Source organism: Andrographis paniculata, unplaced genomic scaffold (assembly GCF_009805555.1).
Source record: "Andrographis paniculata isolate CXL003 unplaced genomic scaffold, ASM980555v1 Contig95END, whole genome shotgun sequence".
Taxonomy (NCBI): domain Eukaryota; kingdom Viridiplantae; phylum Streptophyta; class Magnoliopsida; order Lamiales; family Acanthaceae; genus Andrographis; species Andrographis paniculata.
This window is the reverse complement of record NW_026137634.1, coordinates 1,150,868-1,221,960: the sequence shown is the minus strand read 5'-3', so window position 1 is coordinate 1,221,960 and position 71,093 is coordinate 1,150,868. Positions and strand designations below refer to the sequence as shown.

At 30.5% G+C, this 71,093-nt stretch overlaps 9 protein-coding genes across 17 annotated transcripts; 2 read left to right on the top strand and 7 right to left on the bottom strand.

Annotated features, from left to right (window-relative positions):
* Positions 1 to 917: 917 nt before the first annotated feature.
* On the bottom strand, positions 918 to 5,947 carry LOC127243492 (UDP-galactose/UDP-glucose transporter 5B-like). Of its 2 annotated transcripts, none has more exons than XM_051263543.1 (12): positions 5,795 to 5,947; positions 5,464 to 5,618; positions 4,761 to 4,874; positions 4,318 to 4,410; positions 4,081 to 4,146; positions 3,655 to 3,753; positions 3,231 to 3,310; positions 2,272 to 2,384; positions 1,836 to 1,924; positions 1,606 to 1,692; positions 1,450 to 1,518; positions 918 to 1,357 (listed from the first exon to the last, which is right to left on the bottom strand). In XM_051263543.1, the coding sequence occupies exons 2-12, from the start codon at positions 5,575 to 5,577 to the stop codon at positions 1,250 to 1,252; spliced, it is 1,032 nt and encodes a 343-aa protein (XP_051119500.1). In that variant the 5' UTR covers positions 5,578 to 5,618; positions 5,795 to 5,947; the 3' UTR covers positions 918 to 1,249. The 2 variants fall into 2 exon arrangements, with proteins under 2 accessions (XP_051119500.1, XP_051119501.1); XM_051263544.1 differs by having other exon boundaries at positions 5,464 to 5,601.
* A 5,733-nt stretch (positions 5,948 to 11,680) lies between these two features.
* LOC127243490 (NAC domain-containing protein 7-like) lies at positions 11,681 to 15,791 on the bottom strand. 5 transcript variants are annotated; one of them, XM_051263542.1, is made up of 5 exons: positions 15,474 to 15,791; positions 15,242 to 15,286; positions 13,757 to 13,928; positions 13,388 to 13,666; positions 11,681 to 12,631 (listed from the first exon to the last, which is right to left on the bottom strand). In XM_051263542.1, the coding sequence occupies exons 3-5, from the start codon at positions 13,914 to 13,916 to the stop codon at positions 12,057 to 12,059; spliced, it is 1,014 nt and encodes a 337-aa protein (XP_051119499.1). In that variant the 5' UTR covers positions 13,917 to 13,928; positions 15,242 to 15,286; positions 15,474 to 15,791; the 3' UTR covers positions 11,681 to 12,056. The 5 variants fall into 5 exon arrangements, with proteins under 5 accessions (XP_051119499.1, XP_051119498.1, XP_051119495.1 ...); XM_051263541.1 differs by having other exon boundaries at positions 15,478 to 15,791; XM_051263540.1 differs by having other exon boundaries at positions 11,682 to 12,631; positions 15,102 to 15,286.
* Positions 15,792 to 18,392: 2,601 nt separating this feature from the next.
* LOC127243489 (uncharacterized) lies at positions 18,393 to 20,233 on the bottom strand. Its single transcript, XM_051263537.1, has 4 exons — positions 20,009 to 20,233; positions 19,818 to 19,934; positions 19,448 to 19,715; positions 18,393 to 18,779 (listed from the first exon to the last, which is right to left on the bottom strand). The coding sequence occupies exons 1-4, from the start codon at positions 20,197 to 20,199 to the stop codon at positions 18,582 to 18,584; spliced, it is 774 nt and encodes a 257-aa protein (XP_051119494.1). The 5' UTR covers positions 20,200 to 20,233; the 3' UTR covers positions 18,393 to 18,581.
* A 472-nt stretch (positions 20,234 to 20,705) lies between these two features.
* On the top strand, positions 20,706 to 24,359 carry LOC127243488 (uncharacterized). 4 transcript variants are annotated; one of them, XM_051263535.1, is made up of 2 exons: positions 20,706 to 23,332; positions 24,203 to 24,359. In XM_051263535.1, exons 1-2 carry the CDS (start codon positions 21,009 to 21,011, stop codon positions 24,216 to 24,218), a joined length of 2,340 nt encoding a protein of 779 aa, XP_051119492.1. In that variant the 5' UTR covers positions 20,706 to 21,008; the 3' UTR covers positions 24,219 to 24,359. The 4 variants fall into 4 exon arrangements, with proteins under 4 accessions (XP_051119492.1, XP_051119490.1, XP_051119491.1 ...); XM_051263533.1 differs by lacking the exon at positions 24,203 to 24,359 and adding an exon at positions 23,746 to 24,196; XM_051263534.1 differs by lacking the exon at positions 24,203 to 24,359 and adding an exon at positions 23,485 to 23,733.
* A 3,825-nt stretch (positions 24,360 to 28,184) lies between these two features.
* Positions 28,185 to 37,203, bottom strand: LOC127243487 (SNARE-interacting protein KEULE). Its single transcript, XM_051263532.1, has 21 exons — positions 36,898 to 37,203; positions 35,257 to 35,315; positions 34,634 to 34,715; positions 33,912 to 33,990; positions 33,380 to 33,430; positions 33,129 to 33,225; positions 33,006 to 33,038; positions 32,595 to 32,720; positions 32,324 to 32,515; positions 32,140 to 32,223; positions 31,968 to 32,063; positions 31,812 to 31,885; positions 31,634 to 31,730; positions 31,225 to 31,350; positions 31,048 to 31,143; positions 30,367 to 30,486; positions 30,198 to 30,275; positions 29,704 to 29,900; positions 29,276 to 29,366; positions 29,097 to 29,186; positions 28,185 to 28,726 (listed from the first exon to the last, which is right to left on the bottom strand). The coding sequence occupies exons 1-21, from the start codon at positions 36,968 to 36,970 to the stop codon at positions 28,673 to 28,675; spliced, it is 1,995 nt and encodes a 664-aa protein (XP_051119489.1). The 5' UTR covers positions 36,971 to 37,203; the 3' UTR covers positions 28,185 to 28,672.
* Positions 37,204 to 38,197: 994 nt separating this feature from the next.
* Positions 38,198 to 39,024, top strand: LOC127243230 (uncharacterized). The gene has a single exon (XM_051263141.1). The coding sequence runs from the start codon at positions 38,262 to 38,264 to the stop codon at positions 38,913 to 38,915; it is 654 nt and encodes a 217-aa protein (XP_051119098.1). The 5' UTR covers positions 38,198 to 38,261; the 3' UTR covers positions 38,916 to 39,024.
* A 227-nt stretch (positions 39,025 to 39,251) lies between these two features.
* On the bottom strand, positions 39,252 to 47,734 carry LOC127243229 (kinesin-like protein KIN-UB). The gene is made up of 19 exons (XM_051263140.1): positions 47,548 to 47,734; positions 46,904 to 47,004; positions 46,668 to 46,790; positions 45,662 to 45,847; positions 45,267 to 45,488; positions 45,029 to 45,179; positions 44,419 to 44,568; positions 43,805 to 43,893; positions 43,387 to 43,590; positions 42,364 to 42,507; positions 41,673 to 41,804; positions 41,437 to 41,568; positions 40,716 to 40,854; positions 40,528 to 40,620; positions 40,278 to 40,403; positions 40,046 to 40,171; positions 39,754 to 39,897; positions 39,541 to 39,669; positions 39,252 to 39,445 (listed from the first exon to the last, which is right to left on the bottom strand). Exons 1-19 carry the CDS (start codon positions 47,732 to 47,734, stop codon positions 39,282 to 39,284), a joined length of 2,742 nt encoding a protein of 913 aa, XP_051119097.1. The 3' UTR covers positions 39,252 to 39,281.
* A 4,938-nt stretch (positions 47,735 to 52,672) lies between these two features.
* LOC127243231 (caltractin-like) lies at positions 52,673 to 55,997 on the bottom strand. The gene is made up of 7 exons (XM_051263142.1): positions 55,790 to 55,997; positions 54,219 to 54,325; positions 54,095 to 54,131; positions 53,987 to 54,014; positions 53,335 to 53,487; positions 53,157 to 53,259; positions 52,673 to 52,917 (listed from the first exon to the last, which is right to left on the bottom strand). The coding sequence occupies exons 2-7, from the start codon at positions 54,319 to 54,321 to the stop codon at positions 52,853 to 52,855; spliced, it is 489 nt and encodes a 162-aa protein (XP_051119099.1). The 5' UTR covers positions 54,322 to 54,325; positions 55,790 to 55,997; the 3' UTR covers positions 52,673 to 52,852.
* Positions 55,998 to 58,671: 2,674 nt separating this feature from the next.
* Positions 58,672 to 59,392, bottom strand: LOC127243170 (zinc finger A20 and AN1 domain-containing stress-associated protein 1). The gene has a single exon (XM_051263058.1). The coding sequence runs from the start codon at positions 59,304 to 59,306 to the stop codon at positions 58,791 to 58,793; it is 516 nt and encodes a 171-aa protein (XP_051119015.1). The 5' UTR covers positions 59,307 to 59,392; the 3' UTR covers positions 58,672 to 58,790.
* Positions 59,393 to 71,093: the final 11,701 nt, after the last annotated feature.

Below are 71,093 nucleotides of genomic sequence, written 5' to 3'. Positions count from 1 at the left end.
ATAAATGACCGGTAGAATAGGTCTTCTTGTTGAGTCTGTTGAGACTTTTTCGAAACTGCTATTTCTTTTGTAGTGGCTATTTAACGCCCAGCTCGATTACTGAATAAATCGTCGAAGCTTCCTCGTGCATATTGATTCTTTTCTTCCTTCTTTGCTCTAACAGGATGTGCTTAATTAGGCATATATAGCTCTACGAAGTATATGTTGAGTTTGTTTTAAATGTTTCGATAAAGTCCAATTTAAATACAATAGTCAATATAATTGAAAACTAAATGTGAAATGATCAAGGTAGCTAGGACAAAATTTTCTAAGGGATAATATGTATGCATATAAGTTCACACCATGGTTTGTAACTACTCACATATTAACCATTAAAATTAGAACAACATATTCACCCAATTCCCTAACAATAAGATAAAATAATTGCCCTTCTAAGAGATCACCTGATAGTGTAGGAAATGAACTTGTAATCGTAAAGTTATGAGTTTAAATTCCGATATATCTAGGTCCACTTGCCATAAATGATTTGTTGTCTTATCAGGCCGAGGCTTTACCAATGCTCACTTTAGGTTGCAACTTCCCACGTGATAAAAATAAAATAATGACAATAATATGAGGTTTGTATTTTTACTATATTGACTAATTGAGTTGATTATTTATTTAATAATATATATTTATATATCGTAATAAAGATATATATATGATTGTATAAAATTGGAAAAAAAAAAAAACAAATGTCGAAAGAAAATGAAACTATAAAACTATCTTGTGGTTGGCTTTTATTTATATTTTTATATTTGTATTTAAAAAGTAATTTAAGATAATATTTTGTGAAAAAAAAAAAAAATTTAATAAAAACTCGTAACGGAACAGCAAAAAAATAAATGAAAATCAATAAGAACAAAGCCATCGCATAAAAACAAACGTTCGAAAACATAAGTATTTTGCTATAAAATTTACCACTCAGATTGTCGACATTTCTGTTGCTAATAAGGATGAATAATGAACATCCACAAAACAAAATCCTAAGTTAGCAAAAACACCAACCATATAGAGCAATTTTACCTGTCGAAACCTACCGGCATTGCTCGGAGTGTTCATCTAATATTGGGGTAGCTTAGAATTTGACGGTGGCTGGAGTTTCGGGTAAAATTACGCCAGCCAAGAGAGAGCGCCGATCAGTATAGTGTTAGCATTAAGCGAAAGTTCCGAGTTATTAGGGGCGAGGCATTAGCCTTCGACCATCATGTTATGCATTAGTCCTCGGAGGATTGGTATTTTCTGTTTGTTCCGACTGTGGCAGCCTCGGCTTTTGCTTCAAGAAGCTTTTTGAGTAAATGGAACCAAACACAATAACCTGATCCATTGTTGGAATAAAAAATGAGATGATGTAAGGGGTGAAAAAATCGAAAAATTATATAGGTTAAGGGGAGAGAGGTCGATGCTTACTGCGCCGATCAGTTGTTCAATGCTCAGTGGGTGCGCAAACCAGACACAGGAGAGCAGAATGCTTACCAACTGCATCGATGGATAAATAACATTACATGGAGACGGCAAGAACAGCAAAAATGGCGACTAAAAAAAAGTTTAAAATGGTAGCTGCACCTGTCTGGTGGTCATTATGGTGGCAAAAGTCAGCGCACCGAAATTGCGGATGGTGTAAAATATAAAGAACTGGCTCACTGTAGCAACCTGCAAGCGAAGAACGCGTCAACCACAATGTTAGGAGAAAGAAATCGACTAGGATTGAGAATGGAGAATAGAGTGAAGAGGGAAAGTAACAGCTCTGATTTTTCGAACTTAGATTTGTAGAAGTGAAATGTTGGAGAACTTACAGTTGAAAGAATAGCAATGTCTAGGAAACAATCATTGTGCCGAGTGACAAAATCTATGGCCATGAGAAGATTGCCTTGCAAGATTAGACCTATATAGAAATCAAACAAAGCCTTTTAAAAGATAATGGGGGAAAAAGTGGAAGACATGGATCAGATGTAATTACTCATCTACAGAAACATATGTCTGCAGAAAAAGGTAATCGGTAAAGGAGATTTTACAAGGTGTTAAAGCAATCGAATGCACTTCCGTTTAATTTAAATAAAAATACCCAAGTATCAAAATAACCAACGACACAAGAACCTGAAACATGAACACATCATAACATTTCAATTCTAAAAAAAATTTTACCAGTTCATTCAAGTTTAATATATAAGAGCATAACAAACCTATTGAAGCCATCAAGATCCAAATTGAAGAAAAGGATGGACAACTTACCAGTGAAACTGATCATGCAAGAACATAATGTTGTATAAAATATCTGATTATGTATCCCCATATCATAGCCTTTGAACAGCTTGTCCTGAAATGTGCTTGTGAAGCCATCACACCTGCAAAAGACGAAGCCAATAGCAGACCAGCAGCGTAAGTTATCGATCCCTGATTTGCAGATAATAATACATCAATAGGCGCTCAATTCAACGGATACATTATACAGAACCATATACAATAAGTAGCAGTAAAAATAGGAGTTCCAGACAAATTATTTTCACTATCTGATTGAGTTTGACCATCAACACAGAGCAACAAGGAGAACAAGGAGGCATTCTTGAGAAGGCAAGTGTTTATTATCTACATTGACAACGAAGCTGAAAGTGGGGCATATGAAGAAATATCATAGTGAAAGGCTTTTGATGTTTCAGCAGAAGGAGAACAGATTATCTAGAGCAACTCATGGAGAGTTAACCACGTGGGACAAACTATGGTCATGTTTGAAGTTAGTTAAATATAAGTTTCTATTTGGACCGGGATTTGTACTTACTCCGAGAGCAATTTTACAATCTTTTAGTTCTATGATTTTGGCACTGCTAGGATTCAAATCAATTTGGCTGAATTGATACTTGTATCATACATGACTAGCTTCAACATCACAAAAACAGCTACCTTTGTACTGATAAAAGGGATAAAACTGCTTTTCAAGCTTCTTTAAACAACTGCAGTTAACAGGCTCAATACAAAATTATTTGGAAAAAAAAAAGACATTTAACTAATGACTACTTTGTACAAGGGCTTACGACAACTCTACAGTAAAAGGCAAGGACCGCAGAATAAATAAAGTAGTTAAAGTATGGTGCTGAACTTTTAAAAAAAGCATATTTTGGTGGAATAAAGATATTTCCTATTGTCAATTATAAGGAATTCTGTGAAATTAAAACACTAAATAAAGGTAGGCATACCCCAGGTAACCAATCATCAAGGAAATGCCCCAAATGGTGCTTTCCCTTCCTCTACTGTATGGGCTAAGATCACCTGCTGCCTACATTGGAAAGTTGTCAAGTATAATGTAATAAACTTTATCACCACACAAGATATGAGCATTCTAACCACATATGCTATTAAGAATCAATTAACTATAAACAGATATAAGATATCACATCAAGATTTTTCAAATGCAACATGCCGTAGTTCTAATACAAGATAAGGATGACATCCAAAAATCAAACAGAATCTTGAAAAAATTTGCCTTCTCTAGACCTGTTTTTACAAATGGTAGTTTCAAAAATAAAATTTAAAATTAACATATCCCTAAAATCTTTAAAAATGAGATATTCAGCATGTCATATTCAAACTAAAGAAGAACATATTAGATAGAATCCCTACCGGAAATAATATAAAAATAGAGCATCCAAGAGTAATCAGGAAGGCAAATAGGTAATCAGGCCCGGTGTACTTCTTTTGCATGATGATTGTACCCCAAACCTGTAATAAAGTCAGAATAAGAAAATTGTTAAAGGAGAGTCTCACTCTTGACTGACTATTTAATTGGATAATAAAGTTAAGTTAAAGGAAATACTCATTCAACTTACAATATAGAGAGAATTACATTCTAGAAGATGGACTACAATAAAACTTGACAAAAGCTTTTCCTATTCTCTAGAAAAGCTTTTGTCAGAAAAGGTTTTGTCATGTTTTATCTATCAGAATTCACTTTGGCTAAATGACACTCGCATACTAATTGATGCTAAGAGGGGCAATTAGTAAAGTTTCCTCAGTAACGAGCAATAACAGAATACAAAGCAAACTCACCATTACAGGTATCATTTTTGCACACTTTGCAAGGGTCTGCACAGGGAAACTAACATATTTAAGAGCCTGGAGAAAGTAAAGCAAACATTTTTCATGTTAGTCACTTGTAATCACATCCCAGAACCTTATATTGAAAAGAAAAGCCTTCAAACCAATAGAAATTAAATAAGAAAACATTATCTCAAAGTAAATTTGAATATTATTACATAGCAACCAACATAAAACGAGCAAGCTTACCTCATATTGACAAGTTGTAGTTAGAATATTAGACACAGAAACAACACAATATTTGTAGATTGGAGCAACAGGGTCAACAACTGTTTTGTTTGCCTGGAAAAACAAAAATAAAAGAAATTTCAACCTGAGATTTCAAACAAATTCTAATGTGCATTCAACGAGATACGTTTTTGGAAACTTTCATGTTTGATTAACATTCGGAATCATTTACGTTTGGTGTATCAGTAAATGCTACGGTCGAACTTCTCACTTTTCATACACTACATAGTATTGTGAAAGAATATCAAGTAAAAGATGCCACAGAAGACATCAAGCCAATGTACATTATGTCCACTCATTAATAAACCATTAAAACTTTCATCAAAATTTGTGAAGAAATACACTGAATTGATTATCTAGTAAACAACAGTAAATAAAAATGATTGTACATTGCTCGCAATTACCAAAAGAACTCCAGCAGATACGGCAGAAGTTGTTATACGGTTGCAGAACACAAGAAATAATGAATACTTAAAATATTCTTTCTCCGGACCATAAGGAACTCTCATGATCTTTTCCTGAAACAAACAATATTCAGTCAGTTATCCCAACATCTACTTGATATGAATGAAAAAGATCACTCAGACACATATAAAATAAATATCAATTCCCACACTAATAAATCAAATCAGGCAATTCGCATATTTTGACAACACAACCAAATAGGAATGCAACATCTCTACACTATCATTATTAGTTTACAACCATTTAAATTCACTAATCTCTTCTTTTCTAAACTGATTCTCCCTTACTTTTTCTCTAAAATCGACTTTCAAAGTCACTGATGATTAAGGAAATCTACACGAGCTACGACATAAAACATGACATTGTCCAATATGGTTTTCTGCATTCATATCAATTAGTTGCTTGATTGTTAAGTCACATTATCTCCACCAAAACAAAGTCAAAACCGTAAGCCCATACTATCCAGACAAAATCCTAGCTCCACCTTTCAATTAGCCATACAAATCGCCTATTCAAGTTTGAATTAAGATATCAATTAGTATAAAGTCAAAAAGTTTTCCTTCTTGTTCATAAACCACACCCATCACTAATTCACAACATACACACATACATACATATATCCACTAAGTGCACGAAATTAACCTGTAAAACGCCATAGATGAGAAGCGTTGACATGATCCCCGACACCGCGAACCCCACTTTTACGAACTTATTCTCTTTCCATTTCTGTATCAACTGTGTAGGAGGCTCCGCCATTTTTCCAATCCAGTCATCCGCCGCCTACACCACCGACGACACTATTCGCACAATCACAAATACAATCCATCACCCCAAAAAAATCACACTAAAAATCCATCACCCCAAAAAAATCACACTAAAAATCCATCCCCACAGCCGCGGGCGTACACAGCAATGCACAAATAGAATTGAAAAATACCTTCAACAATAAACGAATCTGGGAGACAAAGCGTACCTACAACAGAAGCACGACGCGAGCGGCCTTCGATGAAAGACCCGCCGTTCCACGGCGCAGGGGATGATCTGAAATTGATTTGATCGCCGGCAGAATTTTTGGGGTTCCGAATGACGCCAGTGGGATGGGGGGGTTTTCTTGTTTCCTCCCTCCTTTTTCAAAAACAATATATTTTTTTTGGCACTCTACAAATATAATAATAATTTAATTATTCGTTTAGATTTTAAAAATGGAAACAAAAAATTAGTTGAAATTATCCAGAATGATGGGAAAAGTCTTTTTTTTAATAAGTTTATTTTTAATAATTCTTCAAGTGTGTTGATTTTATATCTTTTAAATTTTATTTTTTTATTTAGAAATAAGAAATTATATAATAATATAAAATTAATTTTTATATTAAATAATTAACTTTTTATAAAAGAAATAAAATAATATATATATATATATATATTGGGTTGAATGAATATACCATATATTACTGCATGTTTCCTACTTAAATAGTTTTATTTGCATTTAAGCTTGTAATAGCTTATTTTTACTTATATTAGGTCATATTTCAAAAATAGTGCAGACGTGGGACAACTCAAAAATAAAAATATTTTAGTAGAATATATGACACAAATAGAGTATATTTGTATTACCTATAATTTTTTCACATAAAAAATAATAAATAATTAAATAAACACCCTCTAAAATATTTAATAATATTTTTAAAATTTATTATTATTATTTAAATATATGCATATATAAATAGAATCAAATAATTTGAATTTTATTTTTCTATGAGTATCTTTCGGGGTTTGGATTTTGAACTTCAGTCAAAATTTTAAATTAAAATAGTTGCATAATATAAATAAGTGTTAATATAATATTGTAAATATAAAATTAATTTTTGTAATATTAAAAAATAAAAAATAGAGGTTTATTTAATATTTTTAAAAAAAATTGATAAATAGTGATGTTAAGGGAAATTTCCAAAACAAACACACCCTCTAGATTTTTTTTATTTTATTTTAATTTAAAATAAAATTTTAATTTGAGTTTTTATTTAAAAAATATTTTAAATTTATATTTCATAAAAAATATATTTTTTTATTAAAATTATTATATAAAAAAACACCCTGCTATAAATAAATTGGTTTATTTAGATGATAATAATAATATAAAAATTGTTTAGCAAATGGTCAAACCTGCTAAAGGAAAACGAGAATGTTGTCGGATTCATATTTATTTATTTTAATTTATAAGCCACGTGGCAAAATTATTTATTAATTAATTATTAAGAATGTGTTGCTTAATATTTTGACTTATTTTTTATATTTTAAATGTAACAGGCATGTTTGGTTTCGATTAAGTTTGCATTTTTAATTTTAAAATTAGTTTTAAATAATACTTCCTCCGTCCCTCGTCCGAAACACTGTGCAACATTTTTTTTTGGTACGTCATAAACATTCTGCAATATTTCTAAATTAGGAAATAATTAATTATATTTAATCTATATCACTACACTTTATTCCATCTTATCATTCTAATAAAAAAAAATATATATATACACTTCTCTCTCAATCACATCACCTAATTACTCAATTATCCTACTTAATAATTAAAAAAATATGTTTTTAATTGATTGTATGACTTTGATTTGGGCCAAAATTGTTTGTTTGGGGGATTGGATTGGATTTACACTATTCATCCAATTTTTTTTCCCAAAAAATATCAAATCAAACACCTATTTTTCATTTTTTATATTATACTAAAAATCAATTTTACATTCAAAACATCACATCAACACTTATTTATATCACATCATACAACTATTCAAATTCAAAAATTTTACTATTTAAATCTCAACTCAAAATCCAAACCCCCAAACAAACACACCTTAAATAAATTTTATCTTTTCTATATATATATATATATAATAAGTATATAATCTCAAATCAAATTCTTATATTATACTAGTAGTTAAATAACAAGGAGCGACTCCTAGCAGGAGCAGTTGTTGGCCCTAATTAATAGAGAGTTCATATTTTAAAATTGTATTATCCATTATTATTATTATTATTATTATTATTATTATTATTATTAAATTTTAAATTTTTAAAATTAAATTTGAACTTTTAGTTAATATTTTTTCTTTTTCGTAATTATTCAATTTAATTTTAAAATTAAATTTTAAACTCTAATAATAGGTACTTTCTTATATCTTTTTCCTAATTATATCTTACCATATATTTACAAATTTAATCATCGTCTACGTTTCTCGACCTCACACTTTGTCTACTGCATCCACCCACTCAAACCCAACTTGCCCCACCTTCTTTCTTCTCTCTCTTTCACCCTCACTCAATCATTGCTTTTTGAATCTTCGAATAGTCCGTCTTTCATTTTTTTTTCTCAAATACTACCTAGACCATTGCATTCAATCTCTTATCCAATCGACGCCAATAACTGATATTATTTTGAAAATACATTTTAATCATGTGTTTACAGGGACCTATAAATAATTTTTCGCTCAGGGCTCCAAAAAAGTTCGAGACGGCCTTGTAAATAATATATATGAACAAACAAAAAAGCGTAATAAAATGTTTGAATTTGATTTTTTTTTACTTGAAATCTAGTTTAAATAATATTTTTTAAATATATATAAATGTATTTTATTTAGAATATATAAATATTACATTTAAAAAACAAAAGACATGTGTGCGAGAATGTGTGCAGGAAAATATAATGAGGTTTAGAAGCACGCTGAATGATTATGTCTTCTTTGGGATCAAACATTGCTTCAAAGGGAAAATAACATTGCATGCATATATAATAATATTTTTGTCTATTTTTTTTTACATTTTTTATTTTTTTCATAAATTTTAGGGAATACAAATTTATTAGTTTTTTTGACGATTCTGTTTTATTTAGATTTTATTTATATTGTATTTAAAAGTATAAAATAGGAAAAATTGTGTGCAAGTAAAAAAAAAATTATTGAAGTTTTGCGACATCTCAAATTAGAAATAATAAAAATGTATAGAATTTGCGGATGTAGATATGCAATTGTATTTTATTCCTCAATATTATATACTACATTTGTCGATTTGAATGTGTAATTATTTATTTATTTTTATACAAATTAAGAATTATTATTTTTAAGTAAAATGTAAAAATATTTAATTATTTTAGAGAGACTGTATTTACTAAACTAAAAATGAATACATCAATTATAGACTGTAGAAAAAATATATAAAAAGATCTTTCTATATATAAATTTACACTCGTTGCATATACACATGGAAGTGGTTTTTGTAAGATACAGAATCAAAAATACTCGAAAAAGTGATAATTAGTTATAAATAAATATATATATATATGACTAAATTTACAAATTTTTTTGCAGGCTTGAGACACAATAATGATGGTGTGTTCCCTTTGATGAATACTCTCATCCAACATTATTCATCATAAACAAAAACAAATTTATTACCACATCAAACAAACAAATTGGATAATATTTCAAATCCATCTTTCCTTATAAGCTTCACTATATGTGTCTATATATATATATATATATACATATACACACACAAGTCGTAAGCAATGCATGCAAGGCTCGACGAAATTTCGATAGCGCAAAGGTATGTTATTTCGAAGCATAGTACTCAGAAACCTCGATTTTTTAGGGTTTGTTCATTTATGTTTTTTGAATTGTTTTTATACTACGTATTTTTTCGATAAAATAAATTTCCGGCTAATATATATTATATCTATAAAAAAAATTTATTAATAATATATAAATGCATATCATCGCAAAGTATTGCCAAAATATTATAAGATTAATTTGGTTAATATGCTAGTATACCTCAAAATTCATCGAACAACTTGATTTAGAGGTAATGATAATTTGGTTAGCATGGTGAATCAACGAGACTTTGTTTTTATACGTTTTAAACTCAATTTTTTAAAACTATTTACCATATATTTTTCTCTAGATTAACTATTTACATAATTAATACTCTCTCCGTCCCAGATACCGTGTCTGCTACACTGTATATACGGTATTTTAGGAGGGGTGTAATTAGTAGATAATTAAGAATGTATTAGTGAAAATAATTATCCTATAATATAAATAATTATAAATTAAGATAACTAATTAGTTTAATTAAAATTAAAAAAAAAAATTAAAAATTTAAAATGAGATTAAAGTGTGTAATCATTTTCCAAAAAAGGAAAGTGACATGATACGTGGGACGAACAGAAACAATAACGTGGACATGGTATTGGGACAGAGGAAGTATCAAATATTTTGAATTCATATTATTACTAATTTTAAAACTACAAAACACTTACAAAATATATTTTTGTGGTTTGTTTTATTTTTGTTTGTGTTTAAATTGTTTATTTACATTCTGATTTAAATATTATTTTTTATATGATGTTTTATAATATATATATATATATATATAATATTCTTTTATTGAGAACTATAGCCATTGAATAATTGGTAATTATATTATGGGAAATTTGAAGAAGTGAATATTAAGGATTGATTCTTAATAGAAACTAATTTCAATTTTTCTAAACTATAAAAGTACAATATCATGCATGTATCATTTTAAAAATAAATCACTTTATAAATTCACAGATTAAAACTACATTAGCCAAAAAAAACACCATATAAATTTTGTTTTCATCAAAAGTAAACAAACCCTAAAAACTTTTATTTTGAATTCGATTATACTATAGCACTACAAAAAAATAGTATATTTGTAACGGAATTCAGTTCCTACGGTGTACGCAACTAACGTAATTTCATCTCTATTTCTGTTTCTAATGTCATTAGTAACAGAAAAAAAATAAATTTAGGGATGAAAAAACCTCGTTACAAAAATGATATTTTCTATGCATATATATATATCATAATTAATGGTTTCCACTTCCACTGGGAATTGTACCATCACTAACTAGGAGTTAATACTGTAGATATATATAAATATATCTATAAATGTGTGTGAAAATTTGCAATTTCGTATATTGTTATTTTAAGTGTAATTTCATGCATAAATATTTGTATCATGTAAATTCAAAAAATTGCATGATTGCCACCTATAATTCAAGATTAAAAGAATATATCAATATATGTATATATATATATATCCTGACATTATCAAAATATGAACCCGAAAAATTACAAAAAACAAAACTATTAGATTTTCATTTTTTTTTTTAATTTGTAAATAACGCTATTTTAGTTTTACGTTTAATATATAATATTACTTTATTAGTCAACATTAAAAAAATATATTATTTTTTATATTATCAACATAATTTTTCATATTTTACATAAAAAAAAAAAAAAAAAAACCCTCAAACTAAAGCACTAAACAAAAACATCCTATATAGCTATAAAAATATATTTTATATATTTTATAAAATACTATATCTAATTAATTATTTAATGACGAGTACCCGATTACTTTTGGTGTAGAGTTTTACGAGTATATGAATATTGTAGTTTAATATATAGTTGGGTGTACATTTTTTGTATGTAATGATTTATTTGCCTCCGCATTTTAATTTAATGTAATGATATATATATATATATTAAAGATATTTGTGTTGTAAAGTGTTTTTTTTTTAAAAAAAAAAAAACTTTTCAAACAGACAAAGGAAATACATCGTATAGAATAGAATACACACAAAGTTAATTCTAAAAGCAATGTTTTATAAGATATTAGACAAAAATATAACCAATATATATTTAATGAAAGCTTAAATACTATGATTAAACACATACTACCTCCGTCCGACTCTAAAGGTTTCATTTACTTTTTGTGTGTTGATTTTTTAATATAAATTATTTTATGAAAATATAGTACCGAAAAAAACAAAAATACTTCTGTTAGTATCTTATAATACTATTATAATGGCATTTATGCAAAAGTTTATACAAATGGAATAATATATTTAATGTTAAGTACAATGATGCAAAAAATAAATTAAACCTTAAAGTCATATGGAGAGAGTATATCATACGGAAATATGTCAACATTAATAATTATAGTACATCAATTAATCTCATAAGTTTGATTTACAACAACAATATATAATCTCCATATATGCATATATATATATATATATATATGTTTAAATCCTTATTAATATTGAACTTTAGAATATATGTGCACATATATATAAACTACACATTTATCACTTAAATTCACTTAACACACATATACATATACATAAATATATATACTTACCATATTCATTACTTCCACATATGAATTTCTGAATGATTTGAAGAAGCAGCTGTTATACCCGTAAGATCATTTTCTTCTCTATCATCTTGTTTCTTCATTTCATCCTCAACAACCCTAATCGACTCCGAAACCGAAGCCTCATTCGTCGCCTTGCGACCCTCGTTGTCTTGACTGAGTTGGGAAGCCACAAATTTATCGAGCACTTGCCACTCGGTCACATGCCGGTTGGGGAAAAACGAGTAATCCGGGGTGGATCCCATGTCACCCTCTTGTGTCCGGTGATCTTCTTGTAGTCCTCCATAAGGAATCATGCTCGGATTCGAGTGTTGGATCGTGGGGCTTTCTAAACTTGGAAGTTGAAGAAATATGTTATTGTTAGGCACGCCGTATTGGAGCTCGAGCTCTTGCTTGCATGTGTAGTTGTTTGGATTATACATCCCGGAATTGGGACTTATGCGCGCTTGCGAGTCGATATCTGGCATGAATGTGACATGGTCGTCGTACCAACATAGCGAATCGTGCTCGCCATCTCTTTGTGTTGAGGGCAACTTCTTCTTGAATACCCTACAAACTACCCATCCTTCTTCCTAGTGTGTGGACATGTAGACAAATATTAGCGAAAATTCGATATAAATATGTTGATTCCAAATTCGCTCAAAATCAACAGCAACAACCAAACACTTATAATCATAAAAAAACTCAACAAAATATATACGTACAAAATATAAATTAGACATAAAAATGGCAAACAAAAGAATAAGAATTGGTTGGCTTTCGCCTTCGAATCGAACAAAACAAAAAAGAAATATTTGTTGGATCTTATATAATCTTTTTTTTTTGTAATATCTCGTCTAACAACTACTCAGAAGTAATAAGATTAAGATTTATTTCGACAAAAGCTAAAAAGACAATTATATACTAATTCTAAGGATTCAACAAAAAAAAACTACAATTTCGAGCGTACATCTTTGTGCAAAATTTATAATATAATTATAATTATATTATAAATTTTGTACGAACATATTTTAGTTCAGTAATTTATCATAATTTTCTTTTTGTTCTAAAAATTCAAAGATCGAACTAGGTACATGTAAGATTTTAGATAGAAATAAATAAATAAAATGTGATAACTTATCATATCAATATAAAACCATGCGAACACATAAGTTCATACTAGCCAAATTAGGGGTTATTATCATATGCTTCAAACTATGAACTTATGATCATATTAGGGTTTCAAAATGAAATGACAATTATCATCAACAACAAAATATGATATTTTAATTGCACAATCAAACTTAAACCAAATTTTAAAAATATATGTTTAAAGTTGTAACACTTGCCTGAGGAGTTCCATTTTCATTCGATTCGAGCCGATACTCGTGCATAATCCAGTCGGATTTTTGTCCATTCGGAGCTCGACCTTGGTAGAACACAAGAGTCTTTCTCATTCCAACCAGAGAATTATGTTTCGTATAAATGGCCTTATCTCGTCCGGTCGCTTTCCAAAATCCGGCCTTGGTTGCCCTATTTGTTCGAGTTCCGGTTGGGTATTTCTTGTCTTTATGGCTGAAGAAATACCACTCATTTTGTTCCTCACTTCCTATCCGGCAAAGTTCTTGAAGAATATTATTTGTTAGTACATATGATGAAGATGAAATCGAAAGAAATTAAAGAGGTGCACTAATATTTTCCGATCCAATTGTACCTTGAAGATCCCATGGCTCGATTTTGTAAAGATCGATATCTTTGATGACATCTAGATCGATTCTCTTGGAAGCGATCTTTTTTCGGAGATAGTAGTTGACTAATTCTTCGTCGGTGGGATGGAATCGAAATCCCGGAGGAACATGAGTGAAGGAATTCATGTTTTTTTGGACCTGTAATAGATATAGTCCCAACCATGTAAGAATGTTGATTGAAATGATGATTTTTGTTTACTTATATCTTCAACTTTGTTTCGATAGTAAACAATTCAAGTAAATATATACATATATGCTATATATAAACATCAATGTTAACATATGAATTGTATATAAAACATCGAATACAATAACTAATTTTCAAAATTCAGATCCAAAACTACTTGAAAATGTAAGTAATTTTATCATGTCGACTAGATATTAAACTTGATTTTGTACGAAATTACTAATACTATTATCCAATGTCATGTTTGTATTTGTTCTTCTATAAATTCATAGAATTAGCTACAAAACCCTAATAATGAACCATCATCTTCCTCCCTCCTCTCTCTCTCTCTCTATCTATCTATCTATCTCTCTCTCTCTCTCTCTATATATATATACACATGTGTGTGTGTATTTATGCAAATCATTGAAAGAAAAGAGAAGAACATACACACAGATGGTTTTTTGTCATTAGTAATTAATTCAGATCACGAAATCATAGCTGATGAATCGAGAATTTGATCAACACTAGAAAAACTGCATGCAAAAAATTAATTAAAGTAGCAATTAACAAAAGTGGAAAACGTGATCTTATATATTACTTGAAGATTCATATATGATATATATAAACATAATCTATATATCCATACAAGTATATTTGGTAAAACTACTCGAGTTTGCTTTTGCTTTGAGTCACAGAACGTGAGAAGACTCATTACACACACAAAAATAAAAAAGAACAAAAATATATATAGAGAGATCATGGCTGTGCCTAGCTCCACTACCAAAAGTAATAATAATCATAATAATTATTATATATATTCGAAAGAGGAAAAAATATTAATGCTGTGCATATATGTGTGTTTGTAAAAAAAATCGAAGATATATATATATATATATATAAACATACAAATTAGTTCTTGAAAATGATCAATGTTTGGTTATATATGTATATATATATATTTATATATGTGTGTGTTATTGATGAATATTTGCATACATATATATATATATATAATATGCACACACACAAACTATAAACTACAAGAACAAATATTGACATTAAAAAAAAATAAAAATGAAATTGTGAGCAATGATTTGAATGAGTGTTTGGAAGTAAATTGAAGATGAAAGATTGTAATTAACCTGCTGAAATTATCTATATTGTCGATCAAGAAGGGAAGGTAGATCTGATCTGATCTGATGGATTTGGATGCATCGAATATTTTAAAAAACCTAATTTTGATTATTATTATTATTATTATTAATTGGGATTAATTGACGACCTTCTTCTTCGTTCCTCTCCTCGGAAATTGAACTGACTTTTTGACCTGACCAAAAAGAATTTTAATGATCAGATCCCGAGGCTAGCGAGCTCAATCAGCAGACGATCATGGTGAAGATGACGATGAATTAATTAAGAACAAATAACGTATATATATATATATATATAGCCATCGATGATGATCAGAAGAGAACAAATTGCAGGAAAGATCGAAATGAAAGAAAGGAAATTACTAACTGATGATCAGAAAAATTGAATCTTTTTCTTCTTCTTCTTCTTCAATTCTGCAAAACCCTAACCAGGTACCTACTACCTACGACCTGAAATTGTTTTGAATACATATATATATATATATGTGTCTTGAATTGCAGGAAAGATCGAAATGAAAGCGCGGCGGAGAAAGTGGTGGCGGTGGATCGGAGTACTAGTAGCTACTCCACCCTCCTGAATTTCCTCCACCAGCAACTGACGGTGACTCCTCTCACCCTTCTCCTTAATTCTCTATCTTCTAAGAAGCTGCCTCTCTCTTTCTCTCTCTAGATTATATTAAAATGGGGGGTGTCTCTGTGTGTATGTATATGTTGTATCTATATATATAAAGATGAGGAAGACGATGACGTCATCTTGGTAGATTTGGTGACGTCATCTGCTAGGGCTTCTTAAAGAAGACCGCATGCGCCACCAATCGCATTCTCTCATTTAATTTAATTTAATAATATTAATATTAATAATTATTATTATTTATTATAATAGTACGTCTACTGTAATTAATTGTCTCATTAATTATGGATTTATTTATTAGTTATGTTTTTTAATTATAGTTTTGTAATTTTCTTTTTCTTTATTTTTTCCTATAAAGTAGTTTTAATACATTAAACATTTTTTATTTAAAAATCTATCTGAATTTAAATTTTATTAATTTTTCAAAACAAATTCTATATATTATTGGAGATTAGATCATGTTTGCATTGTAAATTTATAATTAAGTAAAAAATTTTAAGTTAAATTAAATGTGTTATTAGATAATATATTTTTTAATTACATATTATCATTATTATTCAATAGTTCAATTTTCTCATTGAATATTAGATTCAATTTGGTTTATTACGGGTGTGTTTGTTTGGGGGATTGAATTTTCAATCCTCTATTCATCTTATTTCCCCCTCCCCCAAAATATATAAAATCAAACGCCTATTTTTTATTTTTTATATTATACTAAAAATTAATTTTACATTTAAAACATCATACCAACACTTATTTATATCACAATATACAACTATTCAAATTTAAAATGCAAGATTAATTCCATTAAGTGAATATATATATATATTGAACCATATTGTACATTTATTAAACTATACAATATAAATTTGTTAGAATTACACAAATAATAATAATAATAATAATAATAATAATAATAATAATAATAATAATAATAATAATAATAATAATAATTTACGTACAAAATATCATAAATCGTATAATTCAATAGTGTTTTATAATATGATTTAAATCATATTGTTCTTATTATACATTAATAAATCTTGATTTATAATTTCATTTCTCGTCTTATTCCTAATTTAGGGATTTGAAAACCCCTTTATTAATTTTTGCATTTTTACCATGTCTTCAATTAAATTCATTTAGACAAATAGAATTGAAAATTTCAGCATTTCTTAACAAATATATATATATATAAGTCCGCAAAATTTCTACAAAAACATATTATTTCAAAATTCACTATAATCACATTTTAATTAAATTTAATTACAAGCATTTTCTTGATTATACACCCAAAGAAACATTAATTATTTAATTGTCTCTTTCTTGGTGACACTCCAACTACTGATAATGAATGTGATATATATATATATTTATTTATTTATTATGTCCAAATACAACACATTAAAGACATGATATAAATTTGTTATCAAGTTTTCGTGGCCACAATTACTTAACTTATGATATTTTCAATCTCCATCAAGACATGATATAGAAATAATTAATAAGACAAATGTATTTATACATATATACACATTTCACTTTGCACATATATATTTTCTTTTTACCAATTTTCAGTTTGTAATAAGACATGTGTCTTTATATACACATCCATATATATATATTACCACATCCCTTATGAAAGAAAAATAATACTCCTCCCGTAAGTAAATATTAATTTGTTTTTTGCACGTAGTTTTTAAAATATTAGTATTATATTATGATATAGTAGGAATAAAGTAGAAATGACTAAAATAAGTCTGTGTGATATAAAGGTAATGACATTTGTGTAATACATTGTAAATTGTAAGGATATTTGTAATGTTAGATAGATAGTACACTTACTAAAAAAAATGGATACTTTGTTATGGGACGGACTAAAATGAAATAAATACTTTATTATGGGACGGAGAGAGTAATAAACTCCAATTTTATTTTATTTTTTAATACATATTTTAACGCTGTATGTATATTTTTTGGTATTTTTATTATCTTTTATAGGTAAAAAAAAAAAAAGAAAACAAAAGAATTTTTTTTTTTTTTTTAACTAAAATCAAAGTTGACTATATTTTTGAATGATAGACAAAAAAAAAATTATTTTGTTTTACAGTGCATGGATATCAATTTTAAAAACCTTTGTTAAAGCGAGCTGAAATTTAAAATAGAGGTTTTTCAAATTTTATAAATTTGAAAAAAAAATTATAAAAAATTAGGTATTTAAACTGTTGTTTTATGAAAAAAATTATGTTGTGTATATATGATATTTTTTAGAAAAATATATATTGACAATAAATAGTGTCACAACATTAAAAAAATATATGTATAAAGAAATATGGTCCTATAAAACAAATTATTTAGCATTTAAGTTAATAGAACAGAAATGTATGCTTTGCTCGTTTGATTATCTTTTATCTTTTTTTTTTATTTTTATTTTTATTTTAAAATATCATATTCAAATGAAAATCAAATTTCTTATATTCCCAATATTTTAGTTCTAGGACAATAAGATTAAAATGAATATGTTTTTCATGTTTTAATTGTGACATTTGTTATACATTTTGTTTGAATACCATTGCAAGTCATTGTCTAAAATGAATCCCTCTTATGTGTTTGTTTGTAAAAATATCAAATTAAATGCATTTTTTAAAAAATAAAAAAAAATAAAAATTTATACTTTATTTACTCGAAACAAATATTACAAAATTAAATTAAACTAAATTAGATATATTTACTCGAAAAGAAATTACAAATTAATAATACTAACATTATATTCTCAATTTGAATCCGATAATGTTGTTTCCTTTAACCCTCTTTCACTTTCTCTTCCTCCGATTTTCAATTTAAAAATCAAATAATTTGAGAAACCGGCAAATTTCACATTCCGGCGAGGAAGGCTCGGCGGCTGATGTAGAATAAGCCACCGGCCGGCGGCTGCCAGGCTCAACATACTTCACTTTTGCGGGTAATTGAGGCATGGGGTCGATTTCAGGCTCAAAATCATCAAAATGATCTTGTAATTTATCCGTCATTTCATCCACCTACGTATAATAATATAAAATACATGTGAAAATAATTTGTAGATAAATTCAGAAATTGCATATTATTAATAATTGATTGCAAATACCTTTTAATTTACCATATATTATACAAATATCATTATTTTTATATTGTAAGATATTAATAAAATTAGTTTAGTTATTTTATATTTATTTCTATTATATTTTAATATAATATTAATATTTCGAAAATTTCATCAAAAAAGTAATCGATAGATAAATATTTGAGGAAGTATATAATTTTCAGTGTTAAATTTTTCTATTATAAGTTGCAATATATTCACTCCGTCCCATAAGTAAATATTCATTTGTTTTTTGCACGTAGTTTTAATAATATTAGTATTATATTGAAATACAGTAGGAATAAAGTAAAAATGACTAAAATACTTTATTAGTACGTGTGATATAAATGTAATGGTATTTGTGTAATATATTGTAAGGTGTAAGAATATTTGTAACGTTAAATAGATAGTACAATTACTTAAAAAAAAAAAATATTTTGTTATGGGACGGACTAAAATGAAAAAATAAATATTTTGTTACTGGATGGAGGGAAGAGGGAATGTTTTTTTTTTTTTTTAAATAATAATAAATATTTAGCTTGATTTAAAAATAAATAAATAAATAAATTGAAATATATGTTTGTATACCTTGTCCATCATATGTGAAACTTTCTTGGCACCTTCTGCAGTATCCTCAGCCAAATCTTCCACAAAACTAACCATCCTTCTCAGCCCTCCCGCCGGCAGCGACTCCTCCAAATCCTCCGCCGCCTTCTCCACTTCCTCCGCCGCTTCCACCACCCTCTCCGCTATTCTCTCCACCACCTCCGCCGCGCTGTCAACCTTCTCTGATAACAACAACAGTTTTTTAATCACCCACGGCGCCGCCACCACAAATCCTGCAATTCCAGGTACCCTACCAAAAACCAAACAAAAAAAAATTAAACCTAACAGAAATCGCAATTACTGTAGAAACGCGCTTTTACGGTTATTTGTGCTAAAGTCGCTTTTCACCAACCATGGATTCTGCAAAATCGCTGCTGGTATGTCAAGGATATCTGGTAGGGATGGGAAGGAACCGAAGAGACTGGAAACGGCGTCGTCTTTAGAGGCATTTATCCTCGCGGTTGAACACCTGTTCGTTGTTCGGAATCAAATGAAAGGATTTGAAACCGAAAGTAATTAAATTAAAAGTTTTCCCCTACCTACCTTGGGTTTGGTTTTGTGAAAGTTCTGAGCCGATCGGAATATGTCTGCAGATGCCTGAAATTGCTTCCGCCGCTGTAGTACGCCGGGAATCGAGCTCCGATTTGCGGTGTTGGACTTGAGGAATTGGAAATGGAGTGGTGATTGATGTGCAGAAGAAGGATGGAGGTAGACGAAGATGATGACGTGGCCATGACTGATTATCAATGGCTGCCTGCCTGCCTTTGACCAGCTGTAGCTCTTTATTTATATAAAGCAATAATATTATTTATTTTAAAAATACTTTTTTTATTTATTCAACATATATAAATCATAAAAATGAAGAAACACGTGTTGTCTGCGTGCTAATTTTTTTTAAGAATTAAGGCCCAACAAATATTGATAATGGGTAAAAGTGAGAATGGGCCTAGGCCCATTAAGAAAAACAAATAAATAAATACTCCATTAATTATTATTTACATGTTTTTAATGAGATCAGCTATTTTTGTCCCTTCGTCGAAAATGTCGTCAGGCAAAAACTTTGTTGGAATTTTACCTCTTATTCAATCATTACATCACCTATTATTCTAATCAAATTTTGTTTAATGAAATTTAGTAATAATTAATTAAAAAATACAAAAAAAATTAAAATTAATTAATTAATTAATTAATTGTTTCAACTACATAATAGGCTCAGCTATACCTTCTTCTTCTTCCCCTCCTGCCCTCCTCCCCCTCTCTCTCTCCTCGCCGTCCCTCTCTCTCTCCATCAAATACTCCGCCGAAGCGCCGCCGCCGGCTCTTCTTTCTACAACCAGTCTTCCGGCAGCAACGCCCTTTCAAGGTTCACCACCGGCGTCCGCCATGGAGCCGGGGGGCTTCCTCCGCCGCCACTTCTTACTGAGAACACACCCACACCTCATCTCCGGCGGCGGCGGCGCCGCTGTCATGAAGTAAGATCATCACAGTTACTAGGGAAGGAAGGAAGGAAAAAAGTCGCGTAATCGGAAGTTCATTTTCCGGTATGTCTGGTTCGAATGCCTCGGCGGCGGAGTCGACCTCCGACGAGACGGCGGCTAAGGTGCACAAGAGGTACGAAGGTCTGGTGATGGTACGGACCAGAGCCATCAAAGGCAAAGGCGCGTGGTATTGGGCCCACCTGGAGCCGATCCTCGTCCACCACTCCGACTCCGGCGTGCCCAAGGCGGTCAAGCTCAAGTGCACCCTCTGCGCCGCCGTCTTCTCCGCCTCCAACCCGTCGCGCACCGCCTCCGAGCACCTCAAGCGCGGCACGTGCCCCAACATCACCGCCTTACCCACACCCATTTCCTCTGTCCCTTCATCCTCCTCCTTCTCCGCCGCCCCTTCTCCCTACCGCCACCGCAAGCGCGGCGGCCGCCGTCGCAACGGAGACAATCCGGACCCCACCGGAACAACCACAACGACAACAGCAACGACGTCGTTTTCGTCTCACCACGTTGTCCAACCTCTCTCCATCGTCGAACCTTCTAGATTCCCTGTCGATTTATCCTCCCCACCCACCGTCTCCGTCGGCGGCGGCGGCTGTGGCTTCTACGGCCACCACCACCGCCCGCCGTCGCAGCTCATGCTCTCCGGCGGGAAAGAAGATTTGGGGCCTTTAGCACAGCTGGAAGACAGCGTAAAGCGTCTCAAAAGCCCTAAACCCTCTCCCCGCCCTCCGCCATTAACAAAACCTCAAATCGATTCCGCCCTAAATTTCCTCGCAGATTGGGCCTACGATTGCTGCGGGTCAATCTCCATCTCGGTCCTCGACCATCCCAAATTCAAATCCTTCCTCAACCACGTCGGACTTCCCCCAATTCCGCGGGGAGAGTTCCTCGGCCCTCGATTGGACGCCAAATACGCCGCCGCCAAAGCCGACTCCGACGCCAAAATCCGCGACGCCATGTTCTTCCAGATTTCATCCGACGGCTGGAAATCATCCAAGCATCACGGCGACGGCGACGGCGGCTGCGTCAATTTATCCGTCAATCTCCCCAACGGAGCCACCGTTTTTCGCAAAGCCGTCTTCACCAACGGCTACGCCACCTCCAAACTCGCCGAGGAGCTTCTATCGGAAACCATTTCAGAAATCTCCGGCGGCAATTTGCAGCAATGCGCCGGCGTCGTCTCCGACAAGTTCAATTCGACGGCGTTAAAAAACCTCGAGAATCTCCACCATTGGATGGTTAACCTCTCCTGCCAGCGCCGCGGCTTCGCGGCCCTAATCAAGGACTTCGGCAAGGAGCTTCAATTGTTCCGTACCGCCGCCGATAACTGCCTCAAGCTCGCAACCTTCGTCAACAACCACCCCCAAATCCGCCGGACTTTCTACAAGTATCAAATGCAGGAATACGGCCATGGCAGATTGTTAAGAGCCGACGCCCCATTTCAAACCTCCGATTTCTCCATAGTCGACGACGTCCTCGCCTGCGCCCGCGCTCTGCAGCTCGTGCTCCTCGACGAGTCATACAAAGCCGTGTCGAAGGAGGAGACGGTCGCGAAAGAACTCGAAGAAATGATGCGGAATCCGTGCTTCTGGAACGAGCTCGAAGCCGTGCATTCTCTCGTCAAACTAGTTAAGACAACGGCGCAAGACGTTGAGATCGAGAAGCCACGAATCGGGCGGTGTCTGCCGCTCTGGGACGAGATGAGGACGAAGACGAAAGACTGGTGCTCGAAGTTCGGAATTCCCGAACCATCTGTCGAGAAGGTGCTCGACAAACGGTTCGCCAAGAATTACCATCCGGCGTGGGCTGCCGCGTTCATCCTCGATCCGTTGTATCTAATCCGCGACAGCAGCGGGAAGTATCTGCCGCCGTTCAAATGCTTGACAACCGAGCAAGAGAAGGACGTCGACAAGCTCATAACCCGGCTTGTTTCGAAAGACGAGGCGCACATTGCGCTGATGGAGCTCATGAAGTGGCGCACCGAAGGGCTCGATCCCGTTTACGCGCAGGCTGTGCAGCTGAAGCAGCAGGATCCGAGCACCGGGAAAATGAAGGTCGCGAATTCGCAGAGCAGCCGCCTCGTCTGGGAAACGTATCTAACCGAGTTCAAGTTGCTGGCGAAGGTCGCCGTGAGGCTGATCTTTCTCCACGCGACGTCGTGCGGATTCAAATGCGACGGTTCTGTCGCGAGATGGATTGGCGGTTCGCGGCTGGGGAGGGATCGCGCGCAGAAGTTGTTGTTTGTTTACGCGCATTCGAAGACGGAGAAACGGGAAGTTTCCAGCGATGGAGACAAGGATAACGGTGGCGAGCTCTTTGCCTTGCCGAACGGCGAGGACGATGTCCTCAATGAAGTTTTTGTCGATGCGTCGTCTGTGTAAGTTTTACCCTTTTTCGAACCGTATATATCTATATATATATATTCATATTTTTGTTTGCGCGTTCGTTTGTTTTTCGCGAATTTGTTCGTTATAGCGACGTAGTACTAAACGAATGCGTGCTCGACCTAACACGATTGTTTTAACTTAGTTCCATCGAAGAATTTTGAAATCCGGCGATGAAGATGATCCTTTTTCCTCGACTCGATTATACTACAACTTATGTCTTGCTTCTATGATTAACTTTTGCGTTGTCATTGCTTTAAATCGAGTGCCGCATCGGGCCATGTAATGATGGAGCTCGTTATAGTCAAAAGGATCAATCTTTCTTACCATACGGATTCGGGAAAATAATCTTTTATTACCTAGTAAGGGTTGTCTTAGCGCGTCTAGAATGTTCCCTTTTTCTCAGGCTCTTCTCCTGTTCCCTCTATTCGATAGCGAAAGCTCGCCACTTTCCTCCCGACATAAGCATTTGACTCGTCGAGAAGGCTAGAGGTTTAATTTCAAACGATTCCCCATCGTCGCAACAACCTAGGAAAGACTACTGTTTTGATCGGATTTGTTGCAACATCGATGAGCTTGGGGCGCGGCCCTATTTTTATTTGGACTATTATGTCCCTTTACGAAAGAGCCGCGCCCCACCACGAATGAAGTAGTGGAAGTCTATTAGAAGTGTTTTGGTTGTTGCGGGGAGAGGGAAAAAAAGCGAATGCCCTTGATTCAAAATCATGTGTATGGGCCCGGGCTTGTCCGGGCTCGGTTCAGTTCAGCTCGACTCGGCTCGACTCGTTTTTAAGTATTATTTTTATACCCTTGACGTTGAAAGCCTGGGTGTCCGTTGGATGTGATGCTCGGAATCATTGTAGGAAAAAGATTGCGTGAGGGGCCAAAGGCGGACAAGATTGTCGACATGAAGCGATGCAAAAAAAAGAGATAGGGCGACGGGGATTTTGTACCCGAGTCGGATGATTCGCGCCTTCTAGATCGCTTGGATGGATGATATTTACATTACCGTATGTTATATTGAATGAAATAATTTTTTTAAAAAAATATTTAAATGCATTATTTTTCTTATAAAATTATTAGTAATATTATTTATTTTAAAATAATAAAATAATATGATAGTTTATTATTATTAATTAATTAAATTTTATTATTTTGTTTTAAATCAAATGGATCATTTGTCTGAGAGGAAAGGAGTATTTTTTGTTATAGTAAATGTATCATTATATTGATACCAAAATATTTTAAATTTTATATAAAGTACAAATATGCTATTAAATATATTATTATTTTATACATGTATGGTAAAAAAACAAATTTATTAAAATACTCTTACACATATTATTTACTCATAAAATACAATTAATATTTTAAAGTAAATATGATTAATATTACTTGAGGGTAATAAAATAATGCATTAGTACAAGGCATGCATGCATACACATCACTCTGGATACTCTCTCTATATATATATATCTCTATATATATATATAGAGAGAGAGAGAGAGAGAGAGAGAGAGAGAGAGAGAGAGAGAGAGAGAGAGAGAGAGAGAGAGAGAGAGAGAGTGGGGATTAATTAAGTTAAAATGATTAATAATCCATCCATCATAAAAAAAGACAGTGGAGGGTGAAAACAATCAATTAGTGCTTTAAACTTTTTGGTAGAGAGAGAGAGAGAGTGAAATATATATATATATATATAATGAGAGTAGAATTAGTGTATGATTATGTATATAATATTTAATTAAATAATTTATAAATTTTGTAATTAGTGTATTAGTGGAGAGACAAAGTGTTGTCGGTAGGGATTAGTTACATGCTTTGTCAAACTGAAAGAGGCTTTACCCAATACTGACTGCCCACCTACCCTCCCCACCCCTCCCCCCCACCCCCCAAATTATTTATTTTTATTTATCATTTCACAAGTTTGTACATTTCACGTGTATGCATTTAAGGGCTTATTATTACTATGATTCTGAATTTGTGTTATTATTATTATTATTATTGAAATTTATAGGGATATAAGTATTTATTAATGTGATCAATACTTTTATAGTACTTTCGTCCGACTTCAAGGGTCTCATTTATTTTTTGCGTATTAATTTTTAAATATTAATTATTATATAAAAATTGAGATTATTGTCTTATAATACTAATCAAATAATATTTGTACAGACAAATTATACAAATATAAAGATATTTTTAATGTTACTTACAATACAATGACGTAAACGGTAGTATGTGACCCTTAAAAGCGGACAGTTTTTTTATTAAAATTTATTTAAATATTATTATTTACAATATATTAAAGTATATCAATTTTGTATATATATAAGTATCTAACTATTATTCAATTAAAAAAACAATAAAACTCAAAACTTAATTTAAAAATATGGGACGAACATGTCTTTAATATAATTATAGTTTCTTATGTAAATAAAGATCATGAAATTTTGATATATGGATATTATTTCATTTCTGAAGTATTTGTATTATTTTTTTTTAATTGTTTTTAGATATGAATTTTTAAAATAATATTTAAAAGTTATTACTATAAATTTATTATTTCCAATTATAGTCAATTTGTTGACAATATATAAAAGGTACTGATTAAAAATACTCTTTCCCCTTAGCTTGGCTGTTGAAGCTTATTTTTACCAAAGTAAATTTATACTCTTTTATATGTTAATCATTTGTCTTTTATGTGAAAATTTAAAATATTAATCAATATATAAAAGTAATATATTATTGTTAAGTAGAATTATAAATGTATTATATTTAGAAAAAGAAAAATAAAAAATAAAAATAAATTACGAAGGACGACCAAATAAGAAAAAAATAAATATATATTTTTATAATATATTATTATTATTATTATTATTATTATTATGCTGGTAAACAACTTTAATGATCACAATTGTACATTACAACCACCCATCATTAGTTAAACATTAATCATTCAATTAATTAATTAATTCCCCTATTATAACATAATTATATGTATATACTGCGATTATTTATATTGTGTTATATTTTAGAAAATAAATTTTTTTAAAAAAAAGCCTATATATATTTTTATAATTTTCAATAAATAACAAAAAAATAATAAAAGTACATTAGTATTTATTTTTTTCCTTATTATTCCCTTTATAATCCTACGGGTTTGCTTGTTAATTAATAAAATTAATTTAAGTAATTATAAAAATACTGTAGGGTCACATGATGTATAAATCCAATAGTTTCCTGTTTTTTGGGCTGTAGAAGAAATCTGACATGACGATAATTAATGCTACTAATCTTTTTTTTTTTTTTTTTTTTTTCCATTTATCTAAATTTTTACACATATATATATATTGTTTTTGTTCATGCTGATTTTTTTTTTAAAAAAAAATTATAGATTGAAAGACGAGATAGATGGCAATAATTTTTAGTGTAGATAGCATATACTCGGTGAAATAAGAGTGTAGATTTGTATATTTTTAAAATTGATGTTTTATAAAAATATATCTAATGTTTTATAAAGTATATATTATGTTTAATAAAAATATATTTGATATAAATTTAGTATACATAATAATAGTGCACACACATTATACAATTAATCTCATGTATGTTATTGTATATAATTGTTCACATATCATATGTCACGATTAATTTCAACTTATAAGATATATATATTAACATAAAATAAATACATTGTATGAACAAGCCTCAATTTGTACAATATATGTTGTTTTAGTTTCAATCATGCATTTAAAGTAAATGTTTTAATATATATTAGGTATAAAAAAATTTTGTTAATAATATAAAAAATAATATTTTGTATTGATTTGTTATTTTTGTGAGTATGCAAAATATATATATATATTGTATTAATAAATGTAGTATATTTTTAATAATATTTATGACAAACTGTGAACAAACCCTAAATTGAACTTAAAAGATTATCGGTATTTAATAGTGAGCTAATGTTAAAATTAATTCTTTTAAAACACACATAATTGTATTCAATTTATCCATGGTATTGATTAGACCAACAAAATAGTTTAGTATTTTCTAATAAATTTTATTATTCAATTCAACTAGTTTAGACATAGACTTTTAAAGTATTGAAAAAAAAATAAAGAATAGTAAAAAGAAACATATTTAATGTAATATTTTTTTAACATATATTTGCAAAGATCATACAGAATTTTTACGTAAAAATTAACAAAATAAAATAAATAAAATTGTATTATTATTAATGAGATGGGATAGGAATAATTTAATAATTAGGTGAAATTAAAGTGAATGTAGGTATAGTTGGGGTGGGGGTGGGGGTGGGGGCATTCACAGCTATATTACATACCCTTTACATAAAGTATATGAAATCATTAGTACAATTATTGAATACCCTTTATAGTGCTTTTTTACTATTTATTTGATACTGATAGATGCACAAATAAAATCACAATATTATTTTATTCTAAATAAGCCACACAACAAAATCACTTTATTGCTATATATGCATAATTAAATAAATAATCTATATTCTTTCATTCATATAATGTACAATCTTGAGAGTTTTGTATAATTATAACAAAATTATTTTAAAAAATACTAAAAAAAAAAAAACATAAAATGAACACATATATATGATATATCTAAGGGTCTATCTATATTGAATTATTGATCATAGTAAAAAATTTAACAAGAATCACATCCATCAAAATAATAAACATCAATAGACCCTACCAATTTGTATGTAAACCTCACATAGTAAAAAATTCTAAATACATCCCAACACATAGGGATAACCATTTTGAATATATATACCTATAAATGAAAAATTAAATCTTCAAAAAATAAAGAACCTGATTTTCATCAAGAATTGCAATTAGGGCTCCAAAATATGCAAAGACATCATCAAATCACATCTCACCGTTGTCTCAAAACAATCAGAAGTTTCTTCAATACATGAGAACTGAAACAAGGGGCCAGAATCGAAGGCGAAGGCAGACACCGTTACAAAGTGAATCGTAACCTGCAATGGACTTCAGAAATATACGAAAAAAATAAAATAAAAAGAAAAAAAGGAAGAAGAAGAGGCTACATACAAACTGTGGATTGCTCGACAACCCTCAGCCGGATAAATTACAACAAAGTGACTGACTGCCGCATTTTACTGGGCAGGGGCAGGGGCAGGGGCATGGGAAGTTCGATATATGGAAGAAGCATGAAAAAAAAAAAGTGGGAAGTATTAACATTCCATTATGTTCTATGGATTCGCGACTCTGCTCTGAAAGCCAGTCGCTGTAAAATTGCATACCCAGCTTCAACAGTAATAGGGGCATCTAGATCTGAAGATCGTCCAGGGATAATTCATTTGCAGTGATCATCTTCAACTTCTGCAACGAGAAATAAATAATAAACAGTAAAAACACACCGGATGATATTCCCAATGATTCAAGAATATTTTTTTTGGGTTTATTATGGAGTGGAGGCACCCTCAACAATCTCTAATTTGTATTTGTTTCTCCATCTTCGTATTCTTAAATTATCGAATGTTTCTTAACACCTGCAAAACTACGGTCTAAAATGTATTACACTGTAATGCTGCCATCAGCATCTTTCGACTTCTATTTTATATTATCATTCAGTGTTTTTGTGTCACTTAAGTAAAGGTTCAACAATTTAAATTTGTGTCAACCTCTTGCAATGAAAAATGTATTACTGTTAGAGAGAAATAAATAAATAAAATAGAAATATGTATTATACCGTGATAAACTGTGGGGGATCATCCAGACTTGATGAGCCGAGAACAATTTCTCGATTCAACTTTGTTGATAATTTATGGCAAACTCTTAGCTGCACAAAAACCAATTTCAGAGATTTGCGAAGAGATGATATGCAAGAGAGAGAGAGAGGGAGAGGGAAAGGTAATTTACAAATAATACCTCGGATCGTGTTGCTCCACCAACAATAAACACAAAAATCCTCTGACCCATCTTCTTGAAATCGCTGGATGCGTGCCTTAGAATTGAATCACTACAGATAACCAATATGTGTAAAGATAAGTTACCTTTCGAGAATCACAGGTATAAAGCTCAATTAGGCCTAACATGATAGCCCCCGGTAATATGATTCAAAGACATCGAGGAATATATTGAAATTTAAATTATCTCTGAGCCAGGAGAAACACTATGAAAGAAGAAAGACCAACAGGAAAAATCTGGCATGATTCGAAGAGGTCTTCAAAAAGAAAGAATGTACAGTATAGCAGCCCCATGGACAAATGGTGTAATGGGGGAGGGTGGGGGAGGAGGGGCAAGAACCACAATATATATAACACATTCAAAAACAGAAATTAATATTCACATAATACCTTGAGTAGCCATCATCAGAATTTCGAGGGCGAGCCCATGTTGCTCGTCTTTGTCGCATTGAATGTGGAGCGGGTGCATCATGAGCCATACTTACAGAAGCTGAATGAGACTTTCCATGATAAGTTGGACTGGGTTCATTCATACATGGATAGTCATTCTTCGGCAGTTCACCTTTACTAAGTTTTTCAATTAGCTCCTGGAAAGCAACATACATCAACATAGAGATAATTTCCAAGTTTCCTAAATTAAAGTCAAACGAATAAAATATAGAATTCTCACAGTAAACTTCGTCATTATCTTACTAGGGTAAGTTAAAATGGTGTCTACAGTTTACCCTTCCCTTCCTATTTTATTAGGCGTGGATATCTTTGTCAATTGAAACATATATCCATTCAGTTCCCATTTAGTGCTGTAAACGGTGACATAATCATCACACACAGAATCACATTATATGCATGTTCTACATCATAAAAGCAGCAAAAAATTAAGGCACCTCTATTATGGGGTAAAAACGAGATAATTGCCATGTCACTTCTTCACCAGGCCTATCTTTTCGAGCAGCGTGCTTTTTCTGAAATAGATATAACCAAAAAGAAAAAAATGAGTGCCCGAAGCATGAGCAGTTCTGAATACAAAAATCATTTTGGTAATGGATAGTTTACCTTGTGCACATCAAACTTGAGAGAAAATGGCACAATTGAGCTCTTTTTGGCATCGGATAATGCTTCTAGAAGTTTCATATTATAAACAGCAGTCCTGTCTTCTGGTGGGAGTCTAGCCAACTACAACACACGCAACAAGATGATACTTATATCACAATCACGACGACTCGTTTCTAACTCAAATAGCTTAATTTAAAATAATAAATAAAAAACCAATTAATTCCTAGAACCTTTTTCAGTTTTTGCTTTGTGTTCTTTGGTGAGCAGTGGTTTACATTCCCTAATTATTTTAAATCATACAAATTAACAACATGCTTTAACGCAGTGTAATAAACCTTGCACCTTGTAAAATGGCGAATAAAAGTTTTGAAGATTTTACGCACGTGTGCCATAAACTATGAACCTAAGGTACACAAGTAGTAAAGAGATGAAACAGAGTGATGGGTGAGATATCAAGTGGAATTAAAAGAGGGGAATTTGAGTGTTGATTATGGAGGAATATCCAATCAGAATATTTAGGCAGACACCATTATCATCAAATCTCTAATTATCTAACACAAGTGGCTCCTCAATGCTGTAAGATTAGTTTAGGACTCAACTCAGCGCGCCGGAGCCTTATTTCACAGATGCAAAGTGATGATGATACACACTCCATGAGTAGCATTAAGAAACAGCACTAACCTCCATTAATTTTGAGATTTTATCATCCTCGAACTTCTCAGGATATATAGCTGCATAAATCATCAATAATCGCAATTTATTCTCACGAGATACATCCTGCAGAAATGATTAATTATACATTAATACGTTAGCAGGTATACATCCTGATATTTTATAGACAAAAAGAAAAATCTGCACCTCTTTCAATCTGAGAAAATTGATAAGATCTTTGGTTCCTGCATCTCCAAAAACAAGATCTTGTTCCAGCTGCCCAACTTCTTTAAGCCCCAAGTCCCTGATAATTCTGTTAATTTTCCCAGCAATCTAGAGAGAGATGGGGGAAAAACAGCAAAAATAAATAAATAAAAATAAAATAATAATATATGAAAAATTGTCAGACAACAAGATCATAGTTGTTGCTCATAGTTTAAAATAATCCTCACAGAAATCAGTGTAAGCTTTCTATTTATAGGCTAGAAACTAGAAATCAACCACAAGGAAATCAGTGTAAAAAACCCTTACTGATAATTGACGCCAGTAATATTATTGTAAGTCAATACAGAAAGTAAAATAACTAAAATTGCAGATTTAAATTTATAATACTCACATCAACATGAAGGGAGAGCTTCTCAATTTGTTCACTGTATTGAGGCAGAGCTTGAACCATCTTTTGCAAGTCCCGAGTTGACAATTCCCCACCCTCTCTGCAGGTATTGCTTATATTAAAGAGACATGAAAGAAATGATACAAAATTACCGCACCCACAAGTAGGATCCAAAATCAACCTTGAACCGTGGATTTTTGCAGCTTTATTTTTTGACACAAAGTTCGTCATCTTGTCATGCAACCGTACACTGGCCTGACATTGTAAAGCATAGTCAAAGTATATTAAATGGAGAATAATTGTTTGTAAATTCACAAATTAAAAATTTTCTTTATACATCAGCTATATGTGCATGGCGGAGCTCAAGCCAAATAGGGTCATGATCCTCCAAAAGAACCTCCTTCTTCTCAACTCCACCAATTTTGTTTGGAACCTGAATAATATTATTCATTAAAGAAGTTGATGACTTTCCAGCGGAGAAGCAGGCCATGAAAACTCAAAGGCAATACCTCATGGACATATTTATTCCCTTCCATATTTAGTAAGTCATGGCACATGGCATCATATGTCCATTCATGTATAATTGGAGCAATCTGCACCAAAAAAATTTCTATGCTTACATGATTGAATTAACCAGTATGAATTTCTATGAAGATTTTGGTACTTTCATAGACAAAGAAGAGAGCTATTAACCTGGTCTATTGATCTATCTAGAATAAGAAGCTCGCATGTCTCTGACTGGGGGAAGTTAGGGAGGTTGGTTTTATATTTCATAAGAGAGTTCCAAACAGAAGCAGCAAGCTTGGTGGGTATTAGATCACGGAATGTCGTCATTGTAGTAGGATCAAGGGATTTGGCAGCTCGGTAGCGTACAAATGGAAATTCCTGCAGCATGAATATTTAGGATGTTTTTACCATGCCATTACTTAAAGATTTTGGACAAAGTCAGATCATTGACACAAACCCTCAAAGATGCAAACACTGTAGCTATGCGGTTGGCCATCACATTCAAACAAGCATCACCTTTGCTTGAGCCTTCTTCATCTCCAAAGAGTTCTTCAAGGGCTCTTTCATTATCAGTCACAAAACCCTATAGTTATAGCTTAAAGTAAGATAATTCATTCCACAAGGGTTAAGAAGCACATAGTACTTTTAATTGCATTTTCACGCATACACATCCACTGATGAATACAATAAAAGCATTCTCACATTTCACTATTACATCTAGCATGCTTGTTGTTACATTTTTATTTCTACTCTCTTTTGAAATGAAAAGGGATAAATGGAAGACAACTTCACATCATATTTTTCATCCTTCCAATTTAATTGCATAGTAGACTTAAAAACTTAAAAATAAGGGAGAGGAACAACATACCTGACTATCAATTGCAAAATACTCCAAGTTCATCTGCAAATATCAATCAGGTTCAAACAAGGTTATGAAAGCAAATCTACAAGATAAAGCTTGCATACGACAAATTTGGAATGTAACAATAACCTCTCTTAAGGCGCCAATACGAGAGAGAACGCTTCCATCTTTCTTGATATGACTAACAAGGTCTCGTGCAACGGGTGAGCTAAAGAACACAAATGCCCTAATGATAGAACAAAAGAAAATTAGATGAAGTAAGAAATGGCCCAGTAGAAATTTAAGCATGAAGAAGCTTTTCCATCAACACAGGAATGCAAAGAGAAAAGTCTCCATATAATAGTTAGAAACATAATCCAAGCAACCAGACAAAAACATACTTTCTGTACAATGGAGATCTTCCAGACATATCGGAAAGGAAGATAACAATGCTGCATATCAAGAAAAAAAATGGTATCAATGGCGGGGTTATACAGAACCACACACAATTAATACTTGATCGATACTCAACAGTAAAAAAATTTAGGAAGCAACATAGGTAGAATAATTTTAGATTTAAGTATATAACCGCTGATATCGAGCACCCTTACATTTGAATAAGTAAAATTTAAGAAGAATTGAACAAGATAGAGAAGAAGATGATGATGATGTGTCACCAACAAAAAATTTTTAAGTATTTAAATTAATAACAAAGAATTAGTAGAGTAAAATTTTAACTTGACTAGTATCCCCTCAAAAATAAGAAGCATAGAGCTCGGAGAAAATAAAGACGTGTGCATTTTCCAACTAATTCAGAAACACTTTTATAGAATATCATATTATTTCTAGCAAAAAAGAAACTAATGACATATTCTAATTCAGAAATACTAAAGCACTGTCGTTATGATAGACAATATAGAAAAGTCTCAATACTTCTCTTTTGTTGGCTGGATGAAATATATAGCATCCATAGTGGGCAGCGGTTGCCTTCGTTTATGTATGTCTTCCACCACTGCAAACCACAGGGCACAATCAATAATCAATACAAAACACTTTGTAACTATCCACTACAAAAGCAATCTGAAGGAGATAATTTGTAACTATCACAAAGAAAAAAACACAAAACACACAAAAATCAACTAATAGATAAAATTAATAAATTTTGGTTTAAGAGATTTGAAAAGAGATAAGGATTCAATTTATGCTACATGCAGAATAAGACGCTTCCAATGAGACATAACCTGTCCGCTCCATTCCACAATTGGATTTATACTTAAAACTCAAAAAAAATTTAGAGACGGTTAATTTATGGCAGTTCAAGTAATACATGATACCTAAACTTTCTTATCAAGTGTAACAATGCAAAAAGGATTTCCACTTTCCCTATCTTATGATTTTTCACATTATATATGTATTATGTTGTTCACAAAATGAATAAGAAAATAGCATTTACAACGTAGTAAAAAAATAGAAAAAGGGTCAGTATAGTAAAGTTGTTTAAGCATAACAAGAACAAAGTATAGAAATTTGCAGATGAAATTTACTCTTTAAACCGCTAGTTACAGAAGTGAAAAGCATGAAAGCAAGCAAGTCATAGATAAAGGTTAAAAGAAGAAAGATACAGTTGTCTCTGAAACTGGTCTTCTATTTCTTACATGAAACTCCTTCCTCTGTGATATCTGCCATCTTGCACGCATATGACATTACTTTAACCGTTACCTTGTCCATGATGAGAACCTAAATGTCCGAAAGGAAATATGAAAAAGAAGTTCATTAAAAGTTTTGTTTAATTGAAAAAATGAACAAACAACCTCCACGTGTTGTGACAGGGGTTCAAAACTTCTCCTAAAAGGTAAAAAGAAAAAATACAGTGGGTTTAAAGAGTAAAACAGAAAAGTCTGTAAAAGGGGTCAACTAAATGGTTTCAGATTTAGATAACCATAGGACAAAATGTGAATGGTATTGGGATATATATATTGAAATTAACAGTGGTACACTGATACGGAAGAGAAAGATGAGAAGACCGTGAAGCACAGAACATCAAATGCAAATACTTTTAGATCACTTTACTTTACACTGCGAAGCTTTGTAACTCATATTCAACCATGAAAAGATCAAAAATAATAATTCAAATTTTCTGAGAAGTCAAATATGCGAAAGTAGCCTTCACTAAAGTGACTTGCATCTACTGAACAATGCATTACTATGTGAGCTAGGGCGTTTAAATCTCATTGCAATTTCCAACAGTAACAGAGATGCATATGATAGTTTCTTATACCTTCCAACTTGATTTTGAGTCACCTGTTTTGGCTGATCGAAGCATTTCATACAATAATCCTGTAAAAAAGTACTCAACATAAATAACTTCAACGATTCATCAAATGGGAAGGATGATCGATGACTCAATATAAGAAATGCCAGCATGAAACAAATTAATAGATGTCGCATAATAATATTTGTCAATTCATAGATAAATTATAGGGCAAACACATAAAATGTGATAATCACTTGATCTGATATAGCACCAATCCAATAAGGCCCAACTCAACATCCTATTTTTAGAAGAGAGCTGGTTGACTAGAGGACTGATATTATGAGTAAAACCTTAGCACAATGACCAGTAAAAAAAATGGTCTTAGCCATTTATATTAATATATATTTGTAATTATTGAAATCCATATAGTAGCCTTTTGACTATTTTAACTGTTACATACTCACGTTTGTTTGATAATCAGATAAAAGAGAAAATTCCTGATAAAACTCTTCTATGCTAAAACATAAGGTACGAAAGTACATTCTGAACCATTACCTGGTGTTCCAAATTATACAGATTTTTGTAATTATTTATTTTCAATGAGTAAAGTTTCAATTAATTCAATATATATGCATAGTTACAAGGCTCTTTATAATGCCCTTACCACACTACAATTTCTTGCTTTATGGGAAATATTCTATCTAATTAGATATAAAAAAATACACATTGTAGCAAAAAACCTGTCCTATCAATTGAAAAGGTGCTCAAAAAATTATACACAATCAAGAAACGCAAACCACATAAAGAATGTGGATTTTCCTTGTTTATTTGTCCAAGATACAAGATAGCATGGCTAGGTTCTTTTAGCATTTTTTTTTTTTTTTCTATTTTTACTATACAATCTCCATGATTCCCAACATCAAATCACTATGCACACACACACACCAAAACTTTGGTTGGTACCATGGGTACGATGGTCTCCCATTTCATTTATGATACTTGAAATGAAATGCTAAACACTAAACACCCTTGCACAGGAGACCATCAATTGCAAATTATTAAGTTATTATCTGTACATTTAGTGTCACTATAACTGTGAAATGATCTTCCACTATGTGTCATTGTTTCCTCACATTATGTTCATCAGATGATCCGACATAGTTCAATGTACTTATTAATGTGTAACCTAGCAATGTGAATCAACTTCATGTAATGCAAAATTTTCGTGACACTCTCGTGATCAAAATTGTTTCAAAATTACGAAAATTAACGAATTCTATACCCTCCTATTTCTGGCTAAACATCATACCAAGATAATCCTCCCCTCCAAATTGAGTAATAAACCCCTTATTCCTCAAACCGTGATTTTCCTCCAAAACATAACAATTTAATTGTAAGAACATTGTATACTTTCACGGAACAAAATCGGCTTAACTAGAGAAAAAGTAAAAGCAACAAAGACATGAATCGAAGATCAAGCTCCAGGAACAGAAAATAAATAAAGTAAAACCCAAAGCTAAATACCAAACAAACGCCCATCAATCTCAACGGTAAAGCAAAATTAAACTACGAAAACCACTGCATCTTACTCCGCCCATTCACACAATCACAACCCCCAAAACCAAAATCCACATAAAGTCGCAGAGATAATTAAAATCAACTTACTGTCTCGGCTAATTTGGCGGAAATTCTTGTACTCGCTGCCCTGAGACGACGTATCGGAATCAGACATCGACATCGTGATGACTTGGTAATCACACCGAAATTATTAAGAAAAAAATATGATATCTTCCAGTTTCTCCGAATCGAGCGATCAATGAGAGTTATTAAGGTGTTGATCGGTAATCCTTGTGGGTTGAAGAAAGTGGAAAAATCGTCACACGGCAGAAGAAGACGACGACGACGACGAAAAAGAAGAAGGAAATGGGTTTGAAGAAGTTCTTGCTGTTCGTTCGGGTTCTGTGTGGGTTTGACCGTTCTTGCCCGATATTGAATTTCTGTGACTGAACAAGTCATCCGGGTCGGGCGGGTCAGATGGCGCAGTTACAATAATACCCCTGCTTATTTTGTTTATTACATTTTATTCTCTCTACCGCAACCCTCTTTTAGTGCTATTCAAACTACTTTATTTTTATCTATCTTTTAAAAAAAAAAATTATCTTAATTATAAATAAATAAATATATTATTTTATTCACTTGTATTATATAAAATTTTATTACTTACAAAATAATATTTATATTATATATATTTTATTGAAATATATCATAACTTATTATTTATAACATATTAATATAAAATATTTTATTATATCTTTTCACAAAATATCAAATCAAATTCTAATTTATTTATTTTTTCAATATTTCAAAACTCTCAGAAAAACTCTCTTATAAAGATCGCCAGATTGCATGCTAAGTAATTGTGTTTACATTGACATTTGGAAAGATCTTATATTATTCATTAATAATTTTTTTAAAAAATAAAAATAAATATTATGTTAAATATTTTTTATAAGCAGATATCGCATTAAATAGTTATTTTTATAGAATTCGACTGTTTATTTGAATCTATACATATACACGTTGTATGTATATCGCAAATAGCGTGTGTTGTAGGGTCAATGTCAATGTTTGACGCGCATACGCGTGACCATGACGTGGCGTGACGTGGCAAATGAATCAGCCAAGAGTTGTAATAATTTGAAGTTATCGCAATTTGGCGGCTGCCCCAACCGTTAATTCTGAATCATCATTGTCCACAATAACATTAATCCACAAATTAAAATTAATTATTATTTCTATTTAAAATAAAAGCAATCTGGAAATCCATCTTACATTTACAATACATACGAATGAAACTACTTAAAAATCACTCAATGCCAATCTACACGTTGGATTGACCTGGATTTCAAATGTCAACGCAGTTGACATTCACAGCCCAATCTATATATAACGTACGTATGATTATACAAACTAAAGTTATTTTATTTTCTTCTATTTTCCGAAAAATTAAAAGGATTGAAGAAAGCACAATGAAGCTAATTTGGTCCCCAGAAATGGCCTTAAAAGCTTACATTGAAACAGTGAATACAGTCAGCACAAAAAGCTTTCATTTTTCCGGCGGCGTCGGCGCGGCGGAGGCGGTTTCGGCGATGGCCGCCGGATGGGGCGCCAGGCTTGTCGTCGAGGCGTGGTCGCGGGGCAGCACGATCGCCGTGAGCGTTGGCCTGGCGACGGCGGTGAAGCACACGGGGGGCCGGCATGTTTGCATAGTCCCCGACGAAGAGTCGAGGGTCGATTACGTCGACCGCATGGCCAGGTCGGGGCACAGGGCCGGCGAAGTGGTGGTGCGCGGGGTGGTGCCGGTGGAAGAATTTGAAGAGATTGATTTTCTCGTGGTGGACGGTAACGGGGAGGAGGAGTTTTCCGGGGCAAAGAATTTCGGCGATAGAGGTGCGGTTTTGGTGTGCAAGAATGCCGGGTCGAGGGCGACAGAGGGCTCGTGGTGGCGGAGAATGATCGACCGGAAGTCGAGGAGGGTGGTTAGGTCAATGTTTTTGCCGGTCGGGACGGGGTTGGATGTTGCGTACGTTGGCGCGACGATTCGGGGAGGGAACGGTCGGGGGAGTAGGTGGGTCGAGTGCATAGATTCACGATCTGGCGAAGTGTTTGTAATCCGGAAGTGAGTTGAAAATTTCCGTGTAAAGAAACGATTAAATAGTTCGTGCAGAGCTCAGACCGTGACCGTGCTTATTTTTGTCACCTCTACTACATCGACATTAAATCATAGATGTTTCGACTATTTCAAATCCATAGCTTAAATCCAAAACACTTAAACAATGGAGATCCATAGGTAACACAATTGACAAGCAACAATGGCAGATAAGCATTTACATAGTTGTGAAATGGCCTTTAGTGATAGCTACAAACTTTCTATGTACAGCTTAGACGACGATTAAACCGTGGCGACGAGGGGCGAATCGCTAAGGCTAAAGTAAATACATATCTAAACAAAGTAAAACCGTACCGTCGAGAAAACTTTCCGCCGTAGTTCAGCTGCAGTTGATTCTTAGCCTCTTCAATTCGACTTGGAAACAAGGATTAGACTTGAGAGTTCGTTGCGCAAGAGCGCGTATGTCTTCGCGTGTACAATCTCGAGATATCCGAATGAGCTCCCACAAGGCGCCTCCATTGACCATTTCCTTTGAGTTGATATCTGGAATCGAACGATATGCAAAGTTTTTTACGTGCATAAAAATGTTTTAGTCGTGTTTTCATTGCAAAAGATCATGTGAAACGAAAAGGTCCTACCGTGTTGTGCTAAATGGCAAAGGGCTAGCTCCAAGTGACGCCTAATTGGCGAGGCTTCGTTATTAGCATTCTGCACGATCCAGGGAAGGATGCCGTCTTCTATTAGAACTGACTTCCCGCTCTTATTCCCTGCAACGATTAGTGAAGAATCGAGCATAGAAATAGTTAGTTCATCTGTGGTGCTAAGAGTTTAGGCTAAAGAACTGACTTCACCTTGGATGGATGCTCTCGATTCACATTTAGCAAAGTTTGCGATTCCACGAGCAACTTGAGCCAGAACATCGGGATGCCTGCATCTAACCATCCCGAGAAGCGCCCTGATGCCGCCTTCAGCTCTAAGCTTCGCTTGCAACTTTTCTGTGGACATGAAAGCAAAGTTTCACCTCACAAGTAGACTTTTGAATAATTCGACTTCACTTTCAATGTATTATTTCGACAGTTAATGCTTGTGAAAAACTTTACTGTCAGGATGGTGAGGAAAGGAGTAGAGAGTGTTGCTATTTACCGTTTCCACAAAGATTGGCGAGGGCTCCGGCAACCATTCGGAGCGTCTGAGGATCGTCTGCCTTGGCTGCTGTCAGTGACAACAAGCTTATTCCTCCTTGAGACATAATGAGCTCCTGGTTGGTTTCTGCCAAAGATCATCGTGAACAAATTTATAAGTTAGCGGCGAACAAAGGTAAAAAATGGTATTTGGTAGTGCACAACTAAATCCTAATAAAGCCGACGCAATTTACCACTCATTGCAAGATTTGCAATTGCCCCAGCTGCAACTCGATGAATTGTTTCGTCATTGGAGCTTCTTAGAAGCATAAGCAAAGATGCAAGTCCGCCAGCTTCGACAATTTTCTCCTGATTCGATTCTGAAAATTGAAACAAATATTCGTAAGCATCAGAGAGGAAAAATGATATCCTAACATCCCTAGAAAAAGCGAGAAAAAAATACGACAAATGCGAAAAAGAAAAGGAAAGTATTTTAAGTAATACCTTCTGCGGCAAGATTAGCAACTACTTTAACAGCATGAATTCGTACATCAGCATCTTCAGAATCGAGTAATGACAATATTCTGTGCAAACCCACTGCCGGAGTGTGGTTGGTATCAATAAATAGGATTTTAAAAAGAAGACAGCCAATATGTAGTGCAAAAGTTTGAAGAAAGGAATTAGAACAGCACCTTGTTCAAAGAGTTTCACCATCGAAGCTTTCTCTCCATCTCCAGAATTTCTAACTTGTTGCGGCTTGACCTGAGGACTGAGTGTGTCCAAGGGGCTCGGTGCATTTCCAATGGAACTTCTCTCAAGATTTCTGCTTGACTGCAAAGTTGTACAGAATGAAAAAAAATAATTTGAAAATTGTTAAGCAAAAACCTATTTCAAAACCATAGGCGTTATAGTTTTGCAAGAAAAATTTTAGTCACCAAAGACTGTTTGTATTACAGTGGAAGACAGTAAGGATCCTCAATATACAAAAGAATAATTCTCATGCAATTCCTGATTATCATTGAAGCAAAATTTGCTCTGACTTGTGATATTATGATAAATGCCCATCAGTGCAACACATGTGACAAGTTTAATCTTTTATTATTTTCAATCCACCAAGAAAAACAAAACACAATCGGCAAAAGGAGCATTGGAATGGAGAGGTTTCTAATATAATTAGCTATCAACTAAGTGGTAGGAACTGTATCGTATGAACCATCTGATGAACGTTCAGATTCAGCAGTAGTAGTTAGCGGATAATTCCTACTTAGGTCCATAAACCCAAAAAGCTTTGAAATGTTTGAAAAAAAAAACATTAAAGAAATATGGAAAGAACAGAAAATATGGACACTTATGGGACAGATGGGAAATCAAATGAAAACGTCTTGGTAACATTTATGGCTGCAAAGTGCTTACCTCATCTGCTTCGAAGCTTATTTGCAATAGCTGACTCTGTAGCATTTCTATTTCTTCTTCAAGTTTTGCCTTCTGATGTTCTTCATCTTCAAGCATTTTGCGTAGTTTTAAAAGTTCGGTATTTCTAGCACCCTGATGGAATAAACTAATCAACATTAGAAGCCAAGATAGACATTGAGGAAAAAGGAACATTAGGTACCACACGTTATGAATAAAAATAGTAACACAGCAAACACCTCTGTGTTTTTTAACTGAACCAGCTGATTCTTTAGATTTTCAATTTCTGCTTCAGCAGCTTTTCGCAAAAGAGTTTCATTCTGAAGCTTTTGTTTAATCTCTGCAACTTCACCAGCAGCTATCAGCTTAGGCTGCGGAGTAACAGAATTCATTGTAGCACATTCACTGCTAATAGCCAGGTAGTTCACAAAATAAAGAAACTCGGAAGGCCTACTATCCAAATTATCCATTTCCTCAGCACTTCACATGTATCTCTCTTCTATAAATTGTAGCGTGCTGAGTCCTATTACAGTCTCATGTATTGCATTATTTCATCTTTAAATCTACTACCGTCTAAATGTCAATTCGCATTCAGAATCTGATTAAGAATGTACAAGTGTTTGCCATCAAGGATTTAAATACAAATTAAAAGTTCAAAACAAGTTTATATCACTCACAAAATCGATTGCTGCACAAGTAATTTACTTTCCTTGAAGACACAAAAGCCACCTAACTCTAAGGAATTCTGTGTTATGATTGAAAATCAATGTCATCTAAATCTATCAGCATGAGGAGGCACAACAGTACAGTTTTACCACCAACCCTTTCTCGCAGGCCTCATTTGCTAAATAGTAGCAGATTTGAATCCTTGATGATGAATAAAAAAAACTATAGCTAACATGCAAAAGCAGATACATAATCATGCGGTACCTCTGAGTTTGATTTATGATCAGTGCCATCATCAACTATACCTACTTTAACCTTTTGCGATCCATGGTTCTTTAGTTTTGCTGCCCATTGTTCTTCAAGCCTCTTTACAGAATCCATGTGCTCTTTCTGGGACTTCAGTTTCTCCTAGAAAACATCTCAATGAATAAACTAAGATATTGAGTAGGCAGTGAAGATCTGAACTTGTGCGTTAGTGCACATGTAGAAGCACAAACTGTAAATGAAAACAAAACAAATATTGTGTCGGATCTTTGTTTTGATTTACAGTTATTCTTCAAAAAATGCAGAGCATAACAAGTTTGATTGGATATATGGTGTCAGTTGTAATGTCATTTAGCAACAACCAGTAGATATCAAACCATAACTGCTTCCAAGATAGTAACACCAGCACAAGGGTCGAGCACTCGAAGTGGGCTTTATGCTCCAGAATTTCTTCAAATTTTCTAGAAGTATTACCGATCACACTATGTTCACACCAAGCATATGATCACTACTTCATCTAACTCCTAAATTTGAGACCATGATAGGATCACAGAACCACAAACAAAGGTATGTATGGTCAATGGTGTGTTCTTAGGAAGATACCTTTTAGAGCTTAAAAGCTTAGGGCGTGCTTGTTTATGTTTTCATACTTGTTTTTGAACTATGAGTGCTCTAGTAAAAAAAATATCAATCCCTATACAAACGTCAAATCAAACATCTATTTGTATTATAAACATTACATCAAAACTTATTTTCAATTCAAAATTTTTATTATTTCCTAAATAACCAAAACACTCCAAAGCACAGGAACACGCCCTTAAACTAGGTCGAAGGACATAAAAATTTCAGGAATAAAACAGAAACATGATATTTATGTCACAGATCTGATATGCTGATCATTTCTCATTGAGCTGCTATATGAGTTCCAGCCTTGTAGCATAAGTATAACTAGACATTTATACACTAAACAAGAAGCGGAAAAATAAGCAACAGTCCGCTGAACCAAGATGACGCCTCACATACCTCCAATGCATCAGCATATTTATGTTCCATCTCAGTGATATGCTTTTGTGCTTCCAATTTTGTCCTTTCGATCTCATCCTGAAATGCCTTTTGTTGTCTTTCAAGTTCTGCAATTAGTTTGTCCAACTGTATTTCAAGTCTTCGGGACAAACTTTTGTAATCAAATTCCTCTTTAATTTTTACCATGTTCTCCACCTTCATGGCCTGAAAAGACAAACATTAACCAAAAAAAAAAAAAAAAAAAAAAAAAAAAAAAATCTTTAATAGTATCCATCATAAAAAATAATTTCCAGATATATATAAGCTTGAATCCGATTATCAGCTCCCTCTATACAACAGGCAACTCTTCATCTTTTACGAATGATTACAACTCAACAATACATAATAACCATTTTCTAGAGAAGACATCAAAATTTACCCGCTGTCCAAACATGATGGTGCTGTTTGTCTCTCCACGATGGCGTGGTGACGGACCAATAGTAATGACCAATGAAGTTCTTGCTGAACCTGAAAATTTAGCATTAAGACCATGAAGACTTTGAATTTGAGCATAAAAATAGGATAAACAAAAGGCACTACGATGAGATTCTCACACAAGGTATTGTCATATATCCACGTGACCGTTGCCCTTAACAAATCCTACTCAACTTCAGAAAAGCTCGAGTTTCTTTTAATCATAAAATGTTTTTAAGTAAGATACAAATGCGATGGACATAGCATGCATGTTTTCAAAAAGACATTCAAGGAAACAAATTAGGCATGATATGTTCTACTTTATTCCATAAAGTTCAAGAAACAAATTGAATTAAATATTAATATGAGAATGAATATATAGTCATACCCATAAGAGAAAAAAAAAAAAACTATATGCTCAGTAAAAGGTGAAAATCAAAGATATCAGGGGAAACGTCCATTCATTGAGAAGTAAAGACAGAGAAACACGAGGCAGGAAATAAGTAAGTTGGTTCTCTCCCTTTTCTGAAATTCATCATTACAACGCTTTTTTTTTTAATACAGACTTTTTATTATCACCTCCAAATGAATCTCGAAGTAATCTTGTAAGCTTTGAATCGCGGACAGGAACATGTGCACTGTTCTCAGCCAAGGCATTGATACACTTTCCTAATGCACTCAAAGACAGGTTTATAGATTTAGCTTCCTCCAGCGTATGGCCTTCGCTCCCTGGCAATGAAAGGCAAAGAGATTGGAGGATAAAATGCCAAAGCAATATAGACTTTTACTTTGAACTATGATTCTCGCCATCTCTTGGATCAACATAAGCAGAGCAAGATATCAAATCAATAATATATGAAGCAAAAAAGAAAACAGCCATTCACAGGAGTTGTATCAATTTTATTTTAAAAAAATGTAATGAGTTTATGTGAAAAATGGCTGAAGATAAAAGGCATAGGAATAAAAGTTCCTCATATAAAACAATTAGCTAATAACATTATACTGATTGTCCTACAAAATTATGAAAACACCCACTGAATATGCATGAAGTGTGGCCATATTTTGTATGATAGGCTTTACAATGTAAAAGACCATGCACAACTTTCCCTTCCACATCCTTTATAACTCAGATCATAGCTGAAGTGATATGCCACATTGCTTCATTGCATACAACTATTCAGAAAAATACCTGATTTGTCAATTCGCTCGGAACCAGCAAGGTCCACAATAACTAGCTTGCTTTTTCTAACAATGGGGGGCTTCAATGACTTTAAACCCATGCTTCCATTTTCACTTGAAATAGAAGAATTCCTTCCTTTCACAGACCTTTTTATGTGTACCTGACCAAATATAGGTTTCAGCATGCCTGAACTTTCCGAAGAATTGGTGGAAAAGGCTATCATAAAGTAGGAATGTAATTTATTCACCATTAAAATTGCATGACTTCGTGAGGATTCTGTATTTAATTTTGTGTTTGCAGCAAAACGGTGAGCTTCGCCTAATTTAAGCAAATGCATGAAACTCTTATGATCCCTAATTTCGACCACAGTAGCTCCAGGTACAGATACATCTCCACTTTTGGGATCTTCAACAATAGATATACTATCATTAGCTGGATTAAGGAGATCTTGTATGGTTTCCATGTAGAGCTGCAAGATCACAAGACGGTAAATTTAGAGCTCACGATGTTAGGAAATAGAAGTGCAAATTGCATATGAATTGAGAATAAAATTAGGAAGAAAAAACTCAGTAAAAGAGTCGATAAAATGTAGTTCAAATGATACCAAAGTAAACATTTAAAGAAATCTCAGATAGACAGAACCTGCAAGTAAGAAACAGACACCAGATCATTTTCAGGTGATACTTCAGCCAATATATCCTCCATTGCACGCAACATTATTCCACGATCAGAAGCATCTTCTTCTCCTAGCCGTCCAAGTGTGTAGGTTTTCCCCGTACCAGTTTGCCCATATGCCATCACTGTTCCATTGTAACCCTCCAACACGCTCTGAAAAAAAATATAGATACATTACATACAATACAATAGACGACTCTTACACCCGTTGTAAAATCCAGGGTGGTGAACAAAAACAAAGAAGCCACAATTTTGGAGGAATCTTCTAAATAAAAAGGCAAAACCACAGTGCACTAGACTACTTTATTTTTCTTAACACATGTAAGATATCTTATTCATGATAGCAAAGACAGTAGGCCAGAAAATAGACAATGAGGCGGAGAAGAATTTAAAATATGGAAAAAATGCACGGGATGTTAGATTCTCAAGACATATAACAGAGCACTGAACATAGGGTATGCTGCCTATGCACAAACTTAATTAAGTAAAACTAGCAGCATTATGAATTCCATAAAAAAAACATTGTTTTATCTATAATTGCAAAGATCTTCAAATAAAATTGATCATATCATCACCGTTCAATAATGTACAGAATCAAAGAGCTTTTGCACTACAACATGAAACAGACCAAAAATAATGCAGAGAGGTTGGACAAATATGAACATTGCAGAATTTTGCTTTGATTTGGGTTATTTACTGCAGCTAATTGCCCACATGAATAGGCAGTTATTTCTCGATATAAATTGTGCTAAATAAGGTTACACATGATATTTCCCTACTTATTATATATAATTCATTGAACCAAGTAATCTTTTTGCTATGAACGCAAAAGAATAATATATTATGAAATCCTTTTGATGTTTAATATACCATCTATGCTCGATGCAGAAACTGCAGTATAAAAATGTGTTTATTCATAGTTCCCTTCAGAACTTTAACAGTGTAATCAGCAAATACCGCAAGTTATGTGTACCTCCACTACGGGCTTTGCTACAACTTCATACACCCGCTTTTGTGATGCAAACTCTGTTAGAATTTCATCAAACTCATAAGTATCAGAATCCCAATTGTTCTTCCGAAGCTTCAATCGTTTGAGCTGAACATCCAAGAAAATCACAATCAGCGATTGGGATCTAATCAAATTCTAAATGGCCAAACCAATAAAAATCTGATAACAGCACCCAATTACACCCATAAAAAGCATTGTACCTCTGGCTGTGGTTCCACGCAATCTGCAAAATCAGCATCTGCAACCATCTCTTCTGCATTTCGAGGCCTTAATCTGACAGCAACTCTTACTCTTCCAGAAACTGTCACATAATTCAATATTTACCATACAAAAAAAAAAAAGAAAAATCCCAAATCTTTTTCAGAAAACTAAATAAATAAAACGAAATATGAACAAAATGATCATATATGTGGGAACTCATTAGATCAAGGCATTTAAGATCAAATCCATATGTTTCCAATAGAACAATCACAAAATAATCAATAAATGGAGAGCCAAATCAATCTCTCTAGATCACCCAACTTAATGATGATACAAAAAGTATATGAATTTATTAGAACATTATAAGTTGCATGTGCACAAATAAACAATAATTTAGCATAAAATAAATTAAATTGAACAATCTCATACTAAGCTGCCTTAAAAAAAAAAAAAACAAACAAACAAAGAACTACCGCCACAAAAGCATCGCAACATTAATAATGGCAACAATTTCCTCTACTCCAACACAAAAATTTGAAGATCAAGCTTAGACATTCTTCCACAGTGTACACACGATGCATTCAACAACGAAGGAGTCCAAATTCTTCCAATTCGAACAAAAATTCAATTTCTGGGGGGCTACCTGCAGAATCGTCTCGGCTCGAGCTCGAGCCAGTGCTGCTGCGCCTGAGGCTGGAAGAAGTGACGCTCGGCAATTGCGCCTTTGATTTCAACGAAGAGTACTTGGAATTGTGATTATCAAACTTCACTGCACCTCCTCTGGTGCTGGTGCCGGTGCCGCCATTTCTGTAGTAGCTATTTGCCGACATTTTGTTGACGATTTTCTTCGCATTATCTGCGCAATGGGAGAAATTGTAGGAAGAAAAAGGTTGGAGCTTTTTGGAGAAATATGGTTGAAAAATAAATTATAATAATTCAGACCCAACCGATAAATTGAAAGCTGCACTGTAAAAATGGCGTAGAATAGGCGCTCCAATCATTACATTATCCCACCAAAGCCTTGCTTATTTTTATATATATATATATATATATATATGTCTTTTTCATTTAACAAATAATAATAATAATAATAATAATATTTTCCCACTTAAATTGTGGTCTTTAGCTTAGCACAAGCAATTAAAAATTATATTACTAAAAATAATTATATATAAAAATTAAAATAATTACATAATTATTTAAAATTAAAAAATTATAAATTATAAATTTTAAAATACGACTAAAATATATAAATTAGACGAGAGACGTTGAGTGATAAAATGAAACTTTAAAAAAAAAAAAACATTATTATATGAATTTAGTTGAAAACTTTTTTGTAATGGGAATAAAAGTTATAAAAAGTGACTAAAAGTTGGAGCCTTAGAATTTGAATTTGTAAGCTTTTGGTAAAAGTGTGGAGCCCTAAATGGTGAACCAATATTTCATTCAAGACTTTAATTAGTAAGGTATTTCTCTATTCATAAAATATTTGTAAAAAAACAATAAAAATAATTAATATTTTTTTATAATTTGTGTCTTTTGTTCAATCGTAAATAATTATAATAACTAATTAAATCTCGATATGAGGCATCGAATATATATTAATTTTCTAATATAAATATTACTAATGTGATAAGAACAAAGAACAATATCATTCACATTAAATATGTTCGAAATTGTTATATATTTAATATAAAATCATCGTTATTTATGCTATACATTTATTTTAATTTTTATTTTTTTTTTTGGATAAATTTAATATAACGTGGTCTCATTCAAGAAAGTGATTTTGGACAAGTCATTAGTGAAGAATTTGATCGATATATTGATAGAATTCAAATACGTTAGTAACTTTGCGGCTATTTGTAACCGTACTAATTCGATCATTCTTATCGCAATACATTACATTGATATAAAAAATCGAAAGGATCTTTTGTCATTGTCATGATCATTAACTTTTCTTACAACATCACTTGTAGTAAGAATCAATGCACCAATAGATCAAACTTTTAGCAAAAATTTAGGATGTGTTTGAACGTGTTTTTGGATGTTGGAAGTCGTTTTCAACTATAAATCTTTTTGATAGAAAAATATACTTCACTCAATAATTTTAATGATAGAAATATTATTGTAACTTTTAAAATATCATTAAAATACAACTAAACATTACATCCAATAAAATGTCATTAATTGTTTTTAATGTGAAGCCTTTTATTTTAGTCTTGAAATTCATAGTTGCAAATGAACTAATTGCTAAATAGAATATTTTATATGAAAATTTTGTATTTTTTAATAAAAACTTATTGGGAAAAAAAAACATTGTTTAAATTAAATTTAATTTATTTAAAAAATAAATCATTAAATGTTTACTTTTATATTATACTATAAATTAAATTTATATTCAAAATATTGTATAATATTTATTTATATCAAATCGAAAATTACACAAACAAACACACCCTAAACATGAGTTACTTAATCTATAAAAAGAATTCATTAACAAACTTACATCAATAAAGTAGTTACAATTTTTTGTAAAATTTACTATATTAACTAAGAATATTCATTTATTAAAGCATTTTTGGTCACATCACTATATCAATCCATGTTTCATCACACTCTAAATTTTATTTTATTTTTTTTGGGAAAATTCATTCATTTATTTATTTATTTAAAATTACAAGAAGATTAAACATTACTAATAGAAAAATTGTACAAATTAAAATTATTATGGAGTATATAAAGGGGGAAAAACAAAAGGACCACTTAAAAGTGCAAACTAATAGATGGTCCAAATTGGAGCACATGCAATTTTCATACTTATATATATATAGGCTTCATTTTTTATTTTTTTTTTCATAATATTATATTTTGACTCTTTATATATATATATATATATATATAATTTTTATTATTGTAATTTTGTCACATATTTATTTATTTATGTTTTTATCGTAATCATTTACACGAATGACGATTAACTAAAAAAAGTGATCATTAGAGACAATTATACGATACAAAAATAGTAAATTTCGACTCTATTTTTTCTCTTATCTTATTTTTAATTATATTTATACAAATGATGATTAATTTAAACTTTTGTAATGTTAGTACATAAGAAAAATGAAGTGGACCATGAATAATGTTATTGTACTAAAATTGTCACTATTTGCATTACAAATACAATACAATACATTGAATTTAGATGGGGGCAAATGATTATGTACCTTTTATTCTCTTTTGTTTTTCACTCCCTTTGTACATACAACTCATCTCTTCCTAATTGCTTTACTTCTTTTTGTTGTGGTACATATGGTAGTATAATTTTAATAATTTAATATTTTTTCAATTTTTATTTATTTATTTTGGTTTAGAATGTTTTCATAAGTTTATAACATTACAAAGAAAATAATAATAATAAAAAATATATATATATATATATCTGTTCCAATTGTTTTTTTTTATTATTTTCACCGTCCCACTTAAAAGTATTAATTTTGTATTATAGTAAAATAATTGTATACTAATACCAAAATACTCTTTTACTTTTACATAAATTACGATGAAAAAACACCGATTGAATCAATACTAGAGAGTATACTTTGTATGTTCATTTAAAAGTAACCGTCAAGAAAAAATCCAAAAAAGGGAGAAAACAATAAATTGAAATAATTCAAAGATCGGTGTTCATTGGCCAAAGATGAGCTCCAAATTCTGTGATGATATTCCATACAATAATAGAGATATTAACATTCATGATTGAATCCAACATGTTGGTTCGAACCAAAAAGGACGATTCGACTTATGGCCAATGACGAATCAAATGTCTTTCGGAAGGGTATTTGAGTTGACAAGCATTCAATGAAACGGTTTTGACGTAAGATTGTCGCAAAGTGGTCGAATTGATAATATATGAAGTTAGCTCAAACCACGACTTTAAAAAAATAAAAAAATAAAAAATTATTGAGTACTTTTAAGAATTTTAATTTTAAAGAAATGTTCAATGAGACAAGTTTATTTCAATCTAATAATAATAATAATAATAAAATGAAGCTCATAAGCTGAATCATTATATTAAATGAAATATAGATTTATATATTTTAATCTTTGTTGTTTTTAGGTGAAATGGAAATTGAATCTGATGTTTGAATAAAAATAAATAAATATTTTATTGAAAATAATAAAATTGTATAATAAATAAAAAGTTTTGAAAAATACCAAAAGGGCATAGGGGTGTGTAAATTCAAGTCATCTATAAATGGCATTCATTATATTATATTTATATTATTCATCACAATTGTAATTATTCTTTCCTGTTGTAATTTTGCCCACATGATAGGGCAACTCTGAGTTGTCATCCTAAGTACCATAAATTCAACAACCATATTGTCAAAAAGTATTTCAAAAAAATAAAAATACTAAAATAATTATTAAAGAAAAAAAAAATGTAGTTGAGAGAGGTGGAAAGGCTTTAAAAGGGTGTGAAAATATAGTTGGTTGTATTATTAGTGTTTGATTATTATTTTTTAAAATATATAATTGTTTGAATATAATATTTTATAAATAAAAAAAATGTATTTTTAGATAAAATTAGAATAGTTATTCAATAATAAAACTTAAAAAACACACTCATTATTTGTGGATTGATAGAGAAATTTCACATGATCTATTACTTTCTTGCCCTCAAAATCATTACTTTGCCCAACCAAAGTAGAGGAGGAGAGGGGGCCCTTCTTGCCATGCCCTACCCATGTTTTTATACACACTATATATAAATAAGTGTATGCATATTTATTTATTTACTTTTTCGGATAGCGACTGTGAATTCTCGTATTATAAAATATATATATATATGTTTATTGTTCTAAAAAAATAATTTGGTGGTGTGAGATCTCATAGCCATGAGATTATGGATAAAAAACTTTAGTTAAGAAAAAATAATACTCGCTCCGTTCTATAAATATAATTTTAATTGGGTTGAGCACGAGATTTAAAGAATATTGATATTATATTGGTAGTTGATAAAAAGTACAGATAAGACTTTTTTATCTTGTGAGTGTATTAATATAAAAAGTAATGACAATTGTGTAATAATAATGAAAAAGTATGAGTAATTTTATGGTTATACGATTATTTATTGAAATAAGACTATTGTTTTTGTAAAGAACAAAAATGGTAAATAAGATTATTATATTGAGATGGAGGAAATAATAATAATAAAACATATTGCTAGTTTTTAATAGTTATATATTATTATTTTAGAACATTCAAATAATATTAAATTATCATTAAAAAGATACATAAAGATAAAGTACTATTGTTATTTTAAGTTAGATAAAACTAATATATATATATATATATATATTCTTGTGGTGAATGGTATTTTACAGCATATTTAGTGAAAAACGTCTCTTTAGAAATGATCTCATTTTGATTACAATTTTTTAATGGATAATTTAAATATATATATTAAAAGGGATCCAAAAATTATCATATAATTATATATTAAAGATTAAAATCTAGGAAAATATATTATCATTCTTATGATAAGATATTGTTCAATTTCTACTGTAAAAATTATGTGCATGGTTTTAATTACACTGTCTAATAAATTTTATATAAAACATTTTATTATTTATATTAAAATACAGCTCCTATACTCATTATTTATTCAAGTTCATATCTAAAATATCTTACACTTTTACAGAAAAAATAAATAAAATTCAACTATCCCCATTAATATTCTACTTTTTAAAATTTATAGACCGTAGCAAAACACCTATTTTCTATAAATGTTTCTAAAATATAAAATTAATTTTACATGCAAAAACAAAATATTATTTACGGGAACACAACCGAAATCACAGAGTAAAAATAATGCATAATTCGACGAGCAAAAAACAGTAGAAGATAATTACTCTGAGTTCGGCCACAGTCGTAGAGTTGCTTTAGTATCCATATGAGGTTCGCCTCATTATTCGCATGAATTCCTCGGTATTTACCTCGCCATCACCTGCACATTTTCTCAAACATAAACACAGCACAATGTAGTTCAAAATAGTCGAGGTTTTATTTTTCATCCAAAATATCATATTCAACGTTGCTTTCCATCAAAAGATTTAAAAACCAAAATAATCGACTCTTGTTCTTTTGATAAGTGATGGAACTTTTGCAGCAATTTTTTATTTTGAAACAGTAGTAAAGCACAATTACCTGATAAGTTTGAAGTTAATTTAAATATAGCATACTTACTGTCGCGATCTGCTTCGGCAATCATGTCCTGTATCTCTTTTTCAGTGAAGTTTTCGCCCAATTCCTTCGCTATGCGTTGGATATCAGCAAAAGAAATCTTTCCCTATATTCATATGAAGAAGGATAATAACTCACTGAATGAATCGGAGAACTGAGGCAAATGACAGCACAAACTCACATTTTTATCTTGGTCGATAATGTTAAAAGCTTTCGAGAGCTCTTGCTTGGTGTCCCTCTCTCCGAATTTGGCAGTCATCATGTGACAAAATTCCTCAAAATCGATTGAACCACTGCCATCTTTGTCTACTTCAGCTATCATTCGATTAATTTCCTTTACAAAAAGGAGCAAAATGATCAAACTATGTGACAATTAACAAGAAATTATTTCCGGGAGTATTTCACTAATCTCACACCAAGAAACTCCTAAACTCTTCGGATATTAAAGCTGGCATTCATTGCGAAATAAAAAGTAAAGTTTGGGGCCAAATAACAATCAACTAACTAATTATGAACACTAATCATTATTTCACCATAAACTACACTAAAGACTACTCAACATCTCAGTTACCTCAGATTCTGAGCTAATATAAACAGCAACACAACAAAAAAGTAAAACATTCTGGAAAAGTCACGGCATTCTACACATGGTTTTCCTATCAAAAGCCTAAACATCATTACTTGATCTAGAAGGAGCATAATAAGATCTATCTTGTGAACTATGAACATAAAATGAAGTATTGAATAGTATCCCCTCATTCAGTAAATGCATTAAAGGAAAATGCAGTTCAGAAAGTTAATCAAATTTTCGAGTCTTCATATTGGATAACTACCTCTTCAGACATTTCAAAACCAAGAGCCCTGTAAAAGAAACCAAGTTGGGATTATACTTGGTGTTCGAACAATCAATGGCTTTAAAGCAAATTTTACAAAGGGGGCACCTCATTGCAACATTCAGCTCTTTGGCATCAATGGTACCTGTATGTGGTTTCAAAGACAACATACCCATTAAAAATGAAAATATATAATCGATAGATATCACATTACATATTAATTATTCAATACCAGATCCATCAGTATCAAACAGTTCAAATGCTTCCTTTATTTCCTGTCTTTTGTGGGCAGTCAAACCTTGATGACGCCGTCTAGGTATATCAATCCTGGTCATGCCTCTGTAAAAAGTTGATTGGAATTTGGAAATAAAAGCAACAAGAACAAAATGAGTTTTTAAATGATGCAAAAAGTATCTCATTATCACCAATATGGTATAGAACATCGATTAAACACAATAAAATAGCATACCTATCAGGGTTGATATTATTCATACTTCAGAAAACTAAAATGGCATATCTATATTAATGGTTGTGCTGAATTGCAACACATGATACAATAACAAACAACGCACCACAAAGTAACGACAGACAACATATGATGTGTTTTAACACAATATTAATGAAACATATGACAATTGCCCTCACATATCATATTACCATTGATCTCATCACACTAAATATGTGCATACAGAACTTGATAATTGAAACCATGTGATCTCTGCCTATTTTTTTGTGACTATTTTGTGCTGATTATAGGCAAATTAATATTGTGATTTACATCATTAGATGCCATAATATTTACTTCTCTTTTTTAATAATATGAAAATGGTTTATTAATAAGAATTGAAATTAGAATAGTTCTATGTGACACCCTGGCCCATAAGCCACGCGCATGGAGATTGAAGATTGGCGTCACAGGTCAATACGAGTCCTCGCGCTTTTGACCTCACTCACGCGCACCCTGGAAGCACCCTGGAAGACTTCACAAGGTCACTCATCCTCAAATTACTCTAGATCAATTATATTGTTAATATGAATAGTCTATTCAATTCATTTAACCTCTAATCAACTTCGGATGGCCTAATACTGGCTCATCCACACACGGGAGTTGGCCAAGCAACGACCAAACTCCGTAGCTATCACATCCTCCCCCGCTTTAGAATGCAATATTAACTGTTAGACCCGTCAATAGTCCGGTCTACGACTGCGGGCTATCGCAGATTGGCTCTGATACCCACTGTAACACCCTGGCCCGTAAACCACGCATAGCCGGCCGTGTGGGGATTGAAGATTGGCCTCATAGGTAAACCCGAGTCTTTCAGCACAATCTTGTCCTCACACATTTAACTCTATAGAGTTATTTCAATAGGCTTTCGAAAATGAACATGCACATTTGTGACATATCTATTGAATCCATTTAACCTCTAATATATACCGGCTCATCCAAATTATCCAAACACAAGAGTTGGCCGAGATAAGAACTTGATTTATACATTTCAAATAACAAATATGTATAAAGACAGTCACAAAGGTAACTTCAATCGCACAAAAAAAAGAAGTACGAAAGTATTAAGATTAAAACCAATTCCAACAAAGAAACAACCCGTAAAAGAATGTACACAACCAACAAAAATTATGGTCACATGGAGCATACTTCAACCGATCATATCAAATCTAAAATCAACACAATGAATTACAACTAACGTCAAGCAATTCAAACCCTAAATACCATAGCAGCCGCCAGCCGGCGTTGGAAAATCGATAACGGGAAAATTGTCAAAATACTGTGAAGATTGAACTTACAAAACGAAACTGTAGAAGAAGAAAAAGATAAGATGACGGCAACGGCTTCTCTGTAGCTGTCTTGGACGAAGCGACGGCGGAGAAGAAGAAGAAGAAGAAGGTCGGAAATGAAATTCAGAATTTGGAAATTTCGCAGACAAACAAGGCGATGACGACTAGGAACGCGCAATTTGGGATGGAAAACACAAAATATTAAAATAATAATAATAATAACAAATATGTATGGTATAAATATATTAGTATAAAATTATTGGGTTGGATTTGGGCCGGGCGGGTCACGTTAAGTGTGGGCTGACCCGATTGAATTAACGGTCATACAAGATAGGCCGTTGCGATCCACCTTTAAATGGGCTGAATAAACAAAAGTTTTAGGGTGTATATAAATTTGTATTTTAATTAGAAATTAATACTCCCTCCCTCCCCGTCAAATATGCATTTGAGTTTTCTACTAGATTAATAAATAATAGTATTTTAATATTTAATGAAAATATGTAATAAAATATTTATAATTTAAGTAAAAATTAAGATATTTTGATATTATATATGATTAGTTTTACTGTGTGAAATAAATACATTGGCATGAGAAATACGAAAATGGTAAAAAAAAAAAAAAATAGTTGAGTTGAAATTTTTTTTAAATTTTTTTATCATCCAAACTTATTCTATTTTTCTTTTTAGTAAAAAAAAACAAAATTCACATTTTTTACCTTTTTTTTACCATAAACAAAAAAATAATAATCTATTTTACATATTTTTGTTAAAATTTGTGTAAAATCAAATGAACATAAATTTACACAACGGATGAAGTATTTTTTACAAATATTAAATAAAATATTTTTCAACAGATCATGGAATTACAAACAAAACAAACACTTGAATTTTTATTAGTATAATAATTATTTCATACTATATAAATATATATTGAGTTATCCTTTAAATAAAAAAAGTTAAATTATATATTATACTATCTTTTAAGAAATAGATTTCAAATAAACAAAATTATTTTTGATTTGCATAGTTTCTAATAAAAATATACTTATATATACTTACAAAAATTATATCAAAAAAATTATTTAGACTAAAAAAAATATTTTTATTTTTTGATATATCTTTTATTTAATATACTATATATACTTACAAAAATTATATCAAAAAAATTATTTTGACTAAAAAAATTATTTTTATTTTTTGATATATCTTTTTTTTTTATGTCTTATAATCATTGATATATATATTCTTTTGTTTCGAGTAAAACAATAGATGGACGAAGTAGTATTTAAAAATGGTTGATGGATGTGAATTGAGTTTATTTGGTGTTGGTTTGACACTAAAATTTTAATTAATATTTTAATATTATTATTGTTAAAAATCATACAAATACTAAATAATAATAATATAAAATTAAAATTCAAACCAAACACACTTATTATATTAAAAAAATAACAAAAACTCACACTTAATATATTAAAAAAAAAAAAAACTCTAGCCCAAATCCTTCTGTAGAAGAGCAGTGAAAATTTGATTTTAAATGAAATATTTAAATTTAAATACTCCTTATTATATGAATTTGTAATAAAACGACAGAAATATCCAAATTAATATTCTATAATATAAAATTAATAATATTTGTATAATATATTATAAATTATAAATATATTTTATTATATTACCTAAATGATACAATTGCTAAATAAAAAAACAAGAATAATAGTATTTTTATTCAATGTTCAAAAATAATGTATTTATTATATTAAGTGATAATACAATTGCTAAATTAAAAAATAATAATAATAGTATTTTTATTCAATGCTAAAAAATAATATATTTTTATTTGTATTATAAGTGATTATTATATTGGATTGTAGTAAATAAGACAAAAATAATATATTTTAAATTGAAAGATTATTTATTATGTTAAGTAAGTAGTACAATTACTAAAAAAAAAAAAAAATTAGTAACATTTCAATAAGGGAGAGAATATATAATTAACTTTCAAATATAACAAAAAATATATATAATTATATGGCTGGATGAGGTAGTTAATATTCCCTCAGTCCCTTAACAATTTATTCACTTTTCCTTAACAAAGTATTTTTTTTTTAGGTAATAGTGTTATCTGCCTAACATTACAAATATCATTCTAATTTACAATATATTATATAAATATCATTACCTTTATATAATACAATAGATTAATTTAATTTTTTTATATATTCTAATATAATACTAGGGTGTGTTTGTTTGGAGGTTTGGATTTTGAATTGGGATTTGAATAGTAAAAATTTTGAATTTGAATAATTGTATGATGTGATATACATAGGTGTTGATGTGATGTTTGAATGTAAAATTGATTTTTAGTATAATATAAAAAATGAAAAATAGGTGTTTGATTTGATGTTTTTGGGGGAAAAAAATTGGATGAATAGTAAAAGAAAAATCCAATCCCTCAAACAAACACACCCCTAATATATTTCTAAAACTGCATGCGAAAAATCAGACTGAGGGTAGTATGAAATATAAAGAATAGGCAATAATACCCTTAACTTAAAAAGGTATATCATTTCACACTTGCTGATAACAAACACATATTTAATTTAAAATTTTTTATCCAAAGCTTCCAATAACTCTAAAACTGCAAACAAATGATTTAATAGATAATTGTGACAGAGTTCAATAGTATTTAGTATTTAGAAAATATAAACGAGAACAGTAAATAATTATATATATATATAAGGAATTTTTATGAACAAATAGTATTAAATAAATAAATTAGAAAGTTAATAACTTCAATACAGCTATTGCTTTACCAAAAAGCTAGTAGCAGTCTAACAACAATTCAATTTCACAGAGGAATTCAAAAAATCAAACACAATCACCAAACGGAAATCAAGTCAGGATTCAATTTCTACTTCAAAATAATCATGTACGCATAAATTTGAATGTTCAAAGAAAGCAACATAAATCAAAACGTAAGCGAATTCTGCACTATTACCAATAAATTTCAGATCCTATCTTCAATTTTATCAGCCTTAACCACCGGATTGGTTTTGGCTATGCTCTCCTTTCCACGAGCTTTGAAATCAAACGTACAGTCGTGTTTCTCAGCATACCTGTGAACGCCGCAGAAAGTTCCGCCGCACCGACATTGAAACCCTAGCACGCCGACCTTTTTGTTGCAATTACCGCACCGATTCTTCACCACCGCCTTCTTCTCCTCGCTGACCGCCGCTGGATCCGCCGATTCACCGCCGTCCGCGGCGGCAACCGCCGACGACGAGCCAGTCGATACATCCGAAGAAGCGTCTGATTTTCCAGATTCCGGTCGGACTATTTTCTTAAAAGCTGCTTTCGCCGACGCCGCGGTCTCTTCCTCGATTCGCAAATCTCGGTAGCACTTTGAGCACAGCCCCATCGTCGCCGCCGCGCCGAAGAATCCGCATCCGTTCGCGCATAGAGAAGGCTCCGAAGGCTGCAATCCTGTGCCGTCGCTGATCTGATTTCCGTCGGAAGATGCCATTGCCGATTGGAATTATCAAAATCTTGGGGAAGAAGAAAGCGAGAAATCGCACGCTAAGATGATTGAGATACGGTAACAATCCGCTTTGACTCGGACCTTTTTATAAGCATATTTTTCAATAAAATTACCATTTTGCCCCTATATTTGATCTAAATATAGGGATCGTAATGGAATTTAAAAAATAAGACCGACTTAATTGACACGCTAAGTTTCGTATTAAAGGCAATTAAATTAAGAGGCTTTATTCACACACCATTTGATGAAGGCAAAAGGACGGAATTGCCACTAATAAGTGTTGTTATTACCCGTGTAATAGGAGGGTAGTTTTGGCATATGATTAAAATTTTGGCCAAGTCAGTTGCGAATAGCTTGAATAAAAATTAAAATCTGTTATGGATACATATATAGCTCTATTTACGGAGCACGTTTATTTGATACTATTCATTTTTTAAAAAAATATCACATCAATTATATTTTTTTCACAAAATATCAAATCAAATACTAATTTTTATTTTTTTAAAATTTTTTTCCAAAAATCCCTATCTAAACAAACTCATATTTTTAATTTTTATACGATTTTATATATATATATTTTTAAAAAATATCAAATTAATATTTATTTTATTGACAGTTATATTATACCAAATATCTAGTTTGCTATTATTTCTAAAATTCCACAAAATCTCATTACCTTCAAAATTTTTATATAAACAAACTCATTTTTTATTTTTTTTTATTTTTATGTAATATTTTAAATGATGATAGATATTTAATATAAGATTTTGAAAATAAAATATAAAGAATTATGTATGATAGTCGTGTGTTTGTTTGGAGATTTGACTTTTGGTTTGAAAATTAATATTAAAAATTTTGAATTTAATACCGGTATAATAAAATATAAATAAATATTAATATAATAATTTTTAATATAAAATTAATTTTTAATATAATATGAATACTTATGTTTGATTTGATGTGTTAAAGAGAAATCTCTTTAATAAAAAAATAACAATTTGATAAAATTGTATAAGAGAACACATCTATTACTGATTAATTAAATTATATATATTTCATATTATAGGCAAAATCAAACTCGGCTTTGGTGTATCGACTTTTTTCGATATAATATTTTAAATAAAAACATAAATATTCGAATAAAATTATACGTAATACTCCATGTCTAAGGTATTTTGTTCAACATAATATGTAATTTAGGTAAAATATAATTCATAAATAATTAAGATGTACATTAACAAAAAAAAAAAAAAAAAATTATTGTATAATAAAAATAAATATAAATTAAAATTAAAATAATTCAGTACATAATTTAATTAAAATTTAAAATATATAAAAGTTAAAATTTTAAATATAATTAAAATATATAAGTATATTTTAAAAAATAACTATAAAAAAAATATTAGCAGCAAAAGTACGACAAGCCCACTGTCACCCATTTATTCGAATTTTGTTTTAAAGTCAATCTATTTCATTTTTTTCTTTCGGCCCATTTGAAATGCCCAATTCCTACAAAAACGTATAATCCATCCAACAAATATTTTATAAAATATTGATTATATTTTAATTTATGGATCATGCTCTAATCACATATAATAATAATAATAATAATAATAATAATATATTTTCAATACTATCTTACTAAAAAAATTTATGGAATCACATTATCCAATAAATTCTTGATTTTATTTTTCTGACACTAAGATCATCCGCAATGGAGATGCCCGGTGTTGGGTATCTTCATTATTTTTTATTTTTTATTACCCACGTCACTTTCTCTCTGGCACTTCAGCGGAGATACTCTATTCTATTTTATATTTGCAACAAAGATACTTATCCTAATTTTTTGATAAATTTTAATTTTCATATTATATATATTATTTTTTAATTATAAACTAAATAAATTTATTATTTAATATAATTTTATATTATTTAATTACTTTAAAATTTATAATTATATTTTATTTAATAATTAAATTTATTAATATTGATTTGTTTAATAAAATTATATAATATTTGTATTTATATATTTTAAAATTTAAATTGATAAAATATATTCAATATTGGTATTATCTCGTATAATACAAAATATTATGAATTGTAAAAATATTATAAAATTTAAATATAATAATCAATTCAATATAAAATACAAAAATAAAATATATATATATAATATATATCAATATATATATATATATATATATTGGGACACATGCCATATAATATATAATATATATATAAATTGGGACACAGGCATTTGAACAATTGTTGGGAAGCAAGCATCCATCCATTTTTAATTTTTTTTTTTTTAAATTGTGACGTGGGGCATTGTGGATGGTCTAAGAGTTTGTTCTTTATTTCAGGCTGAAATACATGGCGTGTTTTTCCTACAATTTTTAATAAAAGATGTAGTATTATTTTTTTTTATAAAATATTATTTAAATAAATATTTAAATTAATACTTTAAAAAAAAAATCAATTTCCAACTATAACCAAACACACTTTAAATTAGTCTCAATAATTTAATTAAAATCAAATTTGCAAATGGGCTCTAAGAATGCTCAATTTGCACTTGATTAGGATGACAATTGGGCCAATCCGTTATAGCCCCAATTGAAAACATATTATTAACTTTATAATTAATATTTTCCAATTTAAAGTATTTATGATATATTAGTAATATTAAGGTCATTAATATCGAATTAGAAATATAACGCAAGAGATAATAAAAACCCTTTTTGTTTTAAACAGTGTATATTAAGATCGATAAAAATTTTTTAAAATATATATATATATATATATTTTTTCTACTACTCAGATAATTTTAAGTTTGAATCGAATAGGCAAATCGATCGTTCACTCCCATTACATATAAGTCAACAAATTGTTGATGAGATCAACCTAGAGAGTTGCCATTGTGCGATACACTCGATCATCTCAAGACTCCGAAAAGAAAAGCACCAAATATCTCATTCTCTTACATACATACATATATACATGTTTGTATGTATAATATGTAAGAATTCCATAAGTCTCATGCAAGAATTGAGTAGTTTTTGGCTACCTAGCTATTAGTTGTAGTAGTAAAACAAGGCATAAGTAGAGGAATATTATTGAGTGGCTCTCCCACTCTTCAAATCCGCCATTATTATCTTACCATTTGCACATATACTCGACATACAATTACACGCCCATATTGTAATACACTGTATTTTCGACACAGTTTGTCCTTATCTGTATATATATATATATATATAAATCAAAAAGTTATATATTTGAAAATTATCTCAATGCAAATACTCTTTTTTTTTTTTTTTTTACGTTATTGGTAAACTCGGTAAAAGATGAAAACAAATATCGTCAATTCTAAATTATAAGGTATTATATATATATATACTTAGACATAAAATTACACACACCTTTTAGTATATATTTTTATGTTTGTAAAATAATTATGTTTGAAAATTAACTTGACACAAATACTTTTATCTCTAAAATTATTACATGTAATTAAAACTCGTAAATTATAAAAATAAAAACTTGCACTCCTAAATTATGAGATGTTATATATATATATTTTACTCAACATACAATTCTACGCCCGCATTGTTATACACTATTTTTCAGCATGATTTGTCCTCACTCGTACATATTTTTAAAAACATTTCAAAAATTTATATGTTTGAAAATGTATATTTATTAATACAAATCCACTTATCTTTGAAGTTGTTATGGGTAATTAAACTCATAAACAATGAAAGCTTATATTGTCAATAATCTTAAATTGTAAAGCATTATATATATATATGTAGATGAATGTAAGAATTAATTTGTGTGCATTTCTTAGGGTTGTTGATTGGCCATCAATATAGAGATGACCAGTCAGGCTTTTGCAATGGTCCACAAAACCCTAATGCTAAATTATTAATTACATATTGAATTTGAATATACATACATATATTGAAAAAAAATAAAAATATATATTATTATTATTTTTTATTTTTTATTTTAATTTGAAGAAAGAAAAGGTAAGAGCCCCCACATGAATAAGATTGTAGCAATATTCATTCAATGTTGTCATTAATTTTATTTGGGGATGAATACAAAATGAGGTACTCAATTGCTACGAGATTAATAATGCATGCAGGCAGGGGCCTATATTCAAATATAAATGATATATCTTATTTTTGTGTTTTTATATTTTTTTATTTTATTTTACTTTTTTTTTTTGATGGTTTTCGGCGTGAAATAGTAGAAATATTTTATATAAAAAAGTACTATGTTTTTATTGAAATCAAACAATTTACATTAAAAATTTTGAAAAAAAAAAAAAAAGGAAGAAAAAACATACTAAGCCTAGTTTCTATTTACTTATGTAAATATGTTGAACTCAATAGTTTTTTTTTTGAAAAAAATATTATATTAAATATTTATTTAATTATAGGGAAAAAAATCATTTTTTGTCCCAATATAATTAAAATTCATCAATTTTGGTCTCAATATAACTAAAATTCATTATTTTTTATTCCAATATAACAAAAACTCATCGTTTTTTGTTCCAATATAAAATATTTATCAATTTTAGTCTCAATATAACCAAAACTCATCCTTTTTTGTTCTAATATAATCAAACTTTATTTTTTTTTGTCCCACCGTCAACAAACCGACGCAAAATGCTGATGTGAAAAGAAATTAAACCTTATATTTATATTTGAAGAAATTGAACAATCTTGCAAGTCCACGTCAGCATTTTCCGTCGGTTTGTTGACGGTGGGACAAAAAATAATAAAGTTTGATTATATTGAGACAAAAAATGATAAGTTTTGGTTATATTGGAACCAAAATTGATAAGATTTTTATATTATGACAAAAAAAAATATGAGTTTTGGTTATATTTAGACAAAAAATGATGAGTTTCGCTTATATTTGGACCAAAATTGATAAAATTTTTATATTATGACAAAAATTGATGAATTTTGATTATATTGAGACCAAAAATGATTTTTTCCCTTTAATTAAATAATATTATATTAAAAATATTGTTTTATTCAAAATATTCATTTATATACACCAAATATATTTTATTCAATTTTTAATCTAATCCAAAATTTCAAAGTATTTCTAAAGCAAATTAATATGTATACAACGGACTCTAAAATTTTGGTTACAAATATTTTTGGTAATATACATTTCATTAAAATAAAAACTATATTATTGTATTAATATATATATATATATATATATATTTAAAATGGATCATGCTGTCTATGTCCATACCTAAGACCGGCACTACATGCAAGCATATGAACAACTGTTAAAAAATAATGTTACAATTAGCTATTCTTACATAATATTTTTTAGATACTTTGGCTTATTTATTTTTTAAAAATATCATGTTCAATTTTATTTTTTATTTTTAAATTTTCAGAGCATAAAAAAAATCTCAAAAACCTCTCGACTATTTTTTTCCCTATGATGAATTGTCCACAAACAAATAGAAAATCAATTGTGATTAATTCTAGAATAAAGTTTATTTTAAAGAAAAGATCAACTTATAAAATCTAATTAGTTTGAGCATCTTAAAGTGAAATTAATACTCTCTCCGTCATGCAAATGTGTGTTCATTTGACCGGGCATAAGTTTTAATAAAAATGAATAATAATTGTTACATTTTTCTTTTATAGTAAAAAAAAAAATACAAAAATATAATAATTTTTTACTTAAAAAAGAAACGATAATATTTTTCAATGACAACCCAAAAAAAAAAAGTATAAATTTGAATGACGGAGGAAGTATAACGCATAATATACATACTATCTTAATGAATCAAGAATTTCATTAAGAGCATAGTTTTTGTATACTAATTAGTTATATATATATATTTTTTCAATTTTTAAGGTGATTAATTGTAAATACGATCAACAAATATAAAAAGCTTAATGGATATATCTTTATATTTTAATCCCTAAATAATTATTTATTTATTTTTTATTCTTTTAACATGATAAATTTGAATTATGATATGATATATATGCCCTATCGATCTAAATTTGTAAATCCGTAATTAATAGATACACCCTTATATTTTCATTTTATACTACAAAGTATTTCTCTTTGTAATATAACACGGTGCATTTTTCTATTATGTATATATATTTATTGATATTCTAACCATATGATAAATATAAAACATTTTTTTTAGTTATCTGTTATTATATTTATCCTAAATTAACTCGAATAATTTTCTTTATACTCACATTTATCGTCTTCATCACATTTCTTCTTTCTTTGATGTTTTCTTGTCCGATTGATATCTTGTTATTTATTTAAAATACTCATTTTGTTCGTCTTTAAGGGTCACATGTAATTATTACGTCATTGTACTTAACATTAAAAATATACTTATATTTGTATAATTTTTTGTACAAAATGTCATTCTATTAGTATTATAAGATACTAATGAAAGTATTTTTTGCAATTTTTCTTAATTTATACTACGTTCTGATATAATAATTAATATTAAAATATCAACACATAAAAAATAAATGAAACTTTTAGAGCTGGACTGTAGTATTATTGTTTATGTAACTTATATAAATATTGGATTTGATATTTTGATATATATATTTAATGTAATATTTTAAATAAAGATATATATATATATTTGATGTAATAGTTTTTTTAACAAATTTATAGTGATGAAAAATGTCAAAAATTTCAAATATATATATATATAGGTGTGAACAAAGACTAATAATTGGGGCAAGGTGTTTGGTTCTTGATGAGAAAATATACAATTATTCATTAGATAGATTGGTAACTTAGATTAAAATTTTGTGTAGTGTGATGACATTTTTAGAAATGACCAAACATGGAAAGAAATTTGAAATATTGGAAATTTTCTATTACACCATTTTTGGCAGTTCAATTAGGTTTCAGTTTTAGAGAGAGAGAGAGAGAGAAGAGTGAGAAAAGTGACATGAATTTCTGTGTTTCTACTACATGGCCAATCATGGATCAGTAGAATTAAATCAAATTCACAATTGGGAATCTCCAATTATTGCCTTATTGAAAATTAATATTTTAATACTAGTACCAAACTACCATTATTTAATTTTTGAACTCTTCAAATTTGGTTGGCTTTACATATTTCTTGTCATTTTTTTTTTTAAAAAATTACATTTTAGAGTTTGTATTTTTATATAAAAAAAATTATTTTATAAAAATTCTATCAAATATTATTTTAATGGCAAACTTTTAAAATATAAAATTATATACTATGACTTTGTTTATTTAGTATTTTTTTTATTATTTTAACGTGAGTATAGAAAATTATATACTATGAGTTTGTTTATTTAGTACTCCCTCCGTCCCAGATACCGTGTCTGCTACACTGTAGATACGGTATTTTAGGAGGGGTGTAATTAGTAGATAATTAAAAATGTATTAATAAAAATAATTATCCTATAATATAAATAATTATAAATTAAGATTAAGATAACTAATTAATTTAATTAAAATTAAAAAAAATTTAAAATTTAAAATGAGATTAAAGTGTGTAATCATTTTCCAAAAAAGGAAAGTGATATGGTACGTGGGACGGATAGAAACGGCAACGTGGATATGGTATCTGGGACGGAGAGAGTATTTTTTTTTTATTTTAACATGAGTATAGAAAACTATGTTGTAATATAAAAAATAATATTTTATATTGAATACTATTTTTTGTGAGATGATAAAATATATATTGAGAAGTTGAAAAAAAAAAATGAATGGGTGAACAAGCCTTTGAGTCCAAACCCCCATTTTATTTTCTGCATAAAATATGTATTTTTTTTTTATTTATAACAAATAATTTTGAAAATATTTTAATATTGCACTTATTTAAAAAAAATAACACAACTATTTATATATTTAATCTATAATTATTTTTTTTTGTTTTATTAATTCACTCATATATTTTTCGAAATATTATTTTATGTTACAATCAAATTTATATTTATTAAAAGTTTTATTTAACCCAAATGAATATATATTTTGGTAGATCAAAGGAATAGTAAATATTAACCAATTTGAAGTTTGAGTTAATTAATTAAAAGTTTAGTATTGACCAATTATAATTTAATTAAGATTTGGTCACAATGTCATATCAATATAGTTAGCAGCCAAATAAGGGTTAGTAGCAAACAAGGCATTAATTAATTAATTAAGTCATGCAATGATTTCCCAGTCCCCACATGATTCATCACCATGCATTCCTCTTTAATTTTAATTTGAAATTTTACTATAATTAAATCTTATTTGCTTGTGATTTTTTTTTTCACTGTGATATTTAAAAAAGAAATAGTTGTAGGATTTGATTTTTTAAAAAAATTTTAAATAAAAAACAATATTATTCAGCTTATACTATTTTTAAGTAGAAATACAAAAATAATATTCATTTCGTCCACAAACTAATGTCCTACTTTTCTATTTGGGACGTCCAACAACTATTGTCCTATTTCCTTTTTTAAACACAAATTTTACATTTTTACCCCCTTCATTCATTTATTATTTTTAATCTTTACTATACAATTAATGAAAAATTTGTCAATTCATAACAAAAAGACAATCACCTAAAAAATAGTGCAAATATAGTTTAGGACAATAGAAATTGGACGGAGGGAGTATTATTTATATCAAAATTCAAATAAAAATTTTAAGTTCAAATCAAAATCAAAAAAAATTATTTTAATTAAAAAATTGATGTAAGATATAATATGTTTTAGAGAAAAAAAATATATAGGTTATTTTATTAATTTATTTAGAGTTTGTTCACCCAATATTTTTTTTTAACCACGAGTCTCAATATAATACTTATTGAACACCTCATCAAACAATTACTTTTGGCTCATGTATATGTTGGTCTCAAATGCAAAAATTTGACAAAAATAGTCTCCTTTTACCGGAATCACTATGTTGTCACTGAGTTGGTTCATCGGTGCTTATTGAATTTCTCAGTGTCACGTGATTTTTAACTTTTTTTTCTCTCTAAAATTCATCGGTGCCTAAGTGGCACTAATAGATTTTATTATGTCAGTACCAAATCAGTGACAATGTGACAATTCCGATGACAGAGGATAGTTTTTGTCAAATTTTATAATTGGAAAACCAAACATATACAAACTCCAATTATTATACTAAAATGATAGGACAGTAAATACAGTAAAAAAAAATATAGTTTACCCTATTTTTCATTTAAAACACCAATAATTCATTTAAAAGATAAAATTTTAAATACTCGAAGACTATAAAATATAGTAGTATTAATAACCAAAATAAAAATATGTTTGGTTTGTGTATAACTTTGAACCACTTACTCATATACATTGGGTGATGGTTGAGTGATCAATATATACCCACATTCTTATTAGACTTTTCTTGTGTTTCTTGATCCATGCCAAATTATATCTCTATTTGTATATATATATATATATATATATGTATGTATGGGCATATAGAAAGAAAGAATTTAGAAGATGGGGTTGAAGAAGCAGAAGTAGCAGGTCTTAGTAATCATCACACTTGCTGTCTCATCATTACACTTATTGAAATCAAACCCCACCCCCACCCCCACCCCCACCCCCCGAGATATAAATAAATAAACCCACCCCACCACATGCATGATATTTTACATCCCATTTTGTAGGGTATATATATATATATATATATCGATCTCTCCATTTTTGTAATAAAATTTCTTCAAGGGTTTCCATCTCCCCTCTTATCTCTCTCTCGGTCATCAAATTAATAATTCCACATTCAATTGATCAGTTCAATTCAATCAAAATATATATATATATATGTGATCATGTGTGGTGGTGGGTGCAACGAATGGATCCAACATCAGAAACAGGTGCAATTCTTCTTCTTCCCTCGGAAGACCACTGCTAGGGTTCGTGTCCTCACCCTCACAAGGTATGTATGTATATGAGTATATCCATACAATACGGCGTCGTTTAATTATAATATTTAATTAATTAATTAATTACAGGAAAGGGATGATGATTAGGGTTAGGAATAGGAATAGGAATAGGAATGAGATGAAAATGAAGAACTTGAAGCTGTACATGGAGAACATGAGCATCAAAGAAGAGAATGAGAAGCTGAGGAAGAAGGCCTCTCTTCTTCACCAAGAAAATATTGCTCTCATGATCAATCTCTTCCACAAAACTAATTAAATTAAGTTAAATAATGCTGCTGCTTTAATTTCTGCAAGCCAATTACCACTTAATTAATTGTTCAGGACATACATATATGCATACATATATATATATATATATCTGTGTGTGTGTATTTTTATTTTTATTTATTTTTTAATGTAATCATGTCGAGTTACTTATTGTCTTGGTGTAGTGCCAGCGTACGTTAATTTCGATCGATATCGTGTCGGGGTTTGATGGAATAAGAGACCAATTTAATTTAATGCTCTATTTATTTTTGGAGAAATTCCGATTTAATGAATGTTGAGGACTCCCGTTTGCGGGATATGTAACTAATGGTTTAGTTTCCCTAACAAGTTCGAGCTTTTAGGTGAGACGGTCATTAGCTTCCGACAATGAATAATATCAAAATTTTTAAAAATATTTATATACTCTTTCCGAGTTTTTTTTTCTTCCAAATAATGGCTTGTATGTAATATTTGTAAGAAAAATTAATGTGTTTTATAGTAGATCTTTTTTGCATAATAAAAAAAAGTAAAACAAAACTCCAAAATAACGTGTAGGGTTTGTCCATTTTGTGTTTTTGGCCGGATACATTTGTTTTAATATCAAATATAAAGAATTGTGTTGATAATATAAAAGATATGGATATAGATCAGCTAACCGTTGATCAGTTTAAGTTAGCATGATGCTAATTTGATCGAACATCAAACATATATTTCAACATCTGCAGCCAAAAGATATATATATATATTATATATTATATTAATATAAATTTATATTATTATTTTATTAATAATATTTATAAAAAATGGTCGACCCAAAACTATCATATGAACAAACCCCTAAATATGAATAGAAAAAGGGTGTAGAGACATTTGTCCTGTAGTATCATGAGATTAGATCAATCGAATCTTTTTCTTGTGAAACTAACCAAAAGTCAAACCAGACGTGAACTGTGTGTATTATGTATCTAAGGATTTCTTGCAGTGAAATTTTGAAATTTTAAGATTACACAATAACATGCAAAAGTCAAGAGATTAAAAACAAATAATTCAGAAATTACCTAACAAAGTACCATCGAACCATACGAGGCAGATATATTATTCCCAATTCGGGTTTGTTTCTTCAACCTTCAAACCCCAAATTTCTACTATTTGAGCTTTGCGTTTCTCGTTATCTCATAAAACATCTCATTATACATTATTTTAGAACCAAATCAAAACCAAAATTTTTCTAAAGAAACATACTAATAATGTATATACATAAAATTATTAATTAAAAATAAATGAATAAATACAAAAATTACATATGAACTATAAAATAAAATAAAATATCGGTACTTAAACAAATGAGCTCAAACAAGCTTATTCAAGCTCATACAGTAAAATTGTTTAACGAACAAAACACAAACCTTATTTGCGAATATTAACAGACGAATACAAATGCATAAAATTATATTCAATTCGACTGGTTAACTGTTCAACATACAAGTAGTACTTTTAACATTAGAATTGCTAAAATAAATCAAACAAAAAACTGATCAGTGTTCTTCTTCTAAGTTCACAGA

Excerpts from the sequence above, each read along its gene's own strand:
- LOC127243492 (XM_051263543.1), bottom strand. The coding sequence starts at position 5,577 with ATGGCGGAGCCTCCTACACAGTTGATACAGAAATGGAAAGAGAATAAG. Across the intron at positions 2,385-3,230 it reads TTGATGATTGGTTACCTGGG|GTGTGATGGCTTCACAAGCA; the intron begins GTATGCCTACCT and ends CGTCTTTTGCAG. Across the intron at positions 1,519-1,605 it reads CCATAATGACCACCAGACAG|TTGGTAAGCATTCTGCTCTC; the intron begins GTGCAGCTACCA and ends CCATCGATGCAG.
- LOC127243490 (XM_051263538.1), bottom strand. The coding sequence starts at position 14,427 with ATGACAAAAAACCATCTGTGT. Across the intron at positions 13,929-14,406 it reads TGACAAAAAACCATCTGTGT|GTCCAAAAAAACATGAATTC; the intron begins GTATGTTCTTCT and ends TATCTATTACAG. Across the intron at positions 12,632-13,387 it reads AAATGGAACTCCTCAGGCAA|AAGGATGGGTAGTTTGTAGG; the intron begins GTGTTACAACTT and ends CACACTAGGAAG.
- LOC127243489 (XM_051263537.1), bottom strand. The coding sequence starts at position 20,199 with ATGGCCACGTCATCATCTTCGTCTACCTCCATCCTTCTTCTGCACATC. Across the intron at positions 19,935-20,008 it reads TTCACAAAACCAAACCCAAG|GTGTTCAACCGCGAGGATAA; the intron begins GTAGGTAGGGGA and ends AACAACGAACAG. Across the intron at positions 19,716-19,817 it reads GCGATTTTGCAGAATCCATG|GGTACCTGGAATTGCAGGAT; the intron begins GTTGGTGAAAAG and ends GGTTTTTGGTAG.
- LOC127243488 (XM_051263533.1), top strand. The coding sequence starts at position 21,009 with ATGTCTGGTTCGAATGCCTCGGCGGCGGAGTCGACCTCCGACGAGACG. Across the intron at positions 23,333-23,745 it reads TTTGTCGATGCGTCGTCTGT|GCTCTTCTCCTGTTCCCTCT; the intron begins GTAAGTTTTACC and ends CCTTTTTCTCAG.
- LOC127243487 (XM_051263532.1), bottom strand. The coding sequence starts at position 36,970 with ATGTCGATGTCTGATTCCGATACGTCGTCTCAGGGCAGCGAGTACAAG. Across the intron at positions 33,991-34,633 it reads CACAGAGGAAGGAGTTTCAT|TGGTGGAAGACATACATAAA; the intron begins GTAAGAAATAGA and ends TGTGGTTTGCAG. Across the intron at positions 31,886-31,967 it reads GCCATGCACATATAGCTGAT|GCCAGTGTACGGTTGCATGA; the intron begins GTATAAAGAAAA and ends TTACAATGTCAG.
- LOC127243230 (XM_051263141.1), top strand. The coding sequence starts at position 38,262 with ATGAAGCTAATTTGGTCCCCAGAAATGGCCTTAAAAGCTTACATTGAA.
- LOC127243229 (XM_051263140.1), bottom strand. The coding sequence starts at position 47,734 with ATGTCGGCAAATAGCTACTACAGAAATGGCGGCACCGGCACCAGCACC. Across the intron at positions 41,805-42,363 it reads ATCATAAATCAAACTCAGAG|CCTAAGCTGATAGCTGCTGG; the intron begins GTACCGCATGAT and ends GTTACTCCGCAG. Across the intron at positions 40,621-40,715 it reads GGTGAAACTCTTTGAACAAG|TGGGTTTGCACAGAATATTG; the intron begins GTGCTGTTCTAA and ends ACACTCCGGCAG.
- LOC127243231 (XM_051263142.1), bottom strand. The coding sequence starts at position 54,321 with ATGACCAGGATTGATATACCTAGACGGCGTCATCAAGGTTTGACTGCC. Across the intron at positions 54,132-54,218 it reads GTTTGATACTGATGGATCTG|GTACCATTGATGCCAAAGAG; the intron begins GTATTGAATAAT and ends AACCACATACAG. Across the intron at positions 54,015-54,094 it reads GAGCTGAATGTTGCAATGAG|GGCTCTTGGTTTTGAAATGT; the intron begins GTGCCCCCTTTG and ends TTTCTTTTACAG.
- LOC127243170 (XM_051263058.1), bottom strand. The coding sequence starts at position 59,306 with ATGGCATCTTCCGACGGAAATCAGATCAGCGACGGCACAGGATTGCAG.